The 72,089-nt window shown below is 47.3% G+C and overlaps 1 long non-coding RNA gene across 3 annotated transcripts; it reads right to left on the bottom strand.

The window, feature by feature from the left end:
- Window positions 1–20,013: 20,013 nt before the first annotated feature.
- Window positions 20,014–59,601, bottom strand: LOC144113592 (uncharacterized). 3 transcript variants are annotated; one of them, XR_013310827.1, is made up of 6 exons: window positions 59,289–59,600; window positions 57,325–57,411; window positions 56,037–56,185; window positions 51,722–51,863; window positions 48,411–48,509; window positions 20,014–20,743 (listed from the first exon to the last, which is right to left on the bottom strand). It is a non-coding gene; the product is annotated as an uncharacterized LOC144113592 (long non-coding RNA). The 3 variants fall into 3 exon arrangements; XR_013310826.1 differs by having other exon boundaries at window positions 20,130–20,743; window positions 48,335–48,509; window positions 59,289–59,601; XR_013310825.1 differs by lacking the exon at window positions 20,014–20,743 and having other exon boundaries at window positions 42,842–48,509; window positions 59,289–59,598.
- Window positions 59,602–72,089: the final 12,488 nt, after the last annotated feature.

Below are 72,089 nucleotides of genomic sequence, written 5' to 3'. Positions count from 1 at the left end.
ATTTATGAAGTCATTAAAACCAGGCAACGTTGTACACATTAGTAATCATAAGTTAGGCAACATTGAAAATATAAGTGCTTTTAATGGTAATTTTTGCATATTGCAGTGCAATGTAAAAAAAGAAGAAAAACAAAAATAGTCTTACCGTTTCTCACACAGCAAAAGCAGCAATTTGTTGCAGCTTATAAATTTTAAAACCTCTGGAATTTAAAGTGTCCGATGCTTAAATTAATTTGTGTTTTCGGCTGATGGCACTTACGGATTTTTTGCGCACTCGTGCAGTCGCCTGCGTTAGCCACCACCCTCAGTGGCGCCACCTAAGGAGGGAAGATTTTTGCTGGCTCGCTTTATTCAAATCATTTGATTCGTAAGAAATCCGCTAGACGCAGCACCTTACAAATGGCATTGTTACTAGTAAGTTTTGAAACGGAATTTAGAGGTGCTAGTCGCCATCACCAAAGCGTCACCGGAAGCTACTGGAGTCCTGAACTAAATACCCCGCTTACAGACAACTCCAGTCCTATTTTATACAATAGAAAATTATTCCCGCTCTGTCTCTCTCTCGCAACTAGTATATCTAGCTGATGGGCCCGCTTGCAGCGCCACTGTGGTACAAAAAAGAATGATCGGGCTTTTTTTCTGCGAAGAGATTCGCCATTTCCGATAACGTCCTCCTAAACTAAAAACACTTTTGCAATGGACATTAAAAATCTCTCACCTAAAAACCAAATTATATTCTGATTTATGAAGTCATTAAAACCAGGCAACGTTGTACACATTAGTAATCATAAGTTAGGCAACATTGAAAATATAGGTGCTTTTAATGGTAATTTTTGCATATTGCAGTGCCATGTAAAAAAAGAAGAAAAACAAAAATAGTCTTACCGTTTCTCACACATTTTTAGATTTGTTTAGAATCTTGCCACCAGGCAATTTTAAAGTCTGGCCACAAGCAAAAGCAGCAATTTGTTGCAGCTTATAAATTTTAAAACCTCTGGAATTTAAAGTGTCCGATGCTTAAATTAATTTGTGTTTTCGGCTGATGCCACTGACGGATTTTTTGCGCACTCGTGCAGTCACCTGCGTTAGCCACCACCCTCAGTGGCGCCACCTAAAGAGGGAAGATTTTTGCTGGCTCGCTTTATTCAAATCATTTGATTCGTAAGAAATCCGCTAGAGGCAGCACCTTACAAATGGCATTGTTATTAGTAAGTTTTGAAACGGAATTTAGAGGTGCTAGTCGCCATCACTAAAGCGTCACCGGAAGCTACTGGAGTCCTGAACTAAATACCCCGCTTACAGACAACTCCAGTCCTATTTTATACAATAGAAAATTATTCCCGCTCTGTCTCTCTCTCGCAACTAGTATATCTAGCTGATGGGCCCGCTTGCAGCGCCACTGTGGTACAAAAAAGAATGATCGGGCTTTTTTTCTGCGAAGAGATTCGCCATTTCCGATAACGTCCTCCTAAACTAAAAACACTTTTGCAATGGACAATAAAAATCTCTCACCTAAAAACCAAATTATATTTCGATTTATGAAGTCATTAAAACCAGGCAACGTTGTACACATTAGTAATCATAAGTTAGGCAACATTGAAAATATAAGTGCTTTTAATGGTAATTTTTGCATATTGCACTGCAATGTAAAAAAAGAAGAAAAACAAAAATAGTCTTACCGTTTCTCACACATTTTTAGATTTGTTTAGAATCTTGCCACCAGGCAATTTTAAAGTCTGGCCACAAGCAAAAGCAGCAATTTGTTGCAGCTTATAAATTTTAAAACCTCTGGAATTTAAAGTGTCCGATGCTTAAAATAATTTGTGTTTTCGGCTGATGCCACTTACGGATTTTTTGCGCACTCGTGCAGTCGCCTGCGTTAGCCACCACCCTCAGTGGCGCCACCTAAGGAGGGAAGATTTTTGCTGGCTCGCTTTATTCAAATCATTTGATTCGTAAGAAATCCGCTAGAGGCAGCACCTTACAAATGGCATTGTTACTAGTAAGTTTTGAAGCGGAATTTAGAGGTGCTAGTCGCCATCACCAAAGCGTCACCGGAAGCTACTGGAGTCCTGAACTAAATACCCCGCTTACAGACAACTCCAGTCCTATTTTATACAATAGAAAATTATTCCCGCTCTGTCTCTCTCTCGCAACTAGTATATCTAGCTGATGGGCCCGCTTGCAGCGCCACTGTGGTACAAAAAAGAATGATCGGGCTTTTTTTCTGCGAAGAGATTCGCCATTTCCGATAACGTCCTCCTAAACTAAAAACACTTTTGCAATGGACATTAAAAATCTCCCACCTAAAAACCAAATTATATTTTGATTTATGAAGTCATTAAAACCAGACAACGTTGTACACATTAGTAATCATAAGTTAGGCAACATTGAAAATATAAGTGCTTTTAATGGTAATTTTTGCATATTGCAGTGCAATGTAAAAAAAGAAGAAAAACAAAAATAGTCTTACCGTTTCTCACACATTTTTAAATTTGTTTAGAATCTTGCCACCAGGCAATTTTAAAGTCTGGCCAAAAGCAAAAGCAGCAATTTGTTGCAGCTTATAAATTTTAAAACCTCTGGAATTTAAAGTGTCCGATGCTTAAATTAATTTGTGTTTTCGGCTGACGCCACTTACGGATTTTTTGCGCACTCGTGCAGTCGCCTGCGTTAGCCACCACCCTCAGTGGCGCCACCTAAGGAGGGAAGATTTTTGCTGGCTCGCTTTATTCAAATCATTTGATTCGTAAGAAATCCGCTGGAGGCAGCACCTTACAAATGGCATTGTTACTAGTAAGTTTTGAAGCGGAATTTAGAGGTGCTAGTCGCCATCACCAAAGCGTCACTGGAAGCTACTGGAGTCCTGAACTAAATACCCCGCTTACAGACAACTTAGTATATCTAGCTGATGGGCCCGCTTGCAGCGCCACTGTGGTACAAAAAAGAATGATCGGGCTTTTTTTCTGCGAAGAGATTCGCCATTTCCGATAACGTCCTCCTAAACTAAAAACACTTTTGCAATGGACATTAAATATCTCTCACCTAAAAACCAAATTATATTTCGATTTATGAAGTCATTAAAACCAGGCAACGTTGTACACATTAGTAATCATAAGTTAGGCAACATTGAAAATATAAGTGCTTTTAATGGTAATTTTTGCATATTGCAGTGCAATGTAAAAAAAGAAGAAAAACAAAAATAGTCTTACCGTTTCTGACACATTTTTAAATTTGTTTAGAATCTTGCCATCAGGCAATTTTAAAGTCTGGCCACAAGCAAAAGCAGCAATTTGTTGCAGCTTATAAATTTTAAAACCTCTGGAATTTAAAGTGTCCGATGCTTAAATTAATTTGTGTTTTCGGCTGATGCCACTTACGGATTTTTTGCGCACTCGTGCAGTCGCCTGCGTTAGCCACCGCCCTCAGTGGCGCCACCTAAGGAGGGAAGATTTTTGCTGGCTCGCTTTATTCAAATCATTTGATTCGTAAGAAATCCGCTAGAGGCAGCACCTTACAAATGGCATTGTTACTAGTAAGTTTTGAAGCGGAATTTAGAGGTGCTAGTCGCCATCACCAAAGCGTCACCGGAAGCTACTGGAGTCCTGAACTAAATACCCCGCTTACAGACAACTCCAGTCCTATTTTATACAATAGAAAATTATTCCCGCTCTGTCTCTTTCTCGCAACTAGTATATCTAGCTGATGGGCCCGCTTGCAGCGCCACTGTGGTACAAAAAAGAATGATCGGGCTTTTTTTCTGCGAAGAGATTCGCCATTTCCGATAACGTCCTCCTAAACTAAAAACACTTTTGCAATGGACATTAAAAATCTCCCACCTAAAAACCAAATTATATTTTCATTTATGAAGTCATTAAAACCAGGCAACGTTGTACACATTAGTAATCATAAGTTAGGCAACATTGAAAATATAAGTGCTTTTAATGGTAATTTTTGCATATTGCAGTGCAATGTAAAAAAAGAAGAAAAACAAAAATAGTCTTACCGTTTCTCACACATTTTTAAATTTGTTTAGAATCTTGCCACCAGGCAATTTTAAAGTCTGGCCACAAGCAAAAGCAGCAATTTGTTGCAGCTTATAAATTTTAAAACCTCTGGAATTTAAACTGTCCGATGCTTAAATTAATTTGTGTTTTCGGCTGACGCCACTTACGGATTTTTTGCGCACTCGTGCAGTCGCCTGCGTTAGCCACCCCCCTCAGTGGCGCCACCTAAAGAGGGAAGATTTTTGCTGGCTCGCTTTATTCAAATCATTTGATTCGTAAGAAATCCGCTAGAGGCAGCACCTTACAAATGGCATTGTTACTAGTAAGTTTTGAAGCGGAATTTAGAGGTGCTAGTCGCCATCACCAAAGCGTCACTGGAAGCTACTGGAGTCCTGAACTAAATACCCCGCTTACAGACAACTCCAGTCCTATTTTATACAATAGAAAATTATTCCCGCTCTGTCTCTCTCTCGCAACTAGTATATCTAGCTGATGGGCCCGCTTGCAGCGCCACTGTGGTACAAAAAAGAATGATCGGGCTTTTTTTCTGCGAAGAGATTCGCCATTTCCGATAACGTCCTCCTAAACTAAAAACACTTTTGCAATGGACATTAAAAATCTCTCACCTAAAAACCAAATTATATTTCGATTTATGAAGTCATTAAAACCAGGCAACGTTGTACACATTAGTAATCATAAGTTAGGCAACATTGAAAATATAAGTGCTTTTAATGGTAATTTTTGCATATTGCAGTGCAATGTAAAAAAAGAAGAAAAACAAAAATAGTCTTACCGTTTCTCACACAGCAAAAGCAGCAATTTGTTGCAGCTTATAAATTTTAAAACCTCTGGAATTTAAAGTGTCCGATGCTTAAATTAATTTGTGTTTTCGGCTGATGCCACTTACGGATTTTTTGCGCACTCGTGCAGTCGCCTGCGTTAGCCACCACCCTCAGTGGCGCCACCTAAGGAGGGAAGATTTTTGCTGGCTCGCTTTATTCAAATCATTTGATTCGTAAGAAATCCGCTAGAGGCAGCACCTTACAAATGGCATTGTTACTAGTAAGTTTTGAAGCGGAATTTAGAGGTGCTAGTCGCCATCACCAAAGCGTCACCGGAAGCTACTGGAGTCCTGAACTAAATACCCCGCTTACAGACAACTCCAGTCCTATTTTATACAATAGAAAATTATTCCCGCTCTGTCTCTCTCTCGCAACTAGTATATCTAGCTGATGGGCCCGCTTGCAGCGCCACTGTGGTACAAAAAAGAATGATCGGGCTTTTTTTCTGCGAAGAGATTCGCCATTTCCGATAACGTCCTCCTAAACTAAAAACACTTTTGCAATGGACATTAAAAATCTCACCTAAAAACCAAATTATATTTTGATTTATGAAGTCATTAAAACCAGGCAACGTTGTACACATTAGTAATCATAAGTTAGGCAACATTGAAAATATAGGTGCTTTTAATGGTAATTTTTGCATATTGCAGTGCAATGTAAAAAAAAGAAGAAAAACAAAAATAGTCTTACCGTTTCTCACACATTTTTAGATTTGTTTAGAATCTTGCCACCAGGCAATTTTAAAGTCTGGCCACAAGCAAAAGCAGCAATTTGTTGCAGCTTATAAATTTTAAAACCTCTGGAATTTAAAGTGTCCGATGCTTAAATTAATTTGTGTTTTCGGCTGATGCCACTTACGGATTTTTTGCGCACTCGTGCAGTCGCCTGCGTTAGCCACCACCCTCAGTGGCGCCACCTAAGGAGGGAAGATTTTTGCTGGCTCGCTTTATTCAAATCATTTGATTCGTAAGAAATCCGCTAGAGGCAGCACCTTACAAATGGCATTGTTACTAGTAAGTTTTGAAGCGGAATTTAGAGGTGCTAGTCGCCATCACCAAAGCGTCACCGGAAGCTACTGGAGTCCTGAACTAAATACCCCGCTTACAGACAACTCCAGTCCTATTTTATACAATAGAAAATTATTCCCGCTCTGTCTCTCTCTCGCAACTAGTATATCTAGCTGATGGGCCCGCTTGCAGCGCCACTGTGGTACAAAAAAGAATGATCGGGCTTTTTTTCTGCGAAGAGATTCGCCATTTCCGATAACGTCCTCCTAAACTAAAAACACTTTTGCAATGGACATTAAAAATCTCCCAACAAATGTCCAGCCGAAACACTTGGCGTCTCTTTCGAGCCCTACTCGACCCAACCCAAACACGAACCGAAACACAAAAACATTTGCAGCGAGCCATGCACCATTTTCCTGGCAACACGACTCAACTGGCACAGAAACTTCGGGACCAGTATCTGTGTACAGCCCAAGACCCCCGTGGATCTGCGTACTCTTATGCAGGCAGAGAGAACACGGAGCTGGATCAACCTTTCCAGCTCCATGATCTGCGGGCGGCTCTCGCCAAAATGAAACGGGGCACTGCGCCAGGACGGGATAAGGTCACCGTCAAGCTTTTGACGAACCTGCCCGACTTGGCATACCAGTCCCTCCTGGAATACGTCAATGCGATTTGGCGCGGGGACACCCCCCTGCCAATCGAATGGAAAACGGCTTTGGTGACTTTTATTCCTAAAGCTGGCAAACCAATTGACACAGATAACCTCCGCCCCATCTCTCTCACCTCATGTGTGGGCAAACTAATGGGGACGATGGTGCGGGATCGGTTATCTACATATCTTGAACACAAACAAGTCTTTGCGAGCACCATGTTCGGATTCCGCCCACACAGATCCGCACAGGATGTCCTCCTGCAACTCAATCGGGAAGTCGACCCCCTCGAATGCCCCCATAATGACCGGGTAGTACTCGACCTGGATCTTAAAGGGGCATTTGACAATGTAACACATGAGATCATACTCACTAACCTAAGTCACACCGACTGTGGCCTCAACACATTCCAATACATAAGCCAATTTTTAATGGATCGTCAATCCTACATTCGAATTCAAGATAGAGACCATGGTCCTTACCTACTCGGCACGCGGGGAACCCCTCAAGGCGCGGTACTTTCCCCGCTGCTCTTTAATCTGGCCATGATGCACCTGCCGGCCCAGCTGAGTGGTGTCGCCGGCGTGCAGCACGCCCTGTACGCCGATGACATCACTCTGTGGGCCACACAGGGCAGCACAGGAGACATTGAAACCAGCCTGCAAACAGCGGCGACGATAGTAGACCGCTACGCCCGTCGCTGCGGTCTTCAATGTTCCCCTCAAAAATCGGAATTTGTGCACCTCCGCCCCTCACAGAAGTGCACAACTAAAATATCTCTCTCTCTCTTGAGAGCGGTCCCATACGCGAAAGTGATGAGATACGGGTAATGGGACTTTACATCCACAAACACAGGCGGCCAGACACTACATTGGCCAAACTCCGTAAGGTGGGGGACCAGGTGGGCCGCATGGTCCGCCGGGTTTCCAACAAAAGCGGAGGGTTACGAAGTAAGGATGCCTTGCGGCTGGCAAACGCCTTCGTAACTAGTCGAATTCTCTATTCGACTCCTTATCTCCACCTACGGAAACAAGAGGACGACGCCCTTGAGGTCATCCTTCGCAAAATTGTTAAACGTGCCCTTGACCTCCCCATCACTACTTCAAACAGCCGGCTTATGGCTCTTGGGGTGGTGAACACTTTCCGGGAGCTCCGGGAGGCGCACCTTACAAACCAGTACACGCGCCTGTCGCTAACGGAGTCGGGTCGCCGCCTTCTTGCTCGACTCCATATCCAACACACCCCTCCAATGGAAGACAGGTTTCGCATCCCGGAACTGTGGAGACGTGCCCTCCACGTGCGGCCTCTTCCAGCAAACATGTCACACGAAGACCATAATGGTCGGCGCCTGGCACGAGCGGAAGCGCTAGCCCGATATTATGGCAACAAAACAGGTGTCTACTACGTGGACGCCTCCGGCCCTCACCACGGGGGATGGCACACGGCCGCGGTAGTTCACAACAGCAACACAGTTAACGGCCTAACTTTCAGAGCCCGCAGTGTAACACAAGCAGAAGAGGTCGCGATTGCTCTCGCGGCCTCACATTCCAATTCAAAATACATAATCACCGACTCGCGAGGGGCCTGTCGGAACGTCGAACAAGGCTGCACTCCCTTCCTAGCCTATCGAATATACCAAAATTGCATACGGGATACGGACCCCGCACACCGTTACCTCATATGGGCCCCTGCTCATCAGGGGTTGGCAGGAAACGAGGCAGCAGACGCAGCCGCCCGCGCGCTCTCTCACCAGGCTGTTTTCTCCTCCCCATCCGATCAGGAACCCGATTTTAATCCGGTCTATACATTCAAAGATATTACAACATATTATCAAAATTGTCATCGCCTTTACCCTAGTCCATGTAAAGGCCTGAAGAAGGCGGATGAGCGGCTCCTTCTCCGCCTTCTCACCAATACATTGCTGTGCCCGGCAGCGCTAAAACATTTTGACCCCTCGTTTAGTGGCAGCTGCCCACACTGTAGTGCAGTGTCCTCTGACACCTATCACATGGTTTGGGCCTGCCCCTCCAACCCCGCTATTCCCCCCATCCCCAACCCAACCCGGGAGGACTGGGAGGCGACCCTGCTCGGCTGCCACGACTTACAGGCCCAACAAGCCTTAGTCGGGCGCGCCCGGGCGGCGGCAACCGCCACTGGGGTCCCGTACTAGGGACCTCCACCTAGTGCTTGTACGGATCGGTCCCTTACGGGCTGATCCAAACATACCTCCTATTCATCCGTAATAAATGTTTTCACCACCACCACCACCACCAGCGTTTTCATGGAGGCAAAACGCCAAGGCGCCCGTTTGCTGTGCGATGTCAGTGCACGTTAAAGATCCCCAGGTGGTTGAAATTATTCTGGAGCCCTCCCTACGGCACCTCTGTCTTCCTTTCTTCTTTAACTCCCTCCTTTATCCCTTCCCTTACGGTTCGATTCAGGTGTCCAACGATTTACGAGACAGACACTGCGCCATTTCCTTTCCCCAAAAACCAATTATCACTATTATTGTTATTATTAAATTTGCATTTTGAGGAAAGGCGCGGCGCTGCGCAGCGGCGGAACACCTGTGGCCAGGTGCTACTAGTGGCGCATGCGCGTTTGTAACTAGGGAGCGAGAGAGAGAAATGCGCCGTGCGTCGTCACTGCTCTTCACGCATGCGCAGCACGGCTCTCCAGGAATCACGCGAAACTGCTCAACCTGCGGCCAGTAAAGTTCAAAAAACAAAACTGCTTTGCCTTCCTATAGTTTCGTTCCCCGCTTTCGCCCAGTCGTCGCCGGTCTTAGTGCCGCGCCGTCCGTCTCGCTTCTCGTGCCTCCCGCTTCATTAGTCGTTGCCGGATGGGGACACGATGGTGCACGTTCACGTGACTACCTCGTGCGCACTCCGTGCGTCAGGCCTCTTGGTGTGCTCATGCTCAGCAAAAAAAGGGGGGGGGTGAAGTTTCCAACAACACGCCTCCAAACACCTCCCAGGAACTGGTCAGGTGCATCCTGATTCGTTTACTGCAACCTCAAGGCTACATGGGAGTCTACAAAGAAAACGCCACGGACTGCCAAGATGTCCTGGTGCATAGGGCCAGGTTTTCAAACTTGTCAGCGGGTTATGCAGGGACAGTGGTAGAGAGAAGGCAGGTTGATGGGCTTCTTGACATATAGTATGGTGGAGCTGCCATAAAAAGAATGTAAACCAATAAGCTCCTGCCTGCACCACTGACGTATAACAGGCTTGACCCAATCGTAAAATAAATGAAAAGGCCCGAAGGAAATCCATCGTTTTGCCACCCGTAGGTGGAAAAATAAAATAAAGGGGGGAAATGCTACAAGCGACCCATCGCCAGGGGAACGGGCCCGGGGAGACTCCCCTGATCTCCCCTAGGACGTAGCGGAGGGGGTGGGATGTAGGGTATGGGAAATTGGAATTGGGAAAGGGTTATGGGAATTGGGATGGGAATGGGGACAGCGAGATTTTGCTCTGATCCTTCATTTGACATCGACTCCATTTCTGGCCCGCCTGGCCATGACAGGTAGGGCATCGAGCTTTTCCAATGGTGCGGCTCCCCCACGGGATGCACGACCACCCACTGGCTCCGACCGTCGGAGACAGGAAAGAAATAAAAAAAATTCCTAACTTGGGGTCCGCAGCCACCTGCTCCTCCACGATTTTAAGGGTTGGATCGGACCGGCCGGTTACTAGCCGTCGACTGTGTTTCGCGGTTTTTCAGACTCCGGAAGTGTGTGTGGTGTGGTCCGGCCAACAGAGGCCCAGGTCGTTAGCCTATCGGCGCTTGGCCCTCGGCACCATAACCCGGTAACCCTGGGGGACCCACCTGTTTCTTGACAGCACAAACACAGGGAGCAAGGCAGGGCAGATCCTGAGAGTGCTTAGCCAAGGTAAGGTGGCTAGAATAGAGAGGTGTGAAAAGCGGCCGTTGAAGCATGGCCCCGCAGCGCGCCGATGCCGTGTGGCGGCGCTGAGGGCAGAGGCGCGGCGCAGCCGAAATGAGCGCATCGCGTAGGCTAAATTTTTACCACTGATGCGAGGATGAGCCCATTTCGCTTATCACGCGATTTCTGCGGGTGTCAAAGAAGGAATCTTTACCATAAAATAATGTTTCGTCAACTCGCATACTTAATCCCGGGAAATGTGCTGCTTCACAAGCCCAGTTTGCAATGCATAGCTGGACTGAAGCGCGTTTTGTGCGTGCACATTTCGACACACTGCCCAGGATGTGAGGGACGCCGCAGTGGAAGGTTTAGGAATAATTTCAACCCCCTGGGTTTCTTAAACGTGCACTGCCTCTTTTAATTGCGCCGCCATCGAAACGTAGCCACTACGGCGAGAAGAGCAGGTTGTAATGCATGCCTCAGGACCTCATAACTGCAGTCGTGTTGGCTGAAGGCGCCCCAACTCACAAACTAGTTTTTGTCGCCGCCTGCGAACCTGTAGCATGTATGCAATTTTGATGCTCATGTAAGCAGGGACCCCGGAACGGGGGGGGGGGGGGGGGGGGAAGGAGCATTTTTCCAGAAGGGGCAGCGCCTCCGTTTCCGTTACTTGCACTTGGATCAGATTGCTGACAATTGAAACACTTCAGTTCTAGGATTATTTATGCAAAACACAGTGGGGTTCACCTACTTGGCTTCGTATACCCAGGTGTAATTAAAGCATTTAGTATATGAGTTGTTAGAAGTCGGGCTCCGAGTTCATAGCAGGCCACCGGTGTTGGGGGATTGCGCTTCGATCCCACCGCTGCCACCAGTTGTTATGAGTGGGGCTCCAACCCCTTAGCAGGCCACCGGTGTTGGGGGATTGCGCTTCGATCCCACCGCTGCCACCAGTTAGATGCGGGCCCCTGTTTCGCCTGTGCCGTCTCTCGCCAAGGTCGGTGTCCCCGGGTTCCGGATCGGGAGACTGCTGTTGTTGGGTGACGAAGAGATGAAGAGGGTCTTCGAGGTGGAGAAGAGACTGAAAGGGTTCATTTACATTTTTACATAGTTCGAAAGAGTGAATCGGGAGCTGGCGATCACATGCCAGATCGCTGCTTAATTAGGGTCCCCTGTCCCCAGGTCCTTAGTTGGGGAATTTAGTTCATTAAAAATGCGTCCAATCACTGTGACGTCGATCACGTGTCCAGTCTTTAGGGTCCGCCTTCCAGGACGGCCCCAACAACACACTCTTGCCACTTCTGGCAAGTTGTGGTCCGCGCTCTCCAGGCAGCAGTGATGAATAGCTCGAAGTGGGTCCCATGGCAGCGTCGAAGGTCAGTCACCTGCACTTCGCAGTGGTAGCGTGGGAACTAAAGGTTGCCACTGCAGTTTGCAGAAGGTTCCACGTATAGGGAAAAGCACTTAGTCTAAGACGAGGTTGTTTTCGAAGCACGAGGATTCCGGCGTCGTTGGTTTAGTCAAACACGGCCGCATTTGCCACGGCTCATTTGCAGCCCTGCGTCGCTCGCCGGCTCCCCCGCCGTCCCCTCCGGGAGAAAGACTTCGTTATGTCCCGGGTGGGTCCGGCGTTGACAACAAACGGCAGGTTCACCAAAGCCGTTCTCGGGAAGCAGAGGGCCGTTTCACCCCGTAAACAGCAAGGGGGGGGGGGGGGGGGGGGGAAGGACTCTTGTAGACGCCACCACCTGCACTCGTGGCGCTGCAACCACGTCGACGGCCCTTTGAAGCCTCTGTCGATTGATGCTTCTCAGTGGCTTGAATATTCTTGGCATGTTGGCGTCTCCAAACGTAACAGAGTAACGTGAACCAGTCATGTTCCAACAGCAGTCGACTGTCTGACCCATGTACATGATCATGATTAGCAGAATTTAAACAAGCTGTGCAAAAACTTTTTTATTGCAATAGATCACTCCTCGTGCGTAAGCTTCCCATTTCAATTCGTTCTATATTGCCGTGAATCTTGCACGGTTTGTTCGTTCGAACTCAAAATCGCTGGCAAGCGGCTTTATCATTATGTTTTGTAATGCGAGATGCGACCAGACTTATCTCCATTCATCGTGGCCACGAGCAAATGCTTCCACATTTTTCTGGATTGTTGTAGTTGCTTTTGGTTCCTTATCTCGATCGAAGGCTCCTTGCCAGATTTAAAATGAACGCGGCCATGTACTGCAGGCATTCAGTCCGGTGACCGCCGAGCGCGCTGGTGGCTGTCGCCGCCTCCGACTCATTCAGTTTAATTAGGGAGCGCGAGTCAGCGCCTTATAAACAGTTCGATTTGGAAGTTTTTTCGTTGTCTTCATGACTGGTGGAGCGTCGTCACCACAACGTGACAGTTTGCATCAACGTTTGAACATTGTAAAATAAATATAAAATAAAAATATTAAATTTATATTGTGTAAATGAGCATTAAATAAGTAACAAAATAAGCTCGAAGTCTTGCCCCCTGCATGTAAGCAATCTCCGACGATTCTAGACAATGAAGCAACACATCTGGCAATGAAATCGTTTATTTACAAGTCAGGGGGGAAACTTTTGCAGAATTTGACCTACAACACAAGGGTTTCAGTGTTTGCGTTTTCTTCTCACTATCCTCCTGATTTGCACCCTTGAGCAAAAAGCGAATCGTTGTGAGACAGTAAAGACGTGCAACTGATGCTGTCAGCGCAACAGAATGCTCAGAACAACCAATTTTCGGCACATCACCAATTGACTGTAGAATCTCTGCCCCAGCGTCGGCATGCAAGCGCGTTCAGCTGAACGCATGTGTAAGTTTGTTTTCAAGGACGTTGACAAGATTGTAAAATGATACTGACGGATATAAAAGGCCCCCAAGGTCCCGCTCCATAGTTGTCTCAGCTGGAAGTTCTTTGGGATTGTTGCCTTTATCTCAGAGACGTGCTCCTCTGCAAGCATCACAGTGGGTTGCTAAAACACGCTTCCTGGCAACATAGCCTGCAATGTAATAAATCAGCCGCGCATCGCTGTGTCCCACAGCATAGCTATGATGGTCTACAGCCACTTCAACTTTTTCCACAGCCACTTTTGCTGTTGAAGGCATATCGCCCTCGCATGAGAAGACGCTGCAGACACCCCAATACAGGCGACGAAACGAACTGAACTGACTAACTGCTACGGCGTGTGCAAGGCCGACGCGGCTGAACGGCCGAGCTTGCCGCGCCGCTATTAGCAGCGCCACATTTCTCCTAGCGGCATCCGTGCGCAGAGGGGCCACGCGCGGCCGAGAGGAAGCGCCGCGGTCTTCACCCCTTCGCATTCTAGCCACCCTAGCCAAGGTTTCGCCAAGAGGGCTTGTCTTCGTCTGACAACTCTGCTCGTCGAAACGTTGGCTAAGAGCCCTGAGGCTCCCCCTTCCTTGTTCACTTTGTATTATGAGGGACAGGTACATTTAATACGGTATACAGTAGGGCCCACCCATCGTTCTTTGTTAAAACCCGATCTTAACCGATTCTTGCACCCCGAGCAGATTTCTTAAATATCGGGTTCAACCCGATTTCTACACGAAAATAAGCCTTCTAGGGGACTTAGTTTCCCTATGGACAAACCTGAATTAAGGAGATAGAGAGGATCAGCCGGCGCAGTCAGCGAATGCCGACATCTTCTTGGTCCGCGTCCCTAGTCCGGGATGCCGCAAGATGGCTCCGCCTCGCGAGCTCAGCGTGCGAGGGCAGCTTGTGGCGTCGCATTCGAGCACTCGAGCTTTGAATACACCGCAGAGGAACTTCGCGGACACCTTGTCTGGATATCCAGACGAATGTTTTCAGTACTCTGATCGGTTTGAAACTTTTCTAACGCTTTTTATTCATGACGTTGCTTATCTGAGGCCAAGTCCGAACAGTGTGCGCGTTTCAGAAGCGAGAAGCAAAAGCACGGGGACCGACTGACCAGACGTCTACTCAGCATCACCGTACAGAGGTGGGCAACCTCACGAGGTTTCAACTTCATGAGGTCGACCTCAACCTCAAAATGAATTCGGCCTCACGTCGTGAGGTGAGGTTGAGGTGAGGTCGGCAACGGCTCGAAATTTTGTGATTGAGGTCAGCAAATCAGACCTCAACCTCACGCGTGAGTTTGAGGTTGAGTGAGGTCGTCATTCAGTGAGGTCGAAATTTTGAGGTCCAGACTATTTGCAATTGCCGCGTCTTACTTCGACGAGTGCCGCTTCCGAAGCGGAGTCGGAGCGCACCACCGCAGTGTTCAAGCAGTGACGCTGAGTGTTCGGATTCCCCTGTTTAGACAACCGGATGGCTCAGTCCGCTCTTAGCATTTTGTGCTGCGCCGTAATGTCCGTTCAGTCCGAGCCTACAGGAAGACGCACCCCTCTGTCTGAATGAAAGGAGTGCTGCTGTCACAGCACGCTACTCTCCCTCCCCCTTCCCCCGCTGGCGTAGCACCCGCAGCTGCCTGCCGATCGGCTCAAACTCCCGAGAGCGCGCAAAGCACATAACTCACGTTGACCCGCGGTAGCTTTGTCTGATGCCGCAAACAAATAAGTTCAGTCCAACAAGCACGCTATGAATTCGTCGCAGCGCGGATGGCCCAACGCAAGCTTACTTCGTGTACTTCAAGACTACCGGCGCTGTCGTCACGGCTCTTGCCCTGCAGTCGAGTAAAGGGATCCTGCTGTACATTACGCGGTGACCTAACAGAAACTAGAGCAGCCGGCACAGGAGAGAGAATGTGATTCGGGTAGTTCCTAGCAAGGACACATGCTGATTCGATGAATAGAGGACGAAGCCAGAAAAACCTGTATAACACCGTCGAAGCTTTTGGTCGGTGTCTTCCCCTTTCGAATCTCGCCCTACTTCTGCATCTATTCCCGTTACGTACTGCAAGCAGATGCAAATATAATTTCATTTTTATATCCTTCCAGACAACCTCTCTTTGATCTCCAGTTCCTTGTTCCTTCTCGGAAATTCTCGTAATATGCCGAAATACCGCAGCACGGGGCGAACGTACCAGGCTACCAGCATATAGCGATGTAATAATGGTAAAATATGCAAAACTGTAATGAATGTATGGTGATGTGGGAGCTGATTCCTTTTACTTTTTTTAATGAAGATGTGTGAACAGAACTGATTACGTGCTGGCGCTGTGCTACCGAGTCGATGTTTCAAACCTTCTAATGTGACGTTTAATGGGGCACACTGTTGTGAACTTCTGTTTTGAGTGTGCGATTTTTGTTTGTAATCATACTCTTTGTTTTTTCTCATATGGGATCAGTTAAGTTTGCGGCCCGCCTTTCAGACGACCAGGTGCTGCTCACACTGTTACCTTTCATTTAACTATTTTACAGAGACCCATCGTTCACCCTAAACGGCTTCGCAGAATGGTCGCGCGGAGCTCGCGAGTAAAAAACTTCGAGGATGCGGGCGTATAATTGATTAGTTCAGTTTTGAAGGAAAACAAGTGACTGACTCCAGCAAGCTTCTCTCAGACTGGTTGAAGAAATGGTACCAAGGATTCTGGTCAGGCGTATAGTATTTAGGCATTCTTTTTGTCCCGCGTTTGGGGCGGGGGGGAAGGGGGGGGGGACATTTCTCTGCGGCGAAATTTGAGCGGAGAGCCGTGGTGATCTTGGCAGAGAGAGCGATTCACGCGCCCCACTCTAGGCCAGTTGTTTTGGCTCGTGTGATTTCAATAGTCGGCACAGTATTCGAAGACGTAATTTAGCCCATTCCGGCAAAGTGCCGCGGGATCACCGAAACATCGGAGAAATCCCAGGATTTTCAAACCATTACCATGCCACCTGGAGGGAAGTGGCGTAAAGGGCGGAGGGTCTTGACCTCCCATGAACGTCAACATCATTATCATTAATTGTTACCTGCAATTATTTTTCTTGCAGGTAATGTACTATATTTATTCAATATTCTGGAAAGTTTTCATCTCATAGCGATATATCGACTTCCCCGAGCTCATAAAGATACACATAATCGGTATCATCATCGCCGAGGGTCCACGGCATGTGTCGTTGCATGATCATTGCAGTATGTCACAAATGAGGACTGGCGTGTTTACCTGCTGGACAATCCGGATGTCATTAATGTGGACCGAGCTGTGGGCACTCTGTAATGCGTCTTGCGCGCATGTGTAGTAACGTGGGATCAATATGGACCTTGAAATGGGGGTTGATGGGGACCTGGTATGACGTCACATTACATCTTCGTCACGTGATTAGGTTTGACGTCACATTACCTCACTGTCCCGTGACTTGATATTATGTACCACTCTTATGATGTTATAAATAATACTAATTACTCTTAGCATTACCTAATTACATTTTTAAGCATTGGTTAGGCATGTTGATCAATATATGTTAATTAGCAATAATGCATTACGTGACGTGACCATATTCGTCACGTGACTCGTCGTCTCATGGCGTCACATGGTGCAGTTTCTTGCAGGCACTTTTTTTGCGGATAAGACCTTGAAACTGAGCCATCTAATGCTTTCGAATTAAAAAAAGAAGCCGCTCGCTTCCACACAGACCTAAATACAGCGCTCCCCTGTTGGTGTACTGCAGTCGCAGCTTGTTTTCGGAGGCAGCATACAGAGGACTGAAATGAGCGTTTGCTGGGTGGCAAAATTTTCATCTACGCTGAGTGCTCTCGCTATGCCAGATAGAGCTAAAAAAATCGAAATATTCTGATATGCGTCTGCGTAGCCGTCACAGTGGAAAACACATCGGCGACCAGTTTTTGTTTATACGCAATTCTCATGTCTAGTATCGTAAATACCCCCTCCCCCTCCCACCCTCCTTTCTGGTAGATGGTGTAAAACGTCTGTGTTTGTCAACTGCCGGTTCCTGCGTTAATGAGCGATAGGCTTCCAATACGAACAAGTATACGCGAAGCAGTTGCCGAATATTGGCACTGATAAGCTTACAATTAGGGAACCAAACTTCATGAAAAAAGTACCCTCCGACGTATTGGTGGTAACCGCGTAAGGGACACCCCTGTCCGCAGGCCCTATACTCTCCGAGGTTTCATCCCAGATTATAAGCTTCTCTTATTGCGTGCACATCAACAGTGTCTGTACGCACCTTATTAAATAATTAGAGACCGCTTAGTGCCGCTATTGTAATAACTAGTAATCGCAATTGTACCACTTTCATTTTCGCTTTCCTGTCTCACAGGATTCTCAGAATTGTTTTGAACTGAAAAACTTCTTAATTTTTTTGTTGCTTTTTCTGAGGTCGACCAGCCGACCTCAACCTCAAAATTTGAGGATTGAGGTTCAGGTGAGGTTGAGTGAGGTCGCCAGTGGCCCCAGGAAAAGTGAGGTGAGGGCGTCTCAGGAGACCTCAACCTCAACTGATGAGGTCGAGGTTGAGTGAGGTCAGCAAATTTTTTTCGAGGTTGAAGTGAGGTCGTGATTTTTGAGATGAAATGCCCACCTCTGTCACTGTATCTTGCACTGCCCACGCTAACGGCAGCCTGTTGCAAGGATTTTCTGCGTTTAAAGTGATCGCATTTACGTGGAACGTATGTTGTCGCAGTGTACAAACAATGGCAGGTCGGTGTTTCACGGTCTCAGAAGTGCCGTGTTACAGTTGATAACGTGTGAGGCGAAATATTTAAAACGAAGGAGAGAAAAAAAGAAATACCTTATATAAGAAGAGGTTGCAGTGCAAACCGCCATTACTTTATTTTTCTGCAAAACAATATACTAAAAAATTGGATATTTTATGTCCCGCAAAAAACGAGCGCTTAAAGCAAATTGTTTTCAGCCTAAACGTATTACCCGATAAAACCCGGACAGCGGAATCTTTTGCTTAAAAGTCCTATTTGTTCCCGAATTGTAGCTCCCAATGTAGCGCCCGATTTTTACCCCCCCCCCCCTTAATTCTGCAGAAATAAAGCCCGAAAACGAATGGCCCTGGACGCAACACACACTACAAAGCGTTTCCTTTCTGTTCCTGTTCATTCCGATCTTAATTCTTTAAATGATATAAGACGGCAAATGTGCACCATATATATGGTTCAGACATACACACCTACCAGACCGAAAATAAAGCGGAAAAAACGGTCAGTAGATGGAGCAGTTAGGGTATGGGGAAAAATAAGAACACGAAAACAACGAATCCCTCTTTTGCACATCCCAGAAAAAGAAAAAACACTCAGAGTATATGTGTCATACTCAGAGGGAACGCGCACTCCGAGGCCGCCGAATCGGAGGCAAAGGGGCATGCGCAGTTCCCGTGCATATGACTGGTGCCGCCCATTGTTGCCGGCTCTCGGAGGCGGTGCAGCGCGAAGCACGGCGGCCACGCTTTGCCATCCTCCTTCTAAGTACGACGCACACTCTACAGCGCAGCTAAGTCGTGCAGTATAAAGCAAATTATTTTTTAGCAAGAACCGAAAAAGAGTGCTTGAACACGGACTAGATTTATGCCGTCTGCATTGTATGATGAAGAAACTTAAAAATAATTGGTTTTGGGGGAAAGGAAACTGCGCAGTATCTGTCTCATATATCGTTGGACACCTGAACCGCGCCGAAAGGGAGGCGATAAAGGAGGAAGTGAAAGAAGAAAGGAAGAAAGAGGTACCGTAGTGGAGGGCTCTGGAATAATTATCGACCACCTGGGGATCTTGAACTTGCACTGACATAGCACAGCACACGGGCACTTTAGCGTTTTTCCTCCATAAAAACGCATCCGCCGCGATAGGGTTCGAACCCGGGAACTCCGCATCAGTAGCCTAGCGCCCTAACCACTGAGCCACCGCGGCGGGTCAAATGATGAAGAAACTTCGATTTTTTCCCGCGCATCACGTTTTTTTTTTTTTTAGCGGTCCATCCAATACAGGAGCACTGCCTACGTTTAAAAACGGGAAGCTTTGGACGGCGCCGAATAAGCGCCTGCGCAGAAAATTGTACGAAGTAGGTGTACAAAAAATTATTTTTGGACGATATACAGGATCCGGAGTTCCCGGGTACGAACCAGACCGCGGCGGCTGCATTTTTATGTTGTAAAAACGGTAAGGCGCCCGTGTGCTGTGCGATGTCAGTGCACGTTAAAGATCCGCAGGTGGTCGAAATTATTCCAGAGCCCTCCACTACGGCACCTCTCTTCCTTTCTCCTTTCACTCCCTACTTTATCCCTTCCCTTACGACGTGGTTCAGGTGTTGTCCGCCGATATATGAGACAGATACTGCGCCATTTCCTTTCCCCGAAAACCTATTATTATTATTATTATTATTATTATTATTATTATTATTATTATTATTATTATTATTATTATTATTATTATTATTATTATTATTATTATTATTATGCAGGACGCTTCTAGTCAAATAAGAATACGAACAGTACATGCAGCACAGCATGCACGTGCGGTCGTAGAAAGTGCATTCTTAAACTTGAACGCCCAGCTCGGGCACGCTGTGGCTTGAATTTCCCGGCAAAACAAGTATCCGCATATAAACGGCACGTACTGCGGTATCATTTCCCGCAACTCCTCCTCTCTGCGGTAACGTCACCACAGCGATCGATGCGTTTCCCGGTGTCGAAGAAAAAGACAAAAAGGCGAAGTGTGCGTAATTTGCTTAGCTTTGAAAGGCAGCCTATTGCGGTATTTAATGAGCAACTATTGTTAGACACCATCGCAGTGAACCTTCGTTCAAAACTGCAGTGAACAAAATTACGGCGGCGGAAGGCGACGACGTGCAAAGGCAGTGCACGAGCAGGGAGAAGAAGAGAAAAGAACGCTCTTGCAGATGGCGGGCGCAGATTCGGTCAGCGTGCTTGGTCCGAGCCTTGGTGTCACCTCTCCGTTGCCCAAAATGCTACTCCGACCCCAGACTCCAGATGCGGACGGCCACGCGGACGCTCGAGGAAGAGACGCCTTCCGCTTGACCCGCAACTCCGCCGTCACCACCGCCACCAGAAGCGACGCAGTCCTTCGCCAGCCGCAGCGGGTGAGCACTGCTTCTCCAGCGTCGCGGCGCCACATCCAAAACACCGATGCTTCCTCGCGCCTTCACCCCCGCCCCCTTTTCCGCGGTGGTGGCGTGGAAGCGAAATTTTGGCGTAGTCCAGGAGTTGCTTCGACGGCTGCACCTGGCTCAACTGCTCGGTCGTCCAGGACCCCACGGTGCGGCAGACGTCGAAGTCATCCTTCTTCGGGGACGACGGAAGACGTTTGCGGGCAGGCATGGGCGTACCTAGGCGGCTGAGGACCGCAGCATCGCCCGCGGACTTGGTGTGGAGTCTCGGCCGTCGCTCGCGTCATTCGATACGGTTGTATTAAGCAGGAAAGAGAAACTGCATGAATAAAAAAAAGAAAATGCGCAGTAATAAATTCGTTATTCGGTAAATACCCGTGTAGCAAATGTCTCACTTCTGTCAGCCGCGCCTTGACTGAAGTCTCGATAAAAGAGGGGTGGAAAGCAGTGAGAGAAAATGGCGCCGTAGTTAAGGGCGTCGGATTAATTTAACCACCTGGGGTTCTTCAAAACAAGCACCGATATCGCTTAGCACACGGGCGGCTTATTGTATTTCGCCTCCGTCGAGTTGTGGCTGCCGCTGTCGGGGTTTGATACCGCGTCGTGTACAGCTGCTCAGTGGCCGAATCGGCAGCCACCGCACCAGGATCGAGCCAAGCGGCCAGAAAAAAAATGCACCGTTCGAAAACGACGACATGAATTGCCATCTAAGTAAATTATAAAGAAAAGGTGTCGTAGTCGTAAAGCGAATCACATTGTGTGTAATAAAAAAATCACCTGCGCTTCAACTACTGCTGAATCTAGTTAGATGGCGAAAGTTGCAGTGTATCCGGTAAGTATACGCGGCTTGGCCTCTAACGTTTAGTGCGTTCCGCACACTGGATAGGCAACGCGCCTACCCTGGCAGGTGGCGGTTAAATTAATGGTTGATCTCGAGAGGTTGGTCACCTAATGAACATTGCGGCTTAGTGGCTTAGCCCGGCTATGCCAGCATATGTGTAGCAAAAGGTAAGGCATAGCATGGTTAGCCTTGGTTAATCTTGATTGCAAGCCCAGGTTAGTCTGGTTGTCTAGCTATGTTGTTGTCGCATTAAAGACGACACGACTGTGGTTACGGCGCACGCGAGCTCTCCTTTTAAATCCCCCGACATTTTATCACGCATGCGACGGAGCTGGCGAAGCGAGCGGAGGCGAGCGCAACGACGAAGAACGCGGTGTGACGTCATACCAAGCGGCGGCGAGCCGCGCGGTGTGACGTCATGCCAGATTGCGCGGCTAGCGCGCACAGCAGTGTAACCGTCTCACATATCTCTGTGGACAACCGAATCGCGCTGTAAAGGAAGGGATAAACGAGGGCGGGAACGAAGAAAGAGAAAACTGAACAGTTCGTTCGGCTACTGATCCGGAGCTCCCGGGTTCGAACCCGACAGCGGCGGCAGCGTTTTCATGGAGGCAAAACGCCAAGGCGCCCGTTTGCTGTGCGATGTCAGTGCGCGTTAAAGATCCCCAGGTGGTCGAAATTATTCTGGAGCCCTCCTCTACGGCACCTCTGTCTTCCTTTCTTCTTTCACTCCCTCCTTTATCCCTTCCCTTACGGTTCGATTCAGGTGTCCAACGATTTACGAGACAGACACTGCGCCATTTCCTTTCCCCAAAAAAACAATTATCACTATTATTGTTATTATTAAAGTTGCATTTTGAGGAAAGGCGCGGCGCTGCGCAGCGGCGGAACACCTGTGACCAGGTGCTACTAGTGGCGCATGCGCGTTTGCAACTAGGGAGCGAGAGAGAGAAATGCGCCGTGCGTCGTCACAGCTCCTCGCGCATGCGCAGCACGGCCCTCCGGGAATCACGCGAAACTGCTCAACGTGCGGCCAGTAAAGTTCAAAAACAAAACTGCTTTGCCTTCCTATAGTTTCGTTCCCCGCTTTCGGCGAGCGAGCAGCGGCAGCTTAGCGCGCAATTTCGGTATCCCGCGATAAGAAACTGCTACGCGTTGACCGGGCGAACGAGGCCGCATCCGCTTGCGACGCGCCCCCGTAACGAGCGCGCTTGTCTACGCGGCGACCAGGATAGTGAAAAAGCAGTCAAAGCGCGCTGCGCACCAGCTATCGTGATTCGCTGTAAACATACCGAGAGCATTATCTCGCACCCGATGGCTATCGCTTCGTGGCGCTGACGGCAGCCCAAGCCCCGCTCTCCCTCGTTCGTGTTAAGTCTGTGGGCGCCTGTACAAATGCGCGGGCATTCATTTGGTTCGTTTATTACCGTAATTAAAAAAAATGATGACCAAATGAATTGTCGTGCAGATTCAAATAACTTATATGCTGTGCTACATTAGTTTTGTCGTCCAAAGAAAAAATTCAGACTTTAAAAGGATAGCTGCGACTCGAGTTTGTTTTTCGTGTGCAGGCAGTCACCGCGGTCTGAAACAGAACATCATATGTGAACCATTTCCATTGCACCGGGCTCTGAACGAATAAATAGTCACCAAATTCACATTATACCCTTGCTAATAAGCAGTTATTCGTCACCACATACTGGGGCACTCTTCTGAACTGGCGTGCAAACGTATAAGGGGCGGTTATCTGTCTGAATCATGTGCGTGTAAAGTGGCGCGTTGTATTTGTCGAGAGAGAGAGATAGAGAAACCCTTTATTGTTCTGAAAAGCAGAGATTTTAGCCCGGCGTGTAAAATTCGGTGACATGCTACTCTGCTTGGGGAAGGAAATTGGGGACAGAAAGATGGGAGGAGAAAGGCGCGCAAAATCATGAAGTAAAAGAAAAGAAAAATAACAATAATGAAAGAATAAAAAAAAGTGGACATTAAATTTGGGCTGAGGTGCACCAAAGAGTAATGTATTAAATGGTGATGTGCAACGACCTACAAAAGAGATGACAAAGTCCAATGCAGGAATAGTGCATAATGAAGAGATTTACGGAAATATTAGAATTTGTCGTGTTGACCGCCGTATCCTGAATAGGCAAATAAAAAGTTGATTGCTCGTCTCTGCTGCGTAAAGCAGGCTAACGGACTTAACCAACAGTCCACTGCCGGAGGTACTTGGGTTAGCGACTCTATACAATGTTTATAGTACGCACGCTCGTCGACATACTCTGGACATTCAAACAGAATATGTTGTACCGTTTCTATTGAGCCGCAGTTGTCGCAATGCGGACTATTCACTGGTCCAAAACGGTACCGCAAACGTTTTGTAAATGCGACGTTCAGGCGGAGACGACGATTAACAGTTTCCAGATGGCGTGGAAGACTGGGTGCTAGTCTAGATTTGAGATGTGGGTCAACTGCGTGGAGAAATGGATAATGGTATGACGACGAGTTCCAGAGCAGATTCTTTTGTCCATAGGCATATATTTGAGCTAGTTGGGACGCAAATGATTTTGTGAAGAAAATCATCTTGTACTTCTTTTGCTGTAGACCCTTGCGGGCCGCTTCATCTGTTTTTTCGTTGGCTAGAATGCCACATTGAGTGATGTGGGTACGCAATGTCGAGAGAAACTGGCTGGTGATTAGTTTTCTTCAAGTGGTTGGGCAGGGTTTGCGGCGCTGCTTTGGAGTCCGTGAAAACCACCCCTCCGGCAGAGGTGCACGGCGTAGTATATTGGAGACAGCTTCTCTAAAGCTCTGCTGTCGTGGAGGGTGCCTTATGCTGCAGGCGATATGAAAGCATTTGGCTTGTTGAGGGCACGTAAAAGCCACACGAAGAGCTCTGCTGAGAAGCTGAACCACCGGTGAAGATATGGGTGCCCTGGTGCATTTCTCGGCAAAGTAGGTCAGAGCAGTTTGTAGTAGTGCAGCCTGTGGCACGCGGCTCTTCGCATTCACATGTGGTTAAACTGTTCGATTTTTAGAGGCGGGAGTGTCCGAGAGAGAAAAGGCCGAAGGCAGCAATTTCCGTGGCTGAGTAATAGTAGGGATAGGGAGGTGCAACAGTTGCACAGCTTGGCCGAAATCAGAGTTGCTGTGGGCTATGGGAATGGTGTAGGAATTGCTTCTTCCCTTGGAGCACATGTCGGAGATTGGTGCACATAGTTTCCTGGGATGCGATGACATTTAGCTGGAGACATTCTGATTCCGCTACTGTTCCCGAGGCAAGGTGGTTCCTTTGGAAGGCCAGGACGGTCTGCAGGCAATTGTTCCGCGTGGCTTTCAGGGTCGTCTTACTTGTCGACAATCTTTGAAGTATACTGGTAAACAATATCGTAATGATCATTGAACAGGCTTTTTGAAGCAGAACCATTGAGCGGCAATTGCTACCACATTGTGTTCCCGCCATGAGCCTGAAAATGATGCTGTGGCAATTTTTTCAAGAAGTTTTTTTCTAAATCTCAGATGTCCCAGAGAGATTTATTTCATCCCAATATCAAGGAATCGCTGGGACCGTACGTAAAGTGGTACTAGGTGGAGCGGATGTCTGGTCATTGTTTTCCCTGTGATAACCATGACAACACTCGTTTCTGGCGAGAGACGAAGAACTCGGGGAGCCAAATACACTGAGGTGTTCAGTACCCCTTCTAAAGACGATGTTGGGTGATGCAGCGCGACCGTGACGCGCTCCAGATACAGATGTCGTCTGCATAAATCGTGATTCGTACTCCTTGCGGCAGGTTTCTTGTTATGTTTATCAGGGAGAGAGAGAGAAAAAAAATCAGTTTTAGCGCAATGTTAAGCGTCAAGGATGTCTTGGGCCAGGGCAACCAAAGCCAGCTGGCCCGTCAGCCGGTCCGAGGCTTGACAAGAAGACCGCCACATTGGGGGAGAAGGGTATGGGAATAGAGGGGACTGAGTGGCACGGGGCAGGAGAAAAGACAATGTTCCAGATTAGCATAGGGTTCAGGACAATTCGGGCAAGCGCCGGAGTGACATACGATAGAAAACACAGGCAATAGTAAAGAGTGTATTTAGATGTATGCTCCTTGAGGCACGCTCTTCTCCATTGCGTGAAACAACGTTGGACCATGTAGAATTTGCCCCTCTTTGAAATAGTTTTCAGTCCACTTGTAAGTAATGACGCTTTGTTAGCCTGCTCTGTATCTCTCTCTCTCTGCCTCTCTCACACACGCACACACGCACGCACGTACAAAAATGCTACTTAATAGAATAGTCTATACATTCCCCATGCATTAAAGTATCTTGGGTGCTTCGAAGGTTATTTTTTAAAGCCTCCTAAAGACACTTCAGTATAGGAATATTGAGCCGCACCAGTCACAGTATACGTAAATTCCGTGTCATTTCGGACTTTGAAAACGTAGGTAAGGACAAAGGACAAGGGCACAGGACGGGACACGGGACGTCTTGTTCTCTTGTCCTTTGTCTTTCTTCAAAATTCGGTATGCTATACCAACTAGGGCCTCGGGCTATCTATGAGGGATGCCGTAGATGAGGGCCCCCGATAAATTCGAACTTCTGAGGTTTTTAACGTGCACTAATATCGCACAGTACACGCGCCTCTAGCATTTAGCCTCCATCGAAAAATCGATTCTACCGCGACCGGGATCGAACCCTCGTCTTTGCGGTCAGCATCTAAGCGCCACAACTAGCCACCGCGGCAGTTTAATGCATGCCATTTGAATGGATTCCTTGCAGCCTAAGTGGACAGATGTGGATTTCCGCTGGATCCGCCCACTGGCCGGAAAGCATGGTACAGTACCACCTGCCCGCCAACCTGCATGCATTGGTTTACAGAGAGCAAAACCGATGGTATTAATGGCAGCGTCACTGCTGCCATGTGACGACTGGCAGCCACCACGTATGCAGTGTCCCCTCTGCCGCTTGGGGCGTCGGTCGCTGCAAAGGCGGCTACGAATTGGAAAGGTGCAAGTGTCGCTTGAAAAGACTGTCGCCGACTCTTTCCATTGCTCTTTCGCGCTAGCAGGCGGGATTTTTCTCCCTTTATCATTTGTTTTTTCTTGACATTGTTCAGCGTCGACAGCAAATATCACTAGCTGCTGACCGGCAGTTGCAGGCAGACGATGCTCCAAAACCTTTGTCGACTTAAAACTTTAACGGCGTCATTTATTAGGGTCTATAGAGGGGACGCGGCCGCTTGTTCGACATGGATGGCTGAACGGTGCTGTACGGTACGTTCTTTCAACTTTCAATGGATATTGGGGATTTAGTGGGAAGGTTGTGTAAGATGGTACGGAATATGCAGAGTTTAACGTCCTGAGCAGCACAATGGCTGTGAGAAGCGTCGTAGTGGAGGTCTCCGGGTTTATTTCGACCACCTGGGGTCCTTCAAAGCGCGCTGACATCGCACAGCACATTCGTTTTGCATTTCTCCTCCATCGAAATGCGGCCGTTGCGGCCGAGATTTGATTTCGCGACCTTGTGATCTGCAGCCGATCGCCTCAGCCACCGAGCCATCGCGGCGGGTCGGCACTGTGAGAGAAGCCAAGGAGGGGACGGTGACCTGTATCGTTTGTTCCTTTCGGTCGCCGCCAGATGAGACCGCCGCTGCACGGTGCCTCGCGGGAAAGCAAACTCAAGGGGCTGCAGGGCAGGTCCCCACAAACTACAGTCATTTACCGTTGGTACCCCTGTTCACCAAGGGAGCGTAGACACATTTCAAGAGGACGGCGGTCTTGAAGCCCCGACCAGCATAAGGTAACATCTGCCACTCACTGTCTACCAAGTCACCGCAAACGAGCCCAGGCAAAATGGGTTGCCTTGCATCCTGCTGTCGGATTGAAATCGAGGATGGCATCGCCGAGCCTGTGCTCTCGTCGAGCGCCAATCTTATGCCGCCGTATCAGCCTGTCGCTGACCTCACACCGGAATTCAACCCGCCACCAGTGGAGCCACACAGCAGACTGAGCGAAGGACAAGGAGAAGGCAGCCACTCGCGACTTAGGTGCTGCCAGTTCGTGTGGTTGTGAAGTCGTTGGCATGCCTTGGCCAAGTCGCAAGGGCCGAGCATCACGGACACGTGAAGAGGCTGCTCACTACCGCGAGACACTGGCCGCCGACACCCAGGCAGCGGGGCGCCGCGGTCGGAAAATCCTGATGCTCTTACGGTGCAGAGCATTTAGGTTGTATATATATATATATATATATATATATATATATATATATATATATATATATATATATATATATATATATATATATATATATATATCTGATTTGCGGATCTTCTGAACGTGTATCCTATCGAAAGGTTGTGCCAAAGCGAAATAAAAAATAATAAAAATCGAAACAAAAGTTAACCTGTCTTTCATGGAAATCGGGTACTGTAACGAATGCTGCAGGAAATGCAGACAAGCCTCGGGCATATGGTGTTCCCTGCCGCAACTTTTCGCCCGAATGCATCGCATGACACAGCGAAATAATATCGGGCACTTTGGTGAAAAACGATAGAGAAGCCCGCCACACACCATCTCTGCTTCATCCAGTTTTAAAAAGACTGCTAGCTGTCTCACTTCCCCCGGTTGCGCGTGATCGTCGCCGCCGGGGTTGTCCCATCCGCAGCACGCCCTCCTCTCCACCTCGCTTTTCTCAGAAAGGGAGGAGGAAGGATTGTAGGTGGATGCCGGAGAAGACCAGCAGGAAGGAATTAAATTCGTTTTTAGGGAAAAGAAACGTCGGAGTATCTGGCTCACATATCGGCGGACACCTGAACCGCGCCGTAAGGGAAGGGATAAAGGAGGGGGCAAAAGAAGAAAGAGGAGGCGTAGTGGAGGGCTCCGGATTAGTTTCGACTACCAGGGGATCTTTAACGTGCACTGACAAGGCACAGCACCTGGCCGCGGCGGCCGCCTTTCTATGGAGGCGAAACGCAAAGGAAAAAATGAAAATTGGTTTTTGGGGAAAGGAAATAATAATAATAATAATTGGGTTTGGAAATGGCGCAGTATCTGTCTCATATATCGTTGGACACCTGGAGCGCGCCGTAAGGGAAGGGATAATTTAGGGAGTGAAAGAAGAAAGGGAGAGAGGTGCCGTAGTGGAGGGCTCCGGAATAATTTCGACCACCTGGGGATCTTTAACGTGTACTGGCATCGGACAGAACACGGACGCTTTAGCGTTTTTCCTCCATAAAAACGCAGCCGCCGCGGTCGGGTTCGAACCCGGGAACACCGGATCAGTAGCCGAGCGCCCTACCCACTGAGCAACCGCGGCGGGTGAAAGGAAATGGCGCAGTCTCACATTTCGCCGGACACCTCAATCGCGCAGTAAGGGAAGGCAAAAAGGAGGGAGTGAGAGAAGAAAGGAAGAAAGAGGTGCGGTAGTGGAGGGCTCCGGGATAATTTCGACCACCATGCGATCTTTAACAAGCACTCACAACGTACAACACTCGGCAGCGGCGGCTGCATTTCGATGGAGGCGAAACGCAAAGGAAAAAAAATTGAAAAATGGTTTTTATGGAAAGGAAATGGCGCAGTATCTGTCTTACATATAGGCAGACACTTAACCGCGTCGCAAGGGAAGGGATAAAGGAGGGAGTGAAAGAAGAAAGGAAGAAAGAGGTGCCGTAGTGGAGGGCTCCGGAATAATTTCGACAACGTGGAGATCTTTAACGTGCCCTGATATCGCATAGCAAACGGGCACCTTAGCGTTTCGGAAGGCGCCCGTCTGCTGTGCGATGTCAGTGCACGTTAAAGACTGGCGACGTTGGCTGTCCGGTGGACCAGGGTACCCACCGGTGACACTATGGGTACAATCTTTCCCGCTGGCCTGATGAAACGCTTGGAAATATATATCTTTCATCAAACCTTGCGAAAAATACCATGTGGCGCTCTTTCACCAAAGGTGCCCTTGCGCCATTAAAATGCATCCTCATCATCAGCAAGGAGAGGCGCCAAGGGGAGAGGACACAAGACGGCGCGCGGGGAGAGAGTTCGCACGCGCATGCAAACGTTCCCGCCAGTCTCGGTCATATCCGGTGCTGTGATTCCATTGCGTCCCTTTGATAAGCAGCTGTGAGCGCGCCCCCGCAAGGATCCGTGGGGCGTCTTACTAAGCCTCAGGAGGCGAAGTTCCGCCTCGGCCTCGGTGCTCCGGGAGGACAAATCTGCAACCCTGGCGGTCAGGATGTCCAGCTCGCCGTCTTGGGCGAGTATTTGGTCTCGTAAGGACCGGACACGTTCCTTGGCCACGACTCCACATGAAAATATGTGGGCCGCCTATGCGTAGAGGTCCGTGGTTATGGAAAAGAGCGTGGCCCGGAGCCAGGACAAGACATTGCGTCTGGGGTCCATGACAGACTCGTGCACCAGATCCCTGGCCTGTCTGGCCGTCGCGTCCGCTCTGAGGTCGAGATCTACATGGTCCAAGGAAGGGCGGGAATCAGCCGGTTTCGGGGAGATGCCCGGAATGTCCGTGAGGTTGGACAGGTCGAAGCCCCACGGGGAGTGAGTACTTGCCGGAGCTTGAGCCAGTGCTTAGTGATAAACATGTACAGAGCCGTGCCTCGACGCTCGTAGGTGGTCCCACCTAGGTTATTGCCAGAAACCGGTTGAGATTCGTGAACAAGCTGATGAGGCAGTTCATCCCTGCATGACTGGTTATCAACACATGAACGACTCCGGCATGAGGTTGAACAATCAGATTTATAAAACATATTTTTTTGTGTTCGTGTCACCTGCCATATACAGATTGTTAAAAAATAAGCAAAAATAGTTTTATGAACTACAGAATTATGATCGCTTCGAAAAACCTGGAAAGCCCCGAATTACCGAATTGATTGTGGAAAAACCAGACGTGCACTCGACTTGAGCCCCAAACATCGCCTAAGGTTTAACCGCCGAAATTCGAAAAAACCTCAAATCGAAGGGCCTACTGACTATTACGCTTTACTTTTGAAGCGAAAAGTTTCACTAGGCTCGTCAACCCCGAGCTTCGCGTGAGCCACACTACAGATTTGTCACAGCTGCGCATGCGCGAAACCGAGCGACATCACGCGGAGCGCAGGTGGTTGCTGCTGCCGCAGCCGTCGTAGCCACAGCGCGCTGACTCCGTCGTCTGACCGTGAAACCGAGTGACGACACGCGGAGCGCAGGTGCCCGCTGCTGCCGCAGCCGCCGTCGCCGCCATGCGCTAGCTAGCCTCCGTCGTCTGACCTTTCGCCATGGAAGGAGGAGAAGACCCAGAAGTGGTAGGGTGGGAGTTGGCTCAAAAGCAGCATGTATGAAACAAACTAAACCAAGAGCATCACCACGGAGCTTTTCTCTTCGAGGTACCCAGGCTTAACACTTTAGCTAAGCCTCAGCCAAACTTTTGCAATGGAGTGCCGAGACCGGGAGGCGACGGCTTCTGTAAGTATACACTCTCACGATCTCGTTAGCCAACCACACACGTCTGGAAGCCATCGCTTTTCGCTCGTAAGTTGCAAGAATGTGTCATGTGGAAAGGAAAGGCGCAGTAACTTCCTCACTCTCGGTGGTCACCTCAACCGCGCCGTCAAGGAAGGAATAAAGGGGAGAGTAAAAAAGCAAGGACACATTTTGCGTTATGGAAATGAAAATTGGTTTTTGAGGAAAGGAAATGGCGCTGTAACTCCCTCACATATTTCGGTGGACACCCGAACCACCCGTAAAGAAGGGACAGAGGGGAAGAGAAAGAAGAAAGCAAGAAAGAGGTGCCGTAGTAGCCTCCATCTAAAACCAGCTGGCATTTGATTATGTCTTCATCTTAGACTTGGTGAGTCACATTGAACACCAGAGTTTCGGCCTTTCCACCTTAGCCATTTTCCTTGACGTTGCAAATGCTTATGACAAAGTGCTTAAGAGCTCAATTCTAAACAGTTTGCAAGCCATGGGCATACAGGGCCATATGTTACGACTCGTTTACAAGTTTATAAGTGATCGTGCGTTTCGTGTACGGTTAGGGAGTACCTTAGGCACCAAAAGGGTTCTATCACGAGGTGCACCTCAAGGAAGTGTTCTTTCCCTCACGTTCTTTAACGTCGTAATGGCTGGCGTTCCCGATTCGTTCCTAAAAAATTGCAGGCAAGTGCGTATGTCAATATGCCCTGACGACATCTGTATGTGGATTACTGGCTACCAACACAAGCCATTAGCCCTGATAGCTCGACAGGCTCTACTTTCGGTACAAGCTTAGCTTCAAGGTGTGGAATTGTCTCTATCAGTGGAAAACTCCAGCTTTTTTCTGTTTCAGGTGTAGGAAGACGTCCAGCGCTGTTGAAGATAGACCTTGGTCACTCTTGCATCCAATTCAACCACACGCGCTTCCTGGGCGTCATTATTGACTCCCGTCTACAGTGGCGAAAAGCTGTCGACGCGATTGTTTCATCTCTATCTCCGCGTCTCAATGTGATCCGTAGAGCTGCATGTGAGCGATGGAGAAGCCATCCTTTTTCAAGTCAAACTTCATGAAGCACTGGTGGTCAGTCGCATAATGTATAAATTGCCTTTATTCCCCCTCGGCATCACAGCTTGAACGACTCGAAGTTCTCCACAGAAAGGGCCTAAGAAGAACCACTGGAGTTCCTCAGGAGACTGCGAACAAGGCAGTACTTCATGACTGTCGAAACATCTTAGCCTTGTCGCTTCTCAGAGATTACTCAAGCATCTTGGCCGCCTAGGAGAGACGTTAGCTGGGCGATCTTTTCTCCAGCGGCTCTGCAAGAGATATGAGTCGAAGGCCTACTTGGCGCTTAATACTCTTAGTTCTTTACACATTAAAGTCGTTGAAACCCCCCTGGTCTTTTCCGACCCTCGACTGTTAGGTCACAAGTCCCCATGCGAGCGCAAAGCGCAGCTTTCTTTTAGCAGCAACGCGTTTGCTCGTACTTGAACATTTGGAAACAGAGTACGCGTGCCATCTACAAATTTTCACGGATGGTTCAGTAAACAAGGTCAAACAAGCTAGCGCAGCAGCCTTTTACATTCCTTCTTTGGACTGTAAGTGATCTGTACTCTTTACTGCTGTCGTATCCTCCCCAACGGCCGAAAGCGTTGCTATTGATGCGGCTTTACGGAAGCTAGGGTCTCGTGCGGCTCAACCTGTTGTCATCCTGATTAAAAATCCGCCCTTCAGAGAATTAGAGCGCGGATTCCCTACTCATCCCTTGTCTATAAGCTATCTACGCTTGGTGCAGAACCTGCACATCAGAGGCTTTACTCAATATTTTCAATGGGTGCCCTCTCACATGAAGAGGCAATGAGGTGCCAGACAGTCTCCCCCATAATGCTCTGTCAAGGAATCCATCCAAAAAAGTACCTCGAGATGGGAAAAGTCTCTACAGGAAAACGGTGCTCGATCATTTCGGTATCCTGTGCTGTGGAGTGCGCCCCACGAGCCATGTGTGACCAAAGGACTGAGAATATCCCAGGACAATCAACTACATCGAATTCGCGCGGCCTTTGCTCGCACTCCTGCCTGGATGCATAAGACGGGCATGGCATCGTCTCCGCTATGTTCTTTATGTAGTGTGTGCGGGGCAATCGAACATTATATTATGTACTGCCCAGAGTACTACGCGGAAAGGTATGCGCTGTTCGCTTCCTTCAAGAAGACAAGAATCCTTCACAGCACAGTTCAGGACATTGTCTACCCGAGTGGGAACCAGACATGCAGAAGGGAGGCTGCATGCCTTCTTTTAACGTTTCTGCAGGACACTGATCTCGTTTCTAAATGGTGACAGCAGGAACGGACTATGATCTACTGTGATTGAATTTGTGCGTAGATGGTGTCTTCTGGAGTGGACTGTTATACTGTGAGCGAATGTGTGTATGGATTGTAGCACTGCAATGGACTATGTTCTACTGTGACTGAATATGTGCATAGATGGTGACTTCTGGAGTGGACTGTGTGGAGTGAATGTGTGCATAGATGGTGAGTACGGAGTGGAATATGTGCTATTATAAGTGACTGTGCGCACATCGGGGTAGATCCGACATGTTTTAGGACATTAATAATATAGAAGTGACACTACGGCGGCGCAATTGCCGGCAGAATAAGCAAGGCTAATCCTACCTGTAGCATTCAACACCTCAACTCAACTTTTATCCTGTGACCTAATTTTGCTCAGCAGCTGAACGCAATAACGACTGAACTACTTCGACGGCTGCACGAAGCTTCCATCCCTCACTGCGCGGTAGGCACCTGGAATTCATTCGCCGCGTCAGATGTCTCCAATTTATGCAACAATGAAAACAGTAGATGCCGATTACAGCACTAAATGTGTACAAGAATCACAACATGCATATTCACTGGTTGCTGTTCGGCCACTTGGCTTAGTTGGTAGGCATCGGGGAATAAAACTTAGCTGATAACTAAGAAGCACGCCCCGCGGCAATAGGGGCGCCACGCGCTTCCCTTCGAATGTCGAATGTCAGCTTGCGATCGTCGCTGCGCTGCAGAACTCCGGTCATTTACCGTTGGTACCCCTGTGCACCAAGGGAGAGTAGGCACAATTCAAGAGGTTGACGCGCTTCAAGCCCCGACCAGCACAAGGTAACACCTGCCACTCATAGTCTACGACGTCACCGCAAACGAGCCCAGGCAAAATGGGTTGCCTTGCATCCTGCTGTCGGATTGAAATCGGGGATGGCATCGCCGAGCCTGTGCTCTCGTCGAGCGCCAATCTTATGCCGCCGCATCAGTGTGTCGCTGACCCCATACCGGAACTCAACCCGCCACCAGTGGAGCCACACAGCAGACTGAGCGAAGGACAAGGTGAAGGCAGCCACTCGCGGCTGAGGTGCTGCCAGTTCGTGCCGTTGTGAACTCGTCGGGTTGTGAACTCGTCGACATGCCTTGGCCAAGTCGCAAGGGCCGAGCATCACGGACAGGTGAAGAGGTGGCTCACGATCGCGACACACTGGCCGGCGACCACCAGGCAGCGGGGCGCCTGGGTCGGCTAATCGTGATGCTCGTACGGTGAAGTGCATTTAGGTTGTGCATAGTCGGAAGCAATCTGATTTGTTGATCTTCTGAACGTGTACCCAATCTAAAGGTTGTGCCAAAGCAAAATAAAAGAATATGAAACAAAAATTAACCTCTCTTTCACGGCAATCGGGTCATCTAACGAATGCTGCAGGAAACGCCGACAAGCATCCGGCATGTGGGGTTCCCTGCCGCAACTTTCGGCCCGAATGCCTCGCATGTCACAGCAAAATAATATCGGGAACTTTGGTGAAAAACAATAATTGGAGGAGTCCGCCACACCCAATCTCTGCTTCATCCAGAGTTTTAGACTGCTAGTTGTCTCATAGCAGTCGTCTCACTACCCCCGGTTTCGCGTGATCGTCGTCGGAATTTGAAACGCGGCCGGAATTTTACCCGACCGTCGGCGGCTGCCCGGCCAATTTCCGGCAGCGTTTAGATTGAGGCGAAACACAAAAGGTGGTCTTCCTTCTTCCACTCCCTCCTTTACCTATTCCCTCACTGAGCGGTTGAAGTGTCCACCGAGAGTGAGATAGTTACTGCGTCTTTTCTTTCCACGTGACGTATTTATTTACATATACTTAAAACCTACAAACGCAAGCTATGGCTTCCAGACGTGTGTGGTTGGCTAGCGAGATCGTGAGAGTACGATACTTGCGGAAGCCGTCGTCTCCAGTTCTCTCCATTCCACAACAAAAAGTAAAGCAAATTGGTAGGCCATTCATTTTCACTTTTTTTTTCGAATTTCGGCAGGTAAGCCTTTAGTGATGTTTTTGAGCTGAAAGCGGGTGCACGTCAGGTTTTTCCATAATCAGTTCGACCGCGGCGGCTGCGTTTTTATGGAGGCAAAATGGTAAGGCGCGGCCGTGTGCTGTGCGACATCAGTGCACCTTAAAGTTCCCCAGGTGGTAAAAATTATTCCGGAGTCCTCCACTACGGCACCTCTTTCTTCTTTCACTCCCTCCTTTATCCCTTCTCTTACAGCGCGGTTCAGGTGTCCAACGATATATGAGACAGATACTGCGTCATTCCCTTTCCCGAAAAACCAATTATTATTATTTGACCCTGTGACCTAACTGTGCTCAGCAGCCGAGCGCAATAACCACTGAACCACTGAGGCGGCTGCACGCAGCTTACATCCCTCACTGCCTGTATAGGTACCTGTATTTAATTCCACGCGTACCCCTTAATTCCTCCTTTCATCCCTTGCTTCACTGCACGGTTAAGGCGCCTAGCACGACATGCATTTCCTTTCTCCATAGCCTCATATTTATCTTTTGCATTCCGTCGGGCGCGTGAGGCCAGCAAGAGCCTCGCGCGCAGCGAGCAAAGCATACTGCTCGCGCACTCGTAACAGAGTCTATTGTTAGTTTCGTCGCCCGGCGGAATCATTACGGAACGAAACTCTCAACTTTCCTTAGCTGACGACGATGAAGAAGAACGCCACGCGGCAATAGGGGCGCCACGCGCGATTCCGTTCGAATGTCGAATGTCAGAGCTTGCGATCGTCGCTGCGTCGTAGAACTACAGTCATTTACCGTTGGTACCCCTGTTCACCAAGGGAGCGTAGACACATTTCAAGAGGACGGCGGTCTTGAAGCCCCGACCAGCATAAGGTAACATCTGCCACTCACTGTCTACCAAGTCACCGCAAACGAGCCCAGGCAAAATGGGTTGCCTTGCATCCTGCTGTCGGATTGAAATCGAGGATGGCATCGCCGAGCCTGTGCTCTCGTCGAGCGCCAATCTTATGCCGCCGTATCAGCCTGTCGCTGACCTCACACCGGAATTCAACCCGCCACCAGTGGAGCCACACAGCAGACTGAGCGAAGGACAAGGAGAAGGCAGCCACTCGCGACTTAGGTGCTGCCAGTTCGTGTGGTTGTGAAGTCGTTGGCATGCCTTGGCCAAGTCGCAAGGGCCGAGCATCACGGACACGTGAAGAGGCTGCTCACTACCGCGAGACACTGGCCGCCGACACCCAGGCAGCGGGGCGCCTGAGTCGGCGAATCGTGATGCTTTCACGGTGAAGTGCATTCAGGTTGTATATAGTAGGAAGCCATCTGATTTGTTGATCTTCTGAACTTGTACCTAATCTAAAGGCGGTACCAAAACGAAATAAAAAAATGAGAGAAAAACTGCAGTGTGTTTAATGGCAATCGGGTCATGTAACGAACAATTCTAAACGCTGCCGGAAACGCTGACATGCCTACGGTCTTTGGTTAAGGCGCTCGTCTACTGCGCCGGAGCACACGGGTTCGAACCCGACCGCGGCGGCCACGTTTCGATGGCGGTGAAACGCGCACGTTCCAATGATCTGTGCGATGTCAGTGCACGTTAAAGTTCCCCAGGTGGTCGAAATTATTCCGGAGTCGAACACTACGGCACCTCTTTCTTCCTTCTTTCACTCCCTCCTTTATCCCTTCCTTTACGGCTCAGTTCAGGTGTCCAACGATATATGAGACAGATAATGCGCCATTCCCTTTCCACAAAACCAATTATTATTACAGCAATGTGGGGTGCAAATCTTATGTCTGTGATCGACACGTGTTGATAAGTTGGTTCAGAAATTAATAAAATTTTCAGTAAGGAGTTATAGAAATAAATAGTGAAACAAACACAAATGGGAAGCTTTCTTTCTAGTGTGCAAGTTCGGTAGACCTAGTTGTGACTTTGTTAGAGAAACACTCGCAGTTCAGGCATAATAGAATGAAGTGCATTGATTGATGTTGGATTGCTTCAATGTCTTCAGTTAGTGTACAAAGAGCTGGATCCCATATTATGGAGGCATATTCTAGTTTAGGTCAAATTATAAGTTTCCTTATGTATACATATTGCTGTTTCGTGTATTCTTTGGTGTTTCCTTGATGTGCTTGTTTTTAAAACTGCATAAACTCTTATGCTGCCTTCCTGCCGATCATTAGGATTGTAGACTCGTCAAGCCGGCCAAGGGCAGCTTTTTTCTACAATTCTTCCATCTGTTTTGTTAGATGGGAAATAAACTTTGAAACTTAAAATGTTTGATACAAAATTAGTTTAGGATGCTTTGGCGCTTGAAAGAAGTTATTATGCAGATAACCGAGAGCACGATTAGCATTGTTACTGATATATTTCGCATGAACATGCCATGAAAATTTACTTGTTAGGTAAACTCCGAGGTATTTATAGGAAGTGACATTGTTGTGAGCTATAGAGTTAATTCTGTACCAGTAGGGTATAGGTGTCTTAGTACGAGTAGCAAAAGTATTGTCATACTTTCGTGTCATGTCCATCAATGCAGTTTTAAAAAGGCATGTTCAACAACAGACCATTTAGTTTGCCTCAAAAATACTGTCAGAGAAGCTTTTATACACAAACAGCACTGTCTTGCCCTCTTCTTCAGCCCCGAGAAGACATACGACACAACCTGGACGGTTGGAATTCTTGCGACCTAGCAGAGCTTTGCATTGGTGGCAGGATGTTAAACTGCCTAAATAATTTGCTGTCCAACCGTTCTTTTCACATACGTCTAGGCTCATGCCTCTCAAGAAACTTCGTTCAAGAATATGGAGTTCCCCAGGGGTGCATTTTAAGCACAATGCTTTTCGTTATAAAAATGAATTCCTCAGCCAAAGTAATCTCCAAGTCCATTATGTATTCAGTCTATGTTCACAGTCTTCAAATAGCCTGCACATCCTCAAACCTAGTAACATGCAAGAGACAAATACAGTTGACAATAAATAAATAAATTAGGTTTTAGGGCTGTCTTGGAATGTGTGGACAGACTACTTTTCATTTAAGCCCTGAAGTAAGATTCATTTCATCGAATACCATCAAGTCACGAAGCACTTCGTACTCAAAGCTGTCGCAGAGCTCTATGACCCACTGGGTTTCCTTGCACCTTTTTTGGTGCAGGCAAAGATTCTTCTTCAAGACCTATTAGAAGCGAATGTTCAAAAGGATGGCCCTTTGCCAGCACATTTGGCTGACACCTGCCTTAAATGGAGAGAAGATATAGATGCACTTGAGGATTTCAGCATTCCGAAGAATCTAGGCGCTGCAATAGCATAAAGGACCTATCAGCCAAGCTGAGTTTCATCTTTCCGCAGATGCTGGTCAGAGTGCCTATGATGTGGCAACGTATTTATGCACACATGGATCTTGCAGAAGAGTTGACACAGTTTTACTGCTCTCGAAGACAAGGGTTGCACCTTTGAAAACGGTAACTCTAACAAGGCTAAAGTTGATGTCAGCTTTGATGGCTGTGCGAATGTACAGCTATGTTTCTCATAACGGTGACCTTGGCCTCAGCGATGTGACCTTTTTAAACGGACTCACAAATAGTTCTCAGCTGGATTTGGAAAGATCCACGTATGTGGAAGACATCTGTGTGCAACAAAGTTCAAGAGATATGCACTCTACCGATCTTTCACTCTGGCGATTCTGTTCTGGCAAGGAGAACCCAGTTGATCTACTTACAAGAGGCATCTCCATAGACAAGCTGTTCCAATCTAGATCCACAGTGGATAAGGGATAAGGCAGGTCAGCCGGGCCAAATTTCGAAAGAAGCCGTACAGTGTGCAATGCCCAATCAAGAATTGGCTACCGTCACACATTCGAAATCAAGATCCAGGATGAGCCTCTATTCGACATCAAGACCTTCAGCTCTTTAATGAGGCTACTGTGATTAACAGCATAGATTTTTAGATACCTGCACAACCTAAACAGGCCCAAAAAGATAGGGGAACGTTCATCTGAAGAAGTCAATGCTGAAAGGCATTTGAATGGCGTCGAGCAAAAGCGCCACTTTGCAGTGGATTTGCAGTGGAAGTTAACTGCCTGTTGGAACAGAGATTTCCTTCCAGGACGCTTGATACGACAACTAAGACCGAGTATCAACAACAAGGGCTTATTACGAGTCCTAGGAAAAGCAACGAGCATAAACGAAATACATGCAGCCAGTTGTCCTATTCTGCTTCCAAAGGATTCGTCGTTGAATACACTTATCTGGCAAGCTCACGCGAAGGTTTTTCATGCCGGTGCTTGTGACACCCTTATGAAGATCCATGAAAGATATTGGATTCCTTGAAGATGGCAGTCAGCGAAGAAACTGAAATGCAAATGTTTTATTTGTTGGAAGACGCAGTCTACAATATTTGACCAGGAAACGCTGTTACTTGTAGACCTTCCAAGACTGCAACCTCCTTCCTCATCATTGGCATCGACTAATTTGCAGGATCTCTTCTTGTCCCAAATGAAGATCAGAGGAAAGTATACCTCACTCTTTTTGACTGTACTGTCACAATGGCTGTACATTTCGAACCAGTTGATGACATGACGGCTGTCAATTTCCTTCATGCCTTTTGTCGATTTCTGCCCAGATGGTGACCGTGTTATACCTGTGCTACACGGGCGTCTCCAATGCCTTCCAAACGAATGTCATTTGACTCGACAGCTAAACCTGAGTTGCTACACGACGTTTTTGAACGGCATTCGGTTCACATGACATTCCAGTCGACGGAGCTCCGCGGAGACATTCGAGATTTTGGAATGCCTTCGAGGAGCAAGCGCGACTACTCTCTACCGCAGCGTCTTCGCGCCATAGATGGCAGCATAAGTTTTGAAGAGCAAATACGTTCGTTAAACAATGAAATTCTAAATACTATTTATATACACTACACGGATCTTTTCCAGAAGTTTTGTTAGGAAGCAAATATTTACCGCATACTCTGGAACCCACCGTAGGAAAGAAAGGCAGCCATTTTGGCCCGGTGCCAGTTTTTTCACTTGGTGCTGTTGCTTTTGCTGTGTTTTGTCTTTTTATTTTGTGTGCGAGTGCGTCTGTGTGTACAATTTAGTGAACTTTTTTTTTATTCGGTGAAGTTTATTGCACTTTTTCGTTTTTGCGACACACGCAGGAGATAGAGCCCATTGTAGCCAACAGACCGCATACAAAAAATGGCAGGGCTTTGGGCATCGGCCTCTGTTAGAACAGATGCGTTTAGTAATGAATAAATAGTAAAATTTATTATAAATGACATATTACTTTCAAAAGTAGCAATTTTATAGCGGGCTGTAACTATACAAATTGTTGCTGCTATATTTGTTTAAAACAAAACTTGATGGCAGCAGCACCCCTGTAGCTTGGCGACAGAATACTGAAGCTTTCGAATGCTTTTGGAATAGTCGTGTAGCACCGTGCGGATCCATCCAGTCCGAATGCCATTTGAAGTTTCGAATGCCGTTCGACTCGAATGTCATTTCAACGTACCCGTGTAGCACAGGTATTAGTAAACACTGACAATGCATGAACTTTCGTGAAATCTTTTAAGCAACTGAAGAAAATATGGAGCATGATTCAAGATCCTGACATTCTCTCCTTCTTCATGGTTTCGAATATACAATGGAAGTTTATTTGCCCAAATTCCCCGTGGTGGGTAGGGTTTTATGAAAGACTTGTGCTGTCAGTAAAGGGTGCCGGGAAGATAAGTGGCCAGCGAGAATGACCTCATTACCATTCTTGAAGAATTGGAGGCAATGTTGAACTCTCATCCCCTCACTTTTGTTTTCAGCAGTGTTGATGGACCCTGCCCTCTTCTTACCGAGTTTTCTGGCTGGACAACGGCTCACATCATTCCCTTTGTTTAGCATGTCAAACACTCCCTGCTCCCCACCAGACCAACTGAGGAACTTTTGACGACTCAGAGAGAACCAATTACAAGCCTTTTGGCCCCACTGGGTTAGAGAATACTTGATTAAGTTGAGAAACATTTCTATGAACCACTCGAAACCCCCCGATCTCATAAAATGGGGATCTGTCATGCTAGTTAATAACAAATGCCTCAGGTATTCAGACATCAGCGCAAACACAGGATCTACATCGTGGTCAAGACGAAAAAGTTAGATCGTGCTTGCTGTGACTCCCCTGCAGAACCACTGTGAAACGACCCACACAACACTTACATCCAATGGAAATCACTTAGCGCAACCTATCTGGCGGAGTTAGAATGGTGGAAATTCGTGTTGCTAACACCAGAAGTCTCCGTCACCGTCATCACTGTAAGTTTGCGTGGTGCTGCACTTCTCCTGGAGCAGTGCTGATCTTCATCAGTCATTAAATGCATTTGCTCCTTCCTGTCACAAGCATCTAGACTCAGCTCTTTGCAATGCCCACGCACTAGCAAGTAGACCCTGAGGTCCATCACAAGATCTTTGACAATACAAGAACTTAAAGGAGTACAGACAGATAATTTTGGTGGCATGTCTTATGCTCTACAATGATGCGGAAGACACTACTATGCATGAATAGCCATGTGGTATTTGCCTATGACTACTAAAATAAATTACAATCGAATTTTTCTGTCATGCTGTTTTGGTTTCAAATGATAGCCGTACGTCAGTATGGTTATATGTCATGTGAGGCATAAAAAAACGTCCATATAGTCGCTGCTTCATCATTTTAATTCACTACAGTGCTGAAGCCAGCCTTCCTCATGAGCCGGAATGACAATACATGTAGAAGAAGTGATTATATTGCAGTTTTTTCATGCCTCACATGACCTATCAGCTCACTTTGAAGTTACCGTCATCAGTCGGCTGTTGAAAGCGAAACCGAAACAGCACGAGAAACAAACTCACTTATGAATTATTTAACGGTCATAGGAGAATATCGCATGGTAATCCTTGTATAATAATGCCTTACACATCAAGACAAACAAGAAAACACGCAACCAAAAGCTAGGTCTCTAGGTATGCTCCTTTAAGATGTTGATTTCACAGGACACTGCCTAGTTAACCTCCCTGCCTTTCCATTATTCCCTATCTCTTCTTGGGCTCAGATGTTCGATGCTCAGCTAACAGCACATGAACATGGGTTTATCAGCAAGACAGATCTATTAAGGTACATGACCACATTTTTGGTTGTCTTGCCATAGCACTAGACAACTGCCAAGAAAACTAAAAATGCTCCTTCAAAAGCAATTTTTCTTTAGCTAGCTATGTGGCTGCACAGTGTCTGTTGCATGTATATTATATATGATGCAAATGATGAAAGCAGTTTTTTGCATTGGGCTCATGCAGCAAGCAAGTTTGCTTCCAATTTTTCACATGAGAGTATCACTTTGTTTGACCATAAACTTTGCACAAAGAAGCATAAAGTGTAGTGATTTGTATGCATTGCATGAGAAGCAACACTGTCCTCCATGTATACCTGCAATCTAGAACAAAGCAGCAACTCAAGTAATGTGATTCCAATCATGAAAGAAATGCAGGTCTCACCACAGAGGCGATCAGAATTGTGTTGCACCAGACTACACCACAGCACCACTGCCATCTTAGGAAAAAATGTTAGCGCCAATACTTTAGTAAGACACGAGTAAGAAAGAAAATGAACAAGATGAGTGCTGATACTGTCAGTGTACAGTTTTAACATGTTTCCTTCAGAATGGAAACAATTTGCCCAGCAACAAGCTTTGTAAAATGCAGCAACCACCTTTCATTTATTAGATTTCATCAGTTGCTTAACCAGATGCCAGACTGTCTTCAGGTGGATAACCTCTAGAACATGAGTGCTAACTACTACTGTTGTAAGAAAAATTTGGTGCTTACACACCTGAAACTATTTTCAGGGCTACTACTCCTGCAGGCAAAGAAATTCAAATTAATTTCACTGATGGTCTTCATGAACAGGCAGGAATGCTTCTTTTCATAGCTTTTATTCATGTCAGGGAAACTGAAACCATATGCTCGGAAGTGTAGTAGTTGAAAATTGAACAAAGGATGTATTGAAAACATAAATACTGCAATGTCCTTTCAGAGTAGTAATCAGCATTACTGATTTTGTCAGCATCACTAAAAGTGTCATACAACTGTTAGCAACAGTTACTTCCTAAGCATTCTACAGATGAATTAACAAAGAAGAGAAAACAGTTCACCCCAAAGTTGCCAACAATCTAAATGCTATTACTATATGCCACCAAATGTGCCATGCCAACTATGCCAATAATATGCACGTGCATTTTAGCAAATAGCGTGTTGTATAGTTAAGGCAAAACTACTTGTTGTCTTTTGCTTTATCAGCAGGGTTGGCATCCAGAATCTAAAGCTTCAAAGAGGCACCGACATACAGCAAGCGTGGGAGAAACTCAAGGTTTTGCTGACGCACCAGGCATGGCAGCTGTGAAAACTATATTCACATACAAGCAATGAGACAGGATGACAGCTTATAAGCAAGCTAGTGGCACAGATTTCTTCCAGCTGCGCCACAAAGTGTACACGCATTTCACTTTCATGGCAGGCTACAGCAAGGAAATACTACTTCACTAAGAGTTGACCTGACTACTGATGAATATGCACTGCTGGACCACATGATGAATCAGAACATGCAGCCCCACAGACCGTTCTATTGTTTATACACAGCAGTCAAAATAGGCTCCATGAACTGTTGGCGACACATGCAAAACAGTCGCACCACCACTCTCTCTGTGCTTGCACTAAATGCGTACAACAGTCCAGTGAGAAGAATGGTGATCGAATGTTGGGAATAGAGCACTGCACGGGCCATAATTATTGGCCCGGGCCCGGCCTGGGCCTGATACCATCTACCGCTACCAGCCCAAGCCCAGCCCAGTTTCTCTAATGCCTGGACCTGGTCCGAGCCCAAGAAAGCTCTCACCTACCAGGCCCGGCCTGGCCCAACAAGTCGGTGGGCCCGGCTCAGGCCCAAAACAACACAAAAGCTGTAAACCTGCTACAGAAGCACAAACATTGTTGTTACTGTGAATATCAGTGAAAAAGCATTAGTGGTTGTTAGAACAGAGGTCTAAAATTCTCTAGTGTCTGCTTCTGTTTGAGTTGGTACTTATTTTTTTTGCCCAGAACAAAGTGCAATGCCTTGAATGCCACACAAACCAACTTGCTGAAAATAATCAACTCAAGCCGTTTTCCGTCTCTTAGCTTCGGATTTAATATTTGCAAGCTTATGTCGAACAGGCTGTAACGTTGCAATCGGATCGCCACCGAAACGCAAAAGGTCGCACGAGACCGCAAGCCAGTCAGGTGTCCGCTTGCGTCTGTTCAAACAGCTGCTTCTCCCACTGTCGCTTGTCTCTTACCATCCAGCAATAACAAAATGCAGGAAGATCAACTGGGCTTGGATATATTACACAATGAAGATGTCAACTACTACAGGTCCCACACTTCACTGAAACTGAGTGTTAATGCGGTCATATCTTAGACAATTCGTTTAGAAAGCTTTTGTAGAATTAATCGTCACAAAATTCGAAAAAAAAGAAAGGACTTGGCAGACAACAGAAAGAAGTCTCATAATTATAATTCCATACATTGTAAAAAGTCATTAGCACAAATACTGAGACCAAAATAGAGAAACTACACTACACGGGTGCACTTATTACATGCACCCTTCAAGGCCCAGATTTGCCCGCATGCACAGTCTCCCCTATGCTCCGGGAAACCCGCGGGAGTACCACAACTAAACAAAACAAATAATACAACAGTTATCAGGAAATACAAGACTCGGTAGTATCGAGCGCAGAACATTAAAGAGACAAGGCGCATGCTGGGGAGGAGATACGTGTGATGCATTCAGAGCTGAACATCTGGCAGCAAACAGCAAAGACAGCCTCACAGTTCCTGTTCCTCTCAGGCTATATTCGAACGAGTAAAGCAAAATGTTGCTTTATTTTGTGCGTGGACGCCGTACTTATGCTTTATGGTTATCGATTTTGTGAAGCTAAGAAGGCGGCAAGCAAAAGTACTGTGTTTGTGACTTTCGGTGCTTCAGAACTTCAGCTTTGTAAAGAGTGGTATATATGCTGTTTTGCCTGATTTATTCTGTTTTCCGCATCATTTTCATTGTTTGCATGTTCAACCTATCATATGACTTATTACTGAAGATTAACAAGTTTGTACTCTGGAAAAAGTAGAAAGATATCTACAATATTTTCTTGACCTGCAGTTTGTTAACCCCATGAGAACATAAGAAGCGGGCGCTAAGTGAAAGTACGTGCTCACTACACAAGCCTGAGCCTGGCTCAAGCCGGTCAGTATACAGGCCCGAGCCTGGCCCAGGCCCACAACCCAAAGCCCAGGCCCAGCCCGGGCTTTCGGGTGAGCCTGAGCCCGTGTAGTGCTCTAGTTGGGAGTACTTTTTGGAAAGGCCTCTCATCATCATCAGCGTACTTACGTCCACTGCTGGACAAAGGCTCCTCCCATTGATTTCCAATTAGCCTTGTCCTGAGCCAGCTGTGACCACCTTTGGCCAAGCAAACTTCCCGATGATGATAGATTTAAATGGCACAAAGGCGTCTGTGGACAAAGAGTGCCATGGCACAAGGTATTTTCTTCTGTCCCACATATGGTTGCCTTCTCTAGAAATCCACCTCTTTACCCGAAGGGACCATTGGTTACCTTCTCTTTGCATCACATGCGAATGGTCTCGACAGAAACCTATATAACATTACAAGAATTTGAGAGGTTTATGAGACACAGATTTTCGGTACAAGACTTCACACAGACAGGACAGCAACTCACAAACCAATACACCAGCACAGGCAGCATAGAGTAAGAATAATTGAAAACTGATGTTAGTCTGCCCAGCACTAAAGCCAATGAGAATCAGGCACCTGGAAACAAAGGGTCTTTTGTTGAAAAGCGCATCATCCTATTCTGTTTGGTCTTTGTGCATTGATTTCTTGGCGAATGTTGTGTTTTTGACGTCGAATGGTTTTTTGAATAAAGTCTTTTGGGTAGCCGTTCATGATTAGTTCTTTGAATATCGTGCATTGTTCTTTTTTCTGTCAAGTTCTGTGCTGCGTAGAACTGCAAAAACACGTCTAAAACGTCAAGAACACAACATTCGCCAAGAAATCAATGCACAAAGACCAACGCCACCACCAAAATATGTCGCGTTACCTTATGTCGGAGGTGTCAGCGAAACCATCGCCCGAATACTAAAAAAATCGGATCTCAAGTTGCGCACGAGCCCACAAACACTGTTGCGCTTTGCCTACGTGTTCCCAAAGACCAGCCGCCGAGAGAAAGAGCCCAAGGCATTGTCTACAAAATTCCATGCGCCAACTGCGACGCAAGCTACATTGGCAAAACCAAAAATTTCAAAGCAAGAATTCGGCAACATAAAAATGACGTCCGCAAATTCGCAAGAGAGCTCAATCCAGTAGCCGAGCATTCCGAGGACTCGGACCATAGAATAAACTTTGAAGAAACCCGCATCATCGGAACCGAAAGAAATTACCAGAAAAGGCTCCTTCTGGAATCCTGGCATATCCAAACCACCCCGAACAACATCAACCACAAAAAAGGTAACCTGCCCCCAGTATATGCCCAGGGACTTCGCTCTTCAACTCAACGAAAAAAAGCCGCCATTAGTACCTCCCTGCAGTGAGCCAGCGTGACTAACAGCCTAAACCCCTCCTCCCCGCATACCTCTCTGATTCAGCCTGTCCTATGCCAGCTGTGGCCACCTTATCCCCGCAAACTTCTTAATCTCATTTGTAAACGAACTTCCTGCCGCCCTCTGCTATGCTTGACATCTGCTGGTATCCAGTCCATTACTCTTAAAGACGATCAGTTATTTTGCCTTCGCATTACATGCCCTGCTCAAGTCAATTTCTTTTTCTTGATTTAAACTAGGAATGTCATTAACCTGCGTTTGTTTCCTGACCCACTCTGCCCTCATCCTGTCTCTTAATGTTACACCTACCATTTCCTTTCCATAGCTCACTGTGTTGTCGTCAATTAAAGTTGAACCCTTTTCATCACCCTCCATGTTTCTGCCCCATAAGTAAGTAAGGGTAAGATACAGCTGTTACATATTTTTTTCTCTCGAGCGATATTGGAAAACTTCCATTCATGGTCTGAGAAAGCCAGCCAAATGAGTTCCAGCCATTCTTATTCTAGTTATTTCACACACGTGATCTGGATCCGTGGTCACTAAGTGCCCTAATTACACGTATTCCCTTACCACTTCCAGCAGCTCGCTAACAATCGTAAACTGCTGCTCACTTTCGAAACTGTTCAACATTACTCTAGTTTCCTGCATGTTAATTTTTACACCAATCGTTCTGCTCTAAGTAACTGATCGTGCTTTGCAATTCATCCCCTGAGTGACTTAGCAAGGTTATGTTATCGGCGAATCGCAGATTACTAAGGTATTCTCTATTAACTCTTGTCCTCAGCTGTTTCCCAAACCAGGCCTCTGAACACCTCCTATAAATAGGTGATGAACAGCATTGGTGAGGTCGTGTCTCCTTGTCAGACACCCTTCCTTATTAAAACTTTATTGCTGGTTTTATAGAGGACTACGGTGGCTGTGCAGCCATTATAGATATCTTCCGGTCGTTTTACATAAGGCTCATCTACACCCTGATTAAATAATGCCTGCATGACTGCTGGCTCAGGTTTCGACTCAGTCGGATGCTTTCTCGTTATCCATGAAGGCTACATATAAGGGCTGGTCAATGCTTGCGCACGTGTGTGAATACGTATAAGAGTACATCGATTGATCTATATAAGTATCCCTAAAGATGACATTTACCATGAGCAGAATGACAATTACTGGGTGATGAACCTTAATTAACCCTACCTCTTCAAAGTTGTTTTAGGTCATTGCCTCCTCAAGTTGCTTTTTAGTGCTTCCTCGATTGATAACATCTCCTCTGCAATGCCAGCTGGTGCACTACTTGGTCATATGGCTTACACACGCATCATATCCTCCTCACATGAAATAATAGGATACTAAAAACGTCCACCTACATAATGCTCCACAGCAAGCAAAGTACTTACATATACCACACACTCAAATATTCGAGACTCGAATATGCACATGCAATGAAGAACCGTCATCAAGTACGTATCCAATCAATGTACTACAGTCCCATCAATGCCATGCTACGAAGTTCATACACTCATAATATTCTATATGATGGCAGCATCTCTTAACAAAGAAAATAATCTGGTCTGTGAATCTCGCTGTTCCTCACCATATCTTCTGCTTATTTAACATGTTTTTCCACAGCTCACCTCATTAATCACCATATCTTGTTCTCCCAGACACAACAGATTTCACCGTATATCCCATTCCTTCCCAGTTGCTCACATATGTTCCTGCAAAATATTCTTGCAGCATCTTCTTTCCCCAGCGGAGCTGCTGACTGGAATGGCCTTCCTCGAGACATCACATCAGCAAACTGCTCGTCTAGATGGGAAGAAAGAAGTAATAATTTATCGTTCATGAGAAAAATATTGATATCCTGCTCCCTATGCAATATAGTAATACTTCATTGATATGAAAAAAAAGACTGCAAGAAAAACGTATTATTCGGGAAGACATGATCCAAATTAACCGCCTAATTCTTTTTTAATTTGACTGTTGAAAGATGTACAAAAACATTGACAATTTCACTTCACAAAAATGTCAGAATATCTTGGCACAAGATCTGAAAATATCCTTTTCTAGCGCTCGCAGAATTCAGTCCGCATTTACGCCGTCTTAAGCTCGGAAGGAACTTCGTAACGCATCCGGTCCGTCGGCGGCAATGACCAAGGTAACAAAAATATCTTTCGTGTCATATTCGAATGCTTCGCCCCTTTGCATCTAAGTACTGCGGCAAAGCCACCGCAGCAGCAGACTGTCGAAAAAAATTGAAAATTGGTTTTTGGGACAGGAAATGGCGCAGTATGTCTTACATCTCAGCGGACACCTGAACTGCGCCGTAACGCCTAAGGGATGAGATAAAGGAGGGACAGAGTCAAGAAAGAGGTGCCGTAGTAGAAGGCTGCGGAATAATTTCGACCACCTGGGCGCCTTTGCGCGTCGCCTCCATCTAAACGCGGCCGCCACGGTCGGGTTCGAACTCGGGTACTCCGGATCAGTAGCCAAGCGCCCTAACCGCAGCGTTTCAGCTTTTAGCACGTAGAGCTGACATTCGGAGAAGCAGTACGCGCTGTCACACTAATTCAGGATTGGTCATAGCTCATGGCGTCAGAGCATAGTCAACCAATGTGAGCGACGTACGACGTCAGACACGGCCAGAGAGTCGAGTCGCATGCATCCGTCTCGGAGCCATTTTCTTTTTAAAAAGCGCTCCCTCGCCGCTTCTCTATCCGCCCCCCCCCCCCCCCCCCCCCTCCCCCCCCTTCCCCCGCCCCAACCCCTGAACTAGGTCATGCCTCCCTGTCAGATGACTCGACGTGTCAACCAGAGAGCAGTGAAAACTTTCTACATGCTGACTGTTGCGCAGCTGGCACCCCACCAGCCCGGCCAACCACTGAGTACGATTCAGAATCACATGCCATGTCATGTGACAGGGTGCATGACCTGGCTGGGGGGGTAGAGAATCGGCGAAGGAGTGCTTCTCAAAAAGATTGTGGTTAGTGGGGGTTTAACGTCCCAAAGAAACTCAGGCAATGAGGGACGCTGTAGTGAAGGGCTCCAGAAATTTCGACCACCTGGGGTTCTTTAACATGCACTGACATTGCACAGTACACGGTCCTCTAGGCCGGGATCGAACCCGCGTCTTTCCGGTCAGCAGCTGAGTGCCATAACCACTGAGCCACCGCTGCAGCGCTTCTGAAAAAGAAAGAGGCTCCGAGACAGATGCAGACGTACACTAATGGCTTATTTATTAATTTGCTTGTAAATACTGCGAGCCATGATTGTGGACCAAGCAGGAGGGGCACACAACTGAAATATAAAAGTCATAACACCACCAGCCGCAACAGCTACAGTCATATACAGGACATCACAACAACAATAATAGGAGCCATACAAAAAATCCTCCATCTCCTTTATGAAATATTTCGATTTACAAAAAAGCCGAAGGAAGAAGATTCCACTCCATGACAGTAATCCCAGGGGTTCATGATAAATTGGGGCTAATGAATGCTCGTGTAAAGTTGTGTTATTGTAATGCTTGCGAATTTCACCCAATTGAGAAGATCAGTACAACTCTTAACAATGCACTGTAGGAGTGTGGCAGATACTTTCCAGCCACTTTGGAAGTGCAATGGTGCGAGTTATAGATAAAAACACCCCCCTAAGGATGTAATTTTCTTTACAGACCGTATCCATTTTACTTTGCCAAGCTTTGTCGCCAATTTCACAAAATTGGGAAGCTCTGGCTTCAGGTTTCCTGAGATGAAACGTTGAAGTAATGCTAGACCTGTAACTTTTCTCCTTACTTCTAAGGACTGTAAATTATTCTTTAGAATTAATGCACTTGAAGAATCTGTCCTTCTATATTTATCATAAATAAAATGAACTGCTTTTCACTGTACACGCTCCAGTTGAGCACTGACTTTTTAATTATGTGGATCCCAGACTGCTGCTGCACATTCAAGTCGGGACTTAATACAAGCCTTGTGTACCGTAATTCCAGTAATGATGGGAGAATTTCTAAGTTTTCTTTTAATAAATCATCATTTCTTCATTGTGGATGAGGAGACGTTAGAGCAGATGTGAGGACCAAGTGAGGTTGTTAGTGAGGGTTACTCCAAAGTATTTATAGCTCTCCACTTCTAAAATAGAAAGGTTGTGAAGTATATAACTACATAGCCTGGGAACTTTTTTCCTTGTGATTTGTAACAATATGGTTTTATCTTTGTTAATATCCACACCCCAGCACACTCACCATTTTGTGATTGCTACTATGGTTTTTTGTAGTGACAAGTATAGTTATAATCACTTATTATATCCTTGAAAACAACACAGTCATCAGCAAACAGCTTTACAGATACATTGTTTTCAATTTGTACTTGCGGAGTTGCGAAGGAGGGCTAAGTGACTTCTAACGCTGTCGCTTGCGGCTTCCTAAGAGTTGGTTAGGAGTTTGCAATTTTTAAGCAGCGTTTCCCAGCAGCGCCCCGCTCGTATGTATGCGCGTCGCTGGGGTTTATAATTTATGTCGCGTCCCCGCAAAAACGGCTCTCTTGAGTGCTAGCGCAACATTTTTATTTTTGTGGTTGTTGGCGACGGTGGTGGCGGTGGTAGTGGTGGTGGTTCTTCGTCTCCTCGCACCTAGGAACCGCAGAGAAGGCCCCACGGTGGATGATTGCATGCCGCTGCATTTCAGCTCTTTATGTCCCGTGCCTTCATGTTTGGTGCACTTGTATGTTTGCACATGTGCGGGTTGGTCAAGAAACGTAATATGCGACCACGATTTGTCAAAATATTAAACATAGAAGCCGGAAAAGCATGTTAACCGCTAACACATTCCCCAGAAAAAAAAAAAATAGTGCGACTCTATGGGAGATTTTTAATGTCCGTGATTTCGAGCGTACGAACTGGTAAATTGTACGAACTGGGAATGTATCAACGCGGTTTTGCTGTAACTCTAAATGGTGGGATCTGTCGAAATAAAATGATAATAATATGATAAAAGATGGTTCTTAACCATCTTAAGCACACACCCTGCACATCACAGCCACAAGCTGTAAAAGCACTTGCAGCTGCATCATTCTGATAGGTGTGGCTTTGTCTTGGGACTCCACCGATTCTTTGTTGAACTAGGCAGGATCTGGCACTGCTCCACATTCCAAGCCTGCTTGCTACCTGTATTAGGAAATGGAATATGTACAGAACATATAATGAGATTAGTTTTAAGCATTGGAAATAGAATGATGATAACAGATAGTAAGAGCAAGTAATTCACAAGGTTCACCTCTCTAATGCTAGCCTTTGTCCTTCCCAATTCAAAGGGCAATGTGGGTAGCGCAGACAAGAGTCTGAATGGTACGTGGCTCCTTTAGGTAGCATTCATGGGCAGAACCACAAGTGTCTCAATATTACCATAACTGTCTTGACCATAGCAGATTTACCATAAAAGAAATGTTAACACTGAGAACAAGCCCTAGTTAGCTATAGAAGCTTCAGAGCTGCAACCTTTCAGCATATTCATAGTCCATCATAGTAGTGAAGCAGCTAAAGAGATTAGCTGCTAAAAACAAAAGTCCATGGTTAAAAACTAGGCAGCAGCAGCTATCTTTCTCATCGAGGTGAAACACAAAGATATCAGTGTGTATACATTCACCACCATCATCAGCAGGCTACATACACTGAAGGGAAAAGGACTCTTGCACTGATACCCAATTTGCCCTGTTCCGCAGAAGATGTGGCCACCCCATCAAATGTTCAGATCGCATTTGCCCATCTATCTTTTTACCGTACCTGACTGTTTCCCTAGCCCTGGATTCCACTCTGTTACATTAATAGATCATCGGTTATCTGTTCTGGATGTTACGTATGTGCGGTCCAAGCCCATATCTTCCGCTTGATTCCACTAGGATGTTGATAACTCAAGTTCAATCTCTAATACAATCTGCTGTTTTCCCTTAATGTCACCCACATCACTCACTCTCCTTTCCATAGATCTCTGTGCTGGGTTAATGCAATATAAACATTCTTCCCTATACTTGAGGTCGTGAAGCACTCTTGTATAACGAATCTCTACTGTCCTTCCAAAAATCTCGAGTTGCTTGTCTCCTGCACCTTTCCCTCATGCACTGTTTGTGACATATCCTCTATAATCGCTTCAGTTTAAATGAAAATTTCTATTTCCTTGTTTGCACCATTTCCTGCATTAGTATTATAATTTTGGCTACCATATAAGTTCATGTGGTACAAAAAATTGCTTCTACCATACGAATTGCAGTGAGCCTCTTTCCAGAATCCCCAAGAGCACAAGCATTTATGGGATACAAACTGATTAATGTCAGGATCCACCTGTAAGAGCAGCACACATCAAGAAATGCACACAGAATTTTTCTGCTGTCTTACCTACCATATTTAAATTTCTCACGGCACTGTTGCCTTTGTCCCTTCTACAAACATATATCTCTGCACACGCCTAATCCAGACTTTGCTCCTTTCAGGCTTTCTGGGTGCTTTAGTGCTTGCTGAGTTCTCTTCATGTTAGTACAATTTTTTACTTTGCATAATTACCTTGCACTTATAAATTTTGATGGTTCTGCATGTTCTACCTTATCTAAGAGGTCTGAGACTTTCATGCGTTACCACTTCATAGTATGATGCATCTTGTTTCCTTGGAGAGCTTGCCAATATCCTACCTAGCTAGCGTACCTCCTACTTCAACTGAGCGCCGTGGAATTATGCTGGGAAGGTCATGACATTTACCTTCTTCATGACAACTTTCCTCCACTCTCTATTCAATTCAGGCTGATTCTAGACATCACGACTGCACAGTCACTACACCTTACCTCCTCTAGTCCTTCTACAGCCTGCATGGTGCCAGGAAGGGCATTCATTGTCAAGTCTTTTTCATTATTTGTCTCCCCACTCAGTCACTCCATGTTTACCTTTTGTTTGCATGCCTGCTTCTTTCAAACTTCCATAATTTGACTTCGAAGTTGCCCATCAGTACAGTGTAATGCATTCTTACTAAATTCAAGGCAGAGAGGTTAGCCTGTGCTACGATTCTCTAGTATCATCATCATCATCATCAGCCTGACTACACCCACTGCAGGGCAAAGGCCTCTCCCATGTCTCTGCAATTAGCCATGTCCTTTGCCAGCTGCGCCCACCCTATGCCTGCAAACTTCATAATCTCATCTGTCCACCTAACCTTCTGCCGCCCCCTGCTACGGTTGCCTTCTCTTGGAATCCACTCCATTACCTATAAGGGCCAGTGGTTACCTTGCCTTTGCAGTACATGCCTTGCCCAAGCCCATTTCTTCCTCTTTATTTTGACTAGGATGTCATTAGCACGTGCTTGTTCCCTCACCCACTCTGCATGCTTCCGGTCTCTTAATGTTACACCTATCATTTTTCTTTCCATGGCTCCAAGTATAAGGCTAAGTATAAGGCATAGTATAAGGCTGGAAAATTACAGCTTAGGTTTACATACTATTTATTTATAAACCTCTCTTTCCCTATTTTATTCATCATTGATATGACATCTTTACATTTCCTTTTAACCACCTTGCCAGTGACTGGGTGTTGGTGCACAGGCTCGCAGTATCTTCAACTTTCGGTTTTTATTAATCTTGATTATAATGACAACCACCTCCTTATGTACCCGTTATTTAGTGTATACATTGCATCAGTCCTCATAACATTGTTAAGCGCTGCGATGTCCCATTCACTGCCCGATATTCTTCAAACAGAACAATTAGGCAAGACTCACTGGATAAGATTCTTGCATTGAACACAGACAAGTTTAGTTTCTAGTGGGGACTCTTATAAAAATATCTGATAGCACTTTAGGACAATCAATGGTACCGTGGAGCACCTTGTAAAGGAAAGCAATATCCTGCTTTTCTCAGCGCTACCAAAAAAATAGGAAATAAGTGAGACGCAATTATGAAAGAAATGCTCACTGAGTGAAGAGCTATATAAGCATGCTCCCTCCACAGAACAGGAATTGGCCATTGATACTGCACTTGGCTGCCACCGCCGCCTTTGTGGATTTGTGAGTTAACCCTCGGCCCTCCGTCCCCAGTGGCTGTGGATGAGCTGACCAAGGTGGCGGTCATGCCTCCGATGCAGCGAAAGGTGCTAAGAATTGTTGGATCTGGACAGGCAGTCATCGAATACAAGCCTGAGAAAACAAGCTGTCTTTTAACGAAGACACACTGGCCATTGTAATCTCATCAACAGACTTCTATATCTATGCTACTACAAGTATACAGATTGTGACATGTATTTATCTTGTTTGTTATGATTTTTCTTGTTGTGCACTGATGTTTTTTCTATCCATCAGCACAAAACTGGAGGTGGCTGCCACTATTATTACGTTTTCATTGCCATCTTTCCTTCTTTTGCACACTATATCCACTGTGTCATTTAACTTCTTTTGTGTATCGTAGTGGTCTTCTTTGTGCATTGTAGTGCTCTTCTTGTAATGTGCACCGCCCTTGTAGGCTGCTGTGCTGTTGGTTTGCAAGTGAAAAAACATTAAAAAATAGCCTCACTGACCCTCTGAGTTGTTCATTACGAATAGGCAGCATAGCATGTGCAATTTCAGCCCTGAACAGACTTTTTTTTTATTAACCAGTGGTTGTTTTCAAACATTTGAAAGCAGTCGCTCCTTCACATGAGGCAGGCACTCTAACCTGTGCAAGGTGATATCAAGTGCACATCAAAACAGCCTAGGAAGCCTAAAATTATCCAGAGCCATCCATTACAGAGCAATTTATAGACTAGTTGCTGCTTCGACATTGTAGAGACCAAACTCATTATTTCTATCTTTATCTTTTTATGTTGTTAAGATGCTCTTCACACGGCTGCAGTGGTTTTAACATTTTACCAGCACGTCATAGCTGAGTTATACAGAGGTGCCGTAAGAAACAAATATTAATGCCATTGAAACTTTGTGATGCATTAAAAACATAGACATTTGCTGCAAGTTGACAGATACATACTTTCATGATGCCTAGCAGAGGAACGTGAAGCACGAGTTGCTGCATGCTCTGAGTTTGCGCAAGTATTGGTGATCATGCTCCTAGTGGGTAGGAATCAAGAAATTGTAGCTATCTTCCTCAGTAATTTTCGGACATATGTATGTCAATGCCTGAGGATCTGTGCAACACAAAACAGATTAAACTTCTTTCACCAGCATCAAGAAATCTATGTAACCACACAGTACAATTCTTTCAGCTCCCAATTCTAAGTTTAAAAAACTGTTAGCAACTATGTAGTACCATAAAAAGTTAGACTCCATGGGAGTGGCTGCCGGAAAAAATCTATGCCGAACATTCCATTGCTCACCTTTTGAACACAGAAATGAATGAAACAAGTTGCACTGTAACATATGCTCCAGTGGACGAAATTTGTGGCAAGCATCTCTGCAGGCATGATGTTTGCAATGGCTTTGGCATATGTGGCGACTGTTCCTTGAAAGCACTTATTCCAAGGGCCTGCATGGCCAGAGGTGGTACACTCTACACAGTGCTCTGACTGCATTGACACACCCACCTAGACTCCACACTGTATACAAAAACCATCCCTAAAATACACACACATAAATCAGTGCACAGGATTTTGCAAAAATGCATCAATGCTTCTGCTAAAAGCACACCTGCCTTATTCTTTACTTGTGGTGGAAAAAATGGGCCATTTCTGTTGGTTATTATTTTTCGGCAAGATTCATAACATAGACACAGTTATATGTGTCATGTGCTTTATTATAAAATCCATTTCAAGCAATAAAATTAGGTTCTAGAGTGTAATTTATTATTTAATACAACATTTGGCAAAAAACATGTCAACTGTACTTATATGCTGTAAGATGAAAAGCAAGTATAGTTTTAAATTGCTTAAATATTCAAAATGTTTCCTGTTAGTTTGCCTGAAAAGCATGAAAATTTCAGTGTTATAGATTAAAATTTGGGATCACAGGGTCTGTTGTGGTGCAGATCACAGTGATCACTGGGTCTGTTTCAGCGCAGATGACACGAGTTTGAATTGAGTGGCTCAAATGATCCAATATATTTTTTCTCGGCAACAAATGCGTCTTTTGGGGTTGGACAAACACCAACATAGCCAGAAAGAGCCATAGAATCAATTCTTATGGAGAACAAGAATTGCAAGTTGTCTCTGTGTCTGTTTAAAGAAAACAAACTTGCTGAAAATGTATAACAAAAAAAATTATTTACACTTAGTCTGCTTATGAGTGGAAAAGCGAAAGCCAAAAGCCTTTTCGTGTCCTTTCTCCCTCCATTTTTTATTCTTTCTATTTTCTTCAAATTTCATATTTGTTTTTTTTTTCATTGTTGTTTTTGTTTCAATTTTGTGTTATTTCTGTATTTTTATTTTTACCACTTATTTTTATTTTGCCTTTTCATCTAACATTTTTTATATTCCTTTGATTGACAGGTGGGGCGGACATTTCGTGCACACGTTTCCTGCAGACAGGCCTTGCGCACACCCATGAGCCAAGGCTTTTTCCTTCATATATCAAATTTAAATGCCTAAAATCTACACACAAATGCAAAGCACAGTTTCAGCTTGAAAGCTTTTCCAGATGAAAAAAAGAAACTTAACTGCCCAGACTCACATGGCACAGGAGCAGTTTCTTTATGTAAAACAGACGCATGAATGCAACATTCCCATTAAAGCAGAAAAGCGTCTTCTGGATATGACCCTGCAATGAATAAGACCAGAAAAACATGCCTGCTTCACTCCAGCAAAGATGCAGCACTTAATAAAAGCTGAATGATGCTCGCGAAAATAAGCGAGCCCATAAACGGCCATCCTTGCACGAGTAATATGTTTATTAATCAGCATAAGAGTTCTTGCTCAGGATGTCAGTGGAGTTGTTGTATGCTACCGGTGGGATTAGCCTTGCTTGTTCTGCCAGCAGTTGCTCCACCGTAGCATCACTTATATGTTAATAATGACCTAAAACTTATAATAGTCATATTCCACTCCCGCAGTCACCATCTATGCACATATTCAGGATGTGCACTCACACTTATTTATGTTGAATCAAATGATGTGCCAGTACTGAGAGAAAAATTGCAGACTATCGCGTCATCAAGACTTGATGTAAGCATGACATGCTTTGCAGTACCGGCGTATCATTGTCTAGGTTGGTTTATAGATACGGTGCTAGCCGCATTTTCTCAGGGCACCTCCCTGGCGTGGCTCACTGCTTAACGGACCCGTTCAGCAATGCCAAAATGGCATTACTTTCCACCGGCAATGTGTACACTACCGAGGGACTTCCTAGGCGTTTCTAACAACGCTCTTATCTAACGCGGCAAAGAAGAAAAGCACGAATGCTTGTGCGACACTCCCAGAGGAGCAGTCACGGATGCATGCGAGGTGCCCGATTCCACTGCCCAAGTTTTAACAGGAATGCGGAAAGGTCATCTCTACAACTGCGGGGTCATGCACTTATACTGGGCACAGGCCATATCGCGATGCTGTTCAGTATCAATTGCATGTTCCTGGCTATCCACAGCACGATGATCATTGCAGACCTCCGAGCAATTGTCACAAGGCATGCACAGTAACGTGCGTACGGATGTATTAACTTCAACGCAAGCGTTAGTTGCATCCGGTTCTACTGGCTGACATTGGTGATCGGCAGATGTAGTGCGACCAGTTTCATCACTGGAAAACAGAAAGTGAGCAGACGTGTCAATTTAGGCGGGACATGTCCATGTTCTGCAGGTCTGGTCCCGCCGTCCCGCCAGCATGCTTGCGGGACGGCGTTTTGTCTCGCCTTCGCTACACTGGCTACACCTGCTCTGCCTAGCTCCACCAAACCAGCCTAAATAATGGAAGAAACAATCCCTAGGCAGGCGCTCATAACTCTAGAGTTCTGTCACATCGGTCTTGATGAGAATGCTTTATTTGACGAAGCCTGTAACGTTTCACATTATGTCACGACTGAAAAACTTGAGGAATGGAAGAGCCAGAAGAAGCCGGACAGGGAACGGCGGGTGGATGTTCTCCAGCACTTTGAGACGAAAGATGTGCCGTGCAACAACATGAGGGCAATTATATATTGAGTACTGCATGTGCATGCCAGGAATAAATGCACCAGTGGGGAGGGCGCTTTTGTTGATGAACAAGCTGTGGTCTGCAGAGAAGACGCAGTTTCAAGTGACGACACTTAAAGCGCTGCTCATGCTCAAAGCGAATGGGCACATGACATGTGAACCGTACCACGGACACATCTACAAAACTGGATTGCTGCAGAAAATCCATTCAAGCCAGAAGTATTAGATGTTTGCGCCATCTAGGCCAAAAAGAAATGCTGCATGATATAAATAGAAAAAAAAAGTGAATGTCTAAACTACTACCCGTGCCATTCAAAGGCCCCCCACCCACGTCCCGCTTATGTCCCGCTTTGGAGTCTGATGAATATGGGCACTTTACGCAAACGCCAAAAGTTAGATGCATTCGTCTACGCGCCGGTTCGTCAGCCGTCGAATCTACCGCCACTGACTCATCATCTTTGACGCATCCGAGACACGCTCCTTTCCGAAGAAAGACGAAGCGAATACTCACCACTTAAGAGGTTTTCTGCCGCCATTTCATCTGTCTTCGAAGGTGCTCGACTGAAAACGTTAGTGCACTGCAAGGACAGACCTCGACCGATATGAAGATTCATGCGCCGTTCAACCGGGCTTGCGCAAGCAACAAGTGCGGCCGTGTCGTGCCTTCTTGTTCTCTGTCTTCGTTTCTTTGCGCAGTTAAACATGATTCCCTACCACCTCGCCCAGTTTTCCGTTCTTATCAACAAGTACCCCAAGTTGCCCATGTACGCATGACAAGTACGAAAACATTGGCGCCAAACAGACAGCCAGCAGCTCGCATTGGCTTCATGAGGCTTGTCGAATGCCAATTTTGTTTGTTCGTGATTTTCTGTAAGAGCCACCCTACTATACGTCTTGAATACTGAGGAGCATGTGGTTCCCGTAGCGCACCGGAGCGATGAAAACCGTACAGGTAGCTGGCAGTAAGAGTGTAGTACGGTGGCATAAGTGTTCCTGTAAATGCTTCCAGCGGGAGGATATGCAGCGCGTAGACTGCACCTCAGAAGTAAATCGGTGAATTGTTCGAGCTGAAATTTCACACAAAAAAGGCATTTGGCCGACAAAATTGTTTTATAACAGATTTGTTTGGGTACCTGCCTTAATCGACAAGAAAAAAGTCGGTTATTCGTATCGTCTGGGGCGACGAAGAAACGAATAAGGCCGCTTTTTCAGCGAGTGCACTGGTGGCGCCATCTCGTTTCTTGGCCCTAGGTCCTGGAGATTTGGCAGAAGTAGTGGGGGTTGTTTTTGCGGGAGGTTTGAAGATGCTGTACAATGAATGTCTTCACACACACACGCACACGCACGCGCGCGCGCGCGCGCGCACACACACACACACACACACACACACACACACACACACACACACACACACACACACACACACACACACACACACACACACACACACACACACACACACACACACACACGCACGCACGCACAACAGTTACGAAGAAGGCACTACGAACCAGAAGTTATACACTTATAAATTAGACTAACATGCTTGAAAACACAAGGGCTTACTGACGTTTCGACTAAGGACGTCTTCATCACAGTGGTACTCAGGTATATGCTTTTACACCAACAACTATCAATGCCACTTTTACATAAGGTCAAGAACAAGGCAGAGCATGCACTGGATGCGATATCAGTATCGCGGGTGATGGTGTATATGTCACTGAAAGATACATTAAAAATTTAGAATACCTAAACGAAAGCACAAATGTGGGAAGCATAACTGTTAATTACCATGGCTGACAATACAGCGCGCCAGGACGGTTGTTCAAGTCAGCAGAAACAGTATAAAATTTGTATGTAAGATAATTGTAAAATAGTGACTTTTATTTATCGAATGAGCGACCGGGAATCCTGATGTGCTTAAATAGCGGTAGGTTGTGGAGAGCAGCGCGGTGAGCTTTGTGGTTGTCGAAGCGTAATCGAACAGGGGTTTCGGTTTTCCTTTGTATTGCTATTGGACACAGAACACTCTAGCAAGTAAATTACGTTCGAAGTGTCACAGCAGAATGTGCCTTTAATTTTGACTTGATAATCAGAAGTGAGCCAGTCACATGTGAGCAGATTTTGCATCTCGGCTTATAGCAAGGGCGGCCGCCTTCTTCTGCCAGACGATTAGAAATTTTTGGGGAACTTAGAAGACACGCAAATTTTTTGATAGTCTTTATAGACTGCCCCAGGCGGATCAGGGAATATTAATTTTAGATGTTCTTTTTGTCCTATTATGTTATGATGCCTAATAAGAATGCCGGTGACGTCTGTGTTCATGTGTGTTCAATCGTCAGGGCGCTGCCTCTTGAATTAACATAATACTTTACTGGTTTGCATTTCCCATATATACATATATGGTCCAGAATTTCCATAGGTCCAGAGGTAATACGACGCCGACGGCTTTTCGACAGAACGAGCTGTATACGCTGTCGCGTAAAATAAGCTGCGGTTTAACTACTGCTGAACCTGGTTACAAAGCGAAAGTTGTGGTGTATCGGGTAAGTAGACACGGCTTGGCGTCTGTAACGTTGAGTACGTTCCGCACACTGGATAGGCAGCGAGCCCATCGTAGCACGGCTGGTAGCAGTTAATGGTTCATCGCGACAGGTTGCTCACCCAATGAACGCTGCGGCCTGTTGGGCGATATAGCTGCAGTGCCGCGTGTCTGCCACAAAGTTGTCAGCGCTAATGCGTGCAGCCCACATATCTTTCTCACCACCGCCACGTACGTACTTACCTCAAAGCGCGATTGAGGTGTCCACTGACCAAGGAAGCCAGTTACACACCCTTCCTTTCCTCAAAATCGGAGTCTAGAACGTTGTCAACGCCAACGAACACAATGATTGCCGACAGCTTTCTCTTTGTATATCCTGAATTAGCTGAGCGAATCCACAGCATAGAAAATTGATTTTTGCGACCGCGGCGGCTGCGTATTTATGGAGGAAAAACGATAAGGCGCCCGTGTGCTGTGCGATGTCAGTGCACGTTAAAGATCCCCAGGTGGTCGAAATTATTCCGAAGCCCTCCACTACGGCACATCTATCTTCCTTTCTTTCACTCCCTCCTTATCCATTTCCTTACGGCGCGGTTCAGGTGTCCAACGATATATGAGACAGATACTGCGCCATTTCCTTTCCCCCAAAACCAGTTATTATTACTGAGGAAATGAAAGCCACAGTAAAGGGGTACCCTGTGGCGAACACGGAGGCGCTGAAGCGGGGCTGTTGTTACCCTCAAACAATGGCATATGCCCACTAGGAGAATTGGCCAAGGATTGTGGGGCACAGAGAGTTGTTCAGATAAATATTTTCATGCACGAAAGTTAGCTGGCTAGTCGAAAAAGAGCAGGGATAAGGAAGCAAAGGTGCGCTTCTCTGCTTGGCCAGTCGCGACAACAACGACATCAGTTCCACCACTCGGCACCCGACACAAAGGAAAAGCCACGTATACAAATCCAAATCCAAATCAGCAGCCGGCAATGTGGCTGCGATAGAAGCTTGTTAAAGCCGGGTGCAGCACCACCTATCGGTGACTGTGTTGGCCTCGTTCGGACTGAAAGACTGAAAAATGAGACCTCAGAAGGAGGCAGCGTCTCTTCCTGCGAAGCGTCGACGTGGCGAAGTCGCCGATACGTCGCCTGGACCGCCCGTGACCCGGAGGAGGTCCGCCAGGCTCGCCAGCAAGCAAGCCAATTTCCAGGCGGCCACGGACGCGAATGGACGCCGGTCCGGAGTGAAGGCAGAACCTCCCAAGCCAGTCGTATCCGAAGGTAAAGCCTCAGCGACAGCCACTAACACACTGAGAAGGAAACGTAAGGCGGCGACAGTGGAAAAAAAGCGTTTGTGCTCCTCGGGGAAGACTTCTAGTCGTGGTCGGCCGGAGCAGGATCCTAAGGGTAGAGGTAGGCCTTTGAAGCATACGTTGCCATCGAAAGCCCCAGCGAAGACGTCGTCCGCCGCGAGGACAACGCCGCTGCTTCACGGTGACCACAACGCTCCTTCCTCCAGCAGAAGGAAAAGAAGGCCAGTCCGAATGACGGCCCGAAGCAGGTCTAGAAGCTCTTCATCTTCAGTCAGCAGTAGCAGCAGCACGGGCGACACCACGCCCAGCGCCGAACTGCGAGACTCCTCAAGACGCACAACGCCTGGTTGCCACGGAAGGCGAACGCGAGGACAGTTGACTGGTTCGTCGGACGATACCGGCGTCCCTGGCTCCAAGAGTCAACGCTGGTTAGAGAGCAGTAGCGGTGGCAGCGGAAGCTGCAATAGCGCTGAGAAACAGCGTCGTTTGCGAAGTGGTTGGACCAGCAGCAACCGAAGCAGCGAGAGCAGCGCTTACAAGAGACGCCTCTTGCGGAGTAGTTCGTCGTCAAGCAGCGGCGTCGCCAAGCTCGCGGCGAAGATGCAGCGCAGAGCAAGAGAGAGGTCTCCGAGAAGCCGCAGAGCCATCGGCGGTGGTGAGGAGCACCCTGTAACCAGAGGACCGCAGTTGCCAGGCCGTGTACAAACAAGTCACGAAAAGGTTTCCAGGTGGCTGGAGCGCATGGAGGAACCTTGATACACAAGCTTCACTGCCGGACTGTTTTTCGCAAGAACAGCACGTTGATGTGCATCTTTATGTTCTTGATGCGGCCTGCGTCAGCACTCGCAAGCAGCACGACAGTTGTGGAAAAAATGTAAGCTTCAAATTGTAACCATGTGTGAAATGGTAATGTGAAGGATAGATTTTCTCGACTCGGAAAACTTTTTTCTTGCCTAAGCGATGCATTAAAATTCACTCTTCTCATTTTTTAAGCCTCTGATGTTATTTCGCGACAGCGTATACAGCTCGTTCGGTCGAATTGCCGTCGGTGTAGTAGCAGTAGTAGTTGTCGGCGCCGCGCGTCTGAAATATTTCTTCCCTTACGGCGCGGTTCGGGTGTCCACCGAGATATGCGAGACAGGCGTCATTTCCTTTCCTTAAAGGGCCACAGAAAGGGGTGTTTGAGCTTGGCTTTAAAATACTTGCACTATGTAGAGTACAGGCCACCGAGCGTCCATGCCGCGTACGAGACCTCAAAAGCGAGCGGGAAATTTACAATACATTTTTAAAAATACCCGCTTTCGCACCTCGCGGCGACGCGCGCTGCCGGGCTTTCGCACGTAAACCTGGCAGACGACGTCACGTCTTGCTAATGGCTTCAACAGCCGGGGGTTATCATTGGTTCACAGCGCCAAATTCTTGCAGACGTCACGCGCTACCGCGGTGGTGGTGGTTGTTGCTATGATGTGGGGGGAGGGGGATACTGGTCCCGACGTATGTTGGCCCTTGGGTATCACTCTTGGGACCGCGGCCATGGCCACTCCGCGCGCGCCGCAGCCGGCGGAGGGGGGGGGGGGGGGGGGGGGGGGGGCGGTGGAGCGGTGGAGCGCCGCCGTTTTCACGTGCGAGAGGCCAGTGAAAGGCGCGAAGACGCGGAAGCTCAAATTTTGTCTGCAAATTTTGTCTGCAGTTTCGAACTTCGAGTTCGATAGTTCAGGCATGTAGATTGATACTCTCGCCGGCAACTTGCTGTGGACACCGGAACAGCGCCGTAAGAGAAGAAAGGTGGGAGTGAAAGAAGAAGAGGTGCCGTGTGGTCTCCGAAATCGCACTGACAACGCACAGCACACTGGAGCCTTTTGCGTTTCGCCTCCATCGAAACGCGGCTGCCGCGGTCGGGTTCGAACCCAGGTACTTCGGCTCAGTAGAGGCCGTGCTGCATCGCCCGCGTGCCTCACTAAGGCCCGTTGGGCCGTGAGCTCGCTGCTGGTGAGACGGCTCTCTCATTGCTCCGCACTGGGGTGTTCGTGTTTATGGAATGCTTTGTTGCGTTCGCACTCCCAAGTAATGTGATAAAGTGTGGGTGTGGCTCCGCACCACGGGCAGGTGGCCCTGTATTGTTATGGGAACATTTTGTTGAGTATGTGTAGGTTGGAGAAGGTGTTTGTAGTCTACGCCAGATGGTGGCCTCCTCCTTTGTCAGAGCTTTGTGTGGTGGTGGATATTTGATTCTGATCCCCCTGTGTAAGTTTAAAAGTTCTGCGTATCCCTCCTCGCAGGCTTGCAGATGGAACTCCGGGGCGTTAGACTGTCCTGCTCGGATTGCTTCGCCTCGAGCTAGGCTGTCTGCCCTTTCGTTTCCCTCTACCCCCGCGTGGCCTGGGATCCAAATCAGACTGTGTCTGGGTTTGTTTAACTCGGTAGGGGCTACCCCGCCGAGTATCCTGAGGGTCGTTTTGCTAATTCTGCCCTTCGTGTAGTTTTTGCACGTTTCTTTAGAATCTGTTAGAATATTTAGGGGGTGGCCGGTCCTATAGCCTTCTGCTGCCGCCAGCGCGACGGCAATTTCCTTGGCCTCCGCTGCGCCAGCGACTTTCGCCGTGGCGCTCGTCACTAGGTGTCCTTCGTTGTCTACTACCACCATTGCGGCTGCATGTTCTGCTCCGCATGGATGGACGGCAGCGTCGGTGTAGACAGTGTTGTCTTTTGGGGCTAGCGTTCGTTCGACGTATTCTGCCCTAGCCTTGCGTCGGTTTGCGTGGAGATTAGGGTCCATGTTCTTTGGCATAGGCCCTATGTTAAAGGATTTTCTGAGGTGGTCCGGAACCTCCGCGTATCAATCGACTAGTCCGCGCGTGTCCCGACCCAGCCTTTTCAGGAGCGCCCGTCCTGCGGGGGTGCCTCCGAGTCTGATGGTCTGTGCACCCAGCAGCGCTTCCGCGAGTTCGCTGAAGGTGTTGCAGACGCCCAACTGCAGGAGTTTCTCGTTGGACGTGTTTCTGGGTAGGTGGAGGGCTGTCTTGTAAGCCTTTCTGAGGATGGTGTCGGGAAAAACTTTTTCAACTTCGAATCCAAATTTCTTTGAAATAAATGCATCTATCGCTCCCAGATAAACGGCAACAAAGCCATGAAATTCCGATCAGATTTTGCAAAAAAACAATTGATAGATTTCTCTTCACTGTCCCTTTAAGCACCAGGCCAGCGGGAAAGCCTGTACGCATTGTATCACCGGTGTGTACCCTGTTCCACGGGGCACCCAACGTCGCCCGTCTTTAACGTGCACTGACATCGCACAGCACACAGGCGCCTTGCGAAACGCTAAGGCGCCCGTTTGCTGTGCGATGTCAGGGCATATTAAAGACCCCCAGGTGGTCACAATTATTCCGGAGCCCTCCACTACAGCACATCTTTCTTCCTTTCTTCTTTCACACCCTTCTTTATCCCTTCCCTTACGGCGGGTTTCAGGTGTCTGCCTATATGTCAGACAGATACTGCGCCATTTCCTTTCTCCAAAAACCAATTTTCAATTCTTGCCCCGCCGCGGTGGCTCAGTGGTTAGGGCGCTTGACTACTGATCCGGAGTTCCCGGGTTCGAACCCGACCGCGGCGGCTGCGTTTTTATGGAGGAAAAACGCTAAGGCGCCCGTGTGCTGTGCGATGTCAGTGCACGTTAAAGATCCCCAGGTGGTCGAAATTATTCCGGAGCCCTCCACTACGGACCTATTTGTTCCTCTCTTCTTTCACTCCCTCCTTTATCCCTTCCCTTACGGCGCGGTTCAGGTGTCCAACGATATATGAGACAGATACTGCGCCATTTCCTTTCCACCGAAAACCAATTATTATTATTATTATTTTTTTCCACCCGCCGCGGTGGCTCAGTGGTTAGGGCGCTCGACTATTGAACCGGAGTTCCCGGGCTCGAACCCGACCGCGGCGGCTGCGTTTTTATGGAGGAAAAACGCTAAGGCGCCCGTGTGCTGTGCGATGTCAGTGCACGTTAAAGATCCCCAGGTGGTCGAAATTATTCCGGAGCCCTCCACTACGGCACCTCCCTCTTTCTTTCTTCTTTCACTCCCTCCTTTATTCCTTCCCTTACGGCGCGGTTCAGGTGTCCAACGATATATGAGACAGATACTGTGCCATTTCCTTTCCCCAAAAAAACAATTATTATTATTATTATTATTTTCAGTAAGAGCCACCTTACTATAAGTCTTGAATACTGAGGAGCATGTGGTTCCCGTAGCGCACCGGAGCGATGAAAACCGTACAGGTAGCTGGCAGTAAGAGTGTAGTACGGTGGCATAAGTGTTCCTGTAAATGCTTCCAGCGGGAGGATATGCAGCGCGTAGACTGCACCTCAGAAGTAAATCGGTGAATTGTTCGAGCTGAAATTTCACACAAAAAAAGGCATTTGGCCGACAAAATTGTTTTATAACAGATTTGTTTGGGTACCTGCCTTAATCGACAAGAAAAAAGTCGGTAATTCGTATCGTCTGGGGCGACGAAGAAACGAATAAGGCCGCTTTTTCAGCGAGTGCACTGGTGGCGCCATCTCGTTTCTTGGCCCTAGGTCCTGGAGATTTGGCAGAAGTAGTGGGGGTTGTTTTTGCGGGAGGTTTGAAGATGCTGTACAATGAATGTCTTCACACACACACACACGCACACACACACACACACACACACACACACACACACACACACACACACACACACACACACGCACACACACACACACACACACGCACGCACGCACGCACGCACGCACGCACGCACGAACGCACGCACGCACACGCACGCACGAACGCACACGCACACACACACACACACACACACACACACACACACACACACACGCGCGCACAACAGTTACCAAGAAGGCACTACGAACCAGAAGTTATACACTTATAAATTAGACTAACATGCTTGAAAACACAAGGGCTTACTGACGTTTCGACTAAGGACGTCTTCATCACAGTGGTACTCAGGTATATGCTTTTACACCAACAACTATCAATGCCACTTTTACATAAGGTCAAGAACAAGGCAGAGCATGCACTGGATGCGATATCAGTATCGCGGGTGATGGTGTATATGTCACTGAAAGATACATTAAAAATTTAGAATACCTAAACGAAAGCACAAATGTGGGAAGCATAACTGTTAATTACCATGGCTGACAATACAGCGCGCCAGGACGGTTGTTCAAGTCAGCAGAAACAGTATAAAATTTGTATGTAAGATAATTGTAAAATAGTGACTTTTATTTATCGAATGAGCGACCGGGAATCCTGATGTGCTTAAATAGCGGTAGGTTGTGGAGAGCAGCGCGGTGAGCTTTGTGGTTGTCGAAGCGTAATCGAACAGGGGTTTCGGTTTTCCTTTGTATTGCTATTGGACACAGAACACTCTAGCAAGTAAATTACGTTCGAAGTGTCACAGCAGAATGTGCCTTTAATTTTGACTTGATAATCAGAAGTGAGCCAGTCACATGTGAGCAGATTTTGCATCTCGGCTTATAGCAAGGGCGGCCGCCTTCTTCTGCCAGACGATTAGAAATTTTTGGGGAACTTAGAAGACACGCAAATTTTTTGATAGTCTTTATAGACTGCCCCAGGCGGATCAGGGAATATTAATTTTAGATGTTCTTTTTGTCCTATTATGTTATGATGCCTAATAAGAATGCCGGTGACGTCTGTGTTCATGTGTGTTCAATCGTCAGGGCGCTGCCTCTTGAATTAACATAATACTTTACTGGTTTGCATTTCCCATATATACATATATGGTCCAGAATTTCCATAGGTCCAGAGGTAATACGACGCCGACGGCTTTTCGACAGAACGAGCTGTATACGCTGTCGCGTAAAATAAGCTGCGGTTTAACTACTGCTGAACCTGGTTACAAAGCGAAAGTTGTGGTGTATCGGGTAAGTAGACACGGCTTGGCGTCTGTAACGTTGAGTACGTTCCGCACACTGGATAGGCAGCGAGCCCATCGTAGCACGGCTGGTAGCAGTTAATGGTTCATCGCGACAGGTTGCTCACCCAATGAACGCTGCGGCCTGTTGGGCGATATAGCTGCAGTGCCGCGTGTCTGCCACAAAGTTGTCAGCGCTAATGCGTGCAGCCCACATATCTTTCTCACCACCGCCACGTACGTACTTACCTCAAAGCGCGATTGAGGTGTCCACTGACCAAGGAAGCCAGTTACACACCCTTCCTTTCCTCAAAATCGGAGTCTAGAACGTTGTCAACGCCAACGAACACAATGATTGCCGACAGCTTTCTCTTTGTATATCCTGAATTAGCTGAGCGAATCCACAGCATAGAAAATTGATTTTTGCGACCGCGGCGGCTGCGTGTTTATGGAGGAAAAACGATAAGGCGCCCGTGTGCTGTGCGATGTCAGTGCACGTTAAAGATCCCCAGGTGGTCGAAATTATTCCGAAGCCCTCCACTACGGCACATCTATCTTCCTTTTTTTCACTCCCTCCTTATCCATTTCCTTACGGCGCGGTTCAGGTGTCCAACGATATATGAGACAGATACTGCGCCATTTCCTTTCCCCCAAAACCAGTTATTATTACTGAGGAAATGAAAGCCACAGTAAAGGGGTACCCTGTGGCGAACACGGAGGCGCTGAAGCGGGGCTGTTGTTACCCTCAAACAATGGCACATGCCCACTAGGAGAATTGGCCAAGGATTGTGGGGCACAGAGAGTTGTTCAGATAAATATTTTCATGTACGAAAGTTAGCTGGCTAGTCGAAAAAGAGCAGGGATAAGGAAGCAAAGGTGCGCTTCTCTGCTTGGCCAGTCGCGACAACAACGACATCAGTTCCACCACTCGGCACCCGACACAAAGGAAAAGCCACGTATACAAATCCAAATCCAAATCAGCAGCCGGCAATGTGGCTGCGATAGAAGCTTGTTAAAGCCAGGTGCAGCACCACCTATCGGTGACTGTGTTGGCCTCGTTCGGACTGAAAGACTGAAAAATGGGACCTCCGAAGGAAACGCAGGCAGCGTCTCTTCCTGCGAAGCGTCGACGTGGCGAAGTCGCCGACACGTCGCCTGGACCGCCCGTGACCCGGAGGAGGTCCGCCAGGCTCGCCAGCAAGCAAGCCGATTTCCAGGCGGCCACGGACGCGCCTGGACGCCGGTCCGGATTGAAGGCAGAACCTCCCAAGCCAGTCGTATCCGAAGGTAAAGCCTCAGCGGCAGCCACTAATACACTGAGAAGGAAACGTAAGGCGGCGACAGTGGAAAAAAAGCGTTTGTGCTCCTCGGGGAAGACTTCTAGTCGTGGTCGGCCGGAGCAGGTTCCTAAGGGTAGAGGTAGGCCTTTGAAGCATACGTTGCCATCGAAAGCCACAGCGAAGACGTCGTCCGCCGCGAGGACAACGCCGCTGCTTCACGGTGACCACAACGCTCCTTCCTCCAGCAGAAGGAAAAGAAGGCCAGTCCGAATGACGGCCCGAAGCAGGTCTAGAAGCTCTTCATCTTCAGTCAGCAGTAGCAGCAGCACGGGCGACACCAGGCCCAGCGCCGAACTGCGAGACTCCTCAAGACGCACACCGCCTGGTTGCCACGGAGCGCGAACGCGAGGACAGTTGACTGGTTCGTCGGACGATACCGGCGTCCCTGGCTCCAAGAGTCAACGCTGGTTAGAGAGCAGTAGCGGTGGCAGCGGAAGCTGCATTAGCGCTGAGAAACAGCGTCGTTTGCGAAGTGGTTGGACCAGCAGCAACCGAAGCGGCGAGAGCAGCGCTTACAAGAGACGCCTCTTGCGGAGTAGTTCGTCGTCAAGCAGCGGCGTCGCCAAGCTCGCGGCGAAGATGCAGCGCAGAGCAAGAGAGAGGTCTCCGAGAAGCCGCAGAGCCATCGGCGGTGGTGAGGAGCACCCTGTAACCAGAGGACCGCAGTTGCCAGGCCGTGTACAAACAAGTCACGAAAAGGTTTCCAGGTGGCTGGAGCGCATGGAGGAACCTTGATACACAAGCTTCACTGCCGGACTGTTTTTCGCAAGAACAGCACGTTGATGTGCATCTTTATGTTCTTGATGCGGCCTGCGTCAGCACTCGCAAGCAGCACGACAGTTGTGGAAAAAATGTAAGCTTCAAATTGTAACCATGTGTGAAATGGTAATGTGAAGGATAGATTTTCTCGACTCGGAAAACTTTTTTCTTGCCTAAGCGATGCATTAAAATTCACTCTTCTCATTTTTTAAGCCTCTGATGTTATTTCGCGACAGCGTATACAGCTCGTTCGGTCGAATTGCCGTCGGTGTAGTAGCAGTAGTAGTTGTCGGCGCCGCGCGTCTGAAATATTTCTTCCCTTACGGCGCGGTTCGGGTGTCCACCGAGATATGCGAGACAGGCGTCATTTCCTTTCCTTAAAGGGCCACAGAAAGGGGTGTTTGAGCTTGGCTTTAAAATACTTGCACTATGTAGAGTACAGGCCACCGAGCGTCCATGCCGCGTAAGACACCTCAAAAGCGAGCGGGAAATTTACAATACATTTTTAAGAACTCCCGCTTTCGCACCTCGCGGCGACGCGCGCTGCCGGGCTTTCGCACGTAAACCTGGCAGACGACGTCACGTCTTGCTAATGGCTTCAACAGCCGGGGGTTATCATTGGTTCACAGCGCCAAATTCTTGCAGACGTCACGCGCTACCGCGGTGGTGGTGGTTGTTGCTATGATGTGGGGGAGGGGGATACTGGTCCCGACGTATGTTGGCCCTTGGGTATCACTCTTGGGACCGCGGCCATGGCCACTCCGCGCGCGCCGCAGCCGGCGGAGGGGGGGGGGGGGGGGTGGGGGGGGGGGGAGCGCGTTTTCACGTGCGAGAGGAAAGGGAAAGCCGCGAAGACGCGGAAGTTCAAATTTTGTCTGCAAATTTTGTCTGCAGTTTCGAACTTCGAGTTCGATAGTTCAGGCATGTAGATTGATACTCTCGCCGGCAACTTGCTGTGGACACCGGAACAGCGCCGTAAGAGAAGAAAGGTGGGAGTGAAAGAAGAAGATGTGCCGTGTGGTCTCCGAAATCGCACTGACAACGCACAGCACACTGGAGCCTTTTGCGTTTAGCCTCCATCGAAACGCGGCTGCCGCGGTCGGGTTCGAACCCAGGTACTTCGGCTCAGTAGAGGCCGTGCTGCATCGCCCGCGTGCCTCACTAAGGCCCGTTGGGCCGTGAGCTCGCTGCTGGTGAGACGGCTCTCCCATTGCTCCGCACTCGGGTGTTCGTGTTTGTGGAATGCATTGTTGCGTTCGCACTCCCAAGTAATGTGATAAAGTGTGGGTGTGGCTCCGCACCACGGGCAGGTGGCCCTGTATTGTTATGGGAACATTTTGTTGAGTATGTGTAGGTTGGAGGTGTTTGTCTGTAGTCTACGCCAGATGGTGGCCTACTCCTTTGTCAGAGATTTGTGTGGTGGTGGATATTTGATTCTGATCCCCCTGTGT

This window comes from Amblyomma americanum, chromosome 1 (genome assembly GCF_052857255.1).
Source record: "Amblyomma americanum isolate KBUSLIRL-KWMA chromosome 1, ASM5285725v1, whole genome shotgun sequence".
NCBI classification, from domain to species: domain Eukaryota; kingdom Metazoa; phylum Arthropoda; class Arachnida; order Ixodida; family Ixodidae; genus Amblyomma; species Amblyomma americanum.
Note: the sequence above shows the minus strand (reverse complement) of the source record. Positions and strands in the feature narration are given on the sequence as shown.